Source organism: Mytilus edulis, chromosome 11 (genome assembly GCF_963676685.1).
Source record: "Mytilus edulis chromosome 11, xbMytEdul2.2, whole genome shotgun sequence".
NCBI lineage: Eukaryota > Metazoa > Mollusca > Bivalvia > Mytilida > Mytilidae > Mytilus > Mytilus edulis.
This window is the reverse complement of record NC_092354.1, coordinates 28,487,916-28,560,004: the sequence shown is the minus strand read 5'-3', so window position 1 is coordinate 28,560,004 and position 72,089 is coordinate 28,487,916. Positions and strand designations below refer to the sequence as shown.

General features: G+C 29.7%; 1 protein-coding gene across 1 annotated transcript; it reads right to left on the bottom strand.

Annotated features, from left to right (window-relative positions):
* Positions 1–28,757: 28,757 nt before the first annotated feature.
* Positions 28,758–32,965, bottom strand: LOC139494136 (endoglucanase A-like). Its single transcript, XM_071282314.1, has 5 exons — positions 32,342–32,965; positions 31,399–31,606; positions 30,929–31,099; positions 29,977–30,161; positions 28,758–28,979 (listed from the first exon to the last, which is right to left on the bottom strand). Exons 1-5 carry the CDS (start codon positions 32,525–32,527, stop codon positions 28,758–28,760), a joined length of 972 nt encoding a protein of 323 aa, XP_071138415.1. The 5' UTR covers positions 32,528–32,965.
* Between the last annotated feature and the right edge of the window lie 39,124 nt (positions 32,966–72,089).

Below are 72,089 nucleotides of genomic sequence, written 5' to 3'. Positions count from 1 at the left end.
CTTGGTCTTCTGCACCAATCAACCAATATTTTGTTGCCTTCTATTGATTCTATTATAAATGCGTGTTGGTCTTCTGTATTATTTGTATAGATCAGCCCTGAAGGAATGAAAAAAAGTGCACGGCAAAGTCCTGGGGAGTTTTTATTTTTCTAAAACATAAAACATACTAAAATTCATTTATCTAGGGCATGCTTTGCCTGAATAGTTTTACAGATGCGCAGGTTTGTCTGTACTCAAGAGTAAATTTTGAAATGAAAATACGGCCATTTTAGCCTGAGGTCCACATGAACCTTAATTATTTAATCATGGGAATTACAACCATCAACACTTTTCATCTTGTACAATTTTATGAGTTTTTGTATGGGCCCCTTGATGCTGACAGACAAAGGCCACTTTCTGCTGCGTGCAATTAATGAAAACCATATCAAATACCGTAATAGTTTTTTATATCAATATTAAAATTAGTTCATGTAACAATATCCATCTGATAACAAATCTGCTTCACGTGACAATTCTGGACATCAATCTTTTCACTAGAACGTTAAAGCCTTCGACACACATTACCGGATAGCTCGAACGGACGTCTAACGAATATTTTTTTTTCAATCCGTTCATGTCTGTTAGACGTCTGTTCTTATCCGATAGACGTCCGTCCATATCCGTTGCATGTCAGTTAAGGGTACGTGTTATCCGTCGACGTCCATTCTGTCCGGTGGAAATTTTTGAGCCTTTTCAAAACTTTGAACGGACGTCCAACGGATAAAATGTCCGTTGAACGTCCATTTTGTACGAACTCGTCCGTTTCGATTCCGTTTTATATCTGATACGTGTTCGTTATATATCCGTTGGATGTCTAGAAAATAAATTCAACAACGGACTTCTACTGTACGTTTAACGGATAAAATTGATTGTTGGTTGCTTAACGTCCAGTGGCAATAATTTCATGCATGATCAGGACGAGAACAAGTTCACAATTAGTACAATAGGTAGGTTGATACAATAGAGGCCACCTGGGATGATGGTCTGGGAAAATTGGACTGCCACTGGAAAATGAGGGTATATTGAATAGGGATACAAATTTTGCCTTGCAACATGCCACCTACGGACTCCTCAAAACAGTTGTTGCAAGGGTTCTTAACGTGCAAAGAGCTTGCCACTCTCTTTACACGAGGCATCGGATTTAACGTCATATTCCAAATTATTGTTTTGTCTTGTCCCGGTTGTTGGTCGTTATATCAAAAGTTAGGCCACAATCAAAAATATTTTGGCTTGCTCAAACCCTACCCAAGGTTGAGACATTGCGTAGGTAGGTAGACATTTAAAAAAAAAAAAACATGAAGCATCAGGTTTTTATTAGTCTTCATGCCTATCTGATTAAAAAAACCTTCCATCAAATCAAAACAATAAAAGACATTGAGTAGGCAACTTTTTTTCTTGGTAGGCAGGGGTTGGGCAAACAAACCTATTCTTTTTTATGACCTAAGTACAACTGATAGGGCTATCATGTCTATGAGGAATCACATTTTTATCAAATGACAATCTCAAATTTTGTGGACTACCCAAAGAGAGAGTTGAATCTTGAAGGATCTCTATTATGCTTGAAGCAACTTCACAATTTTTCATTAGAGCAATGTAGACTCAAACTCACGTCATCCAAAGAAAAACAGCTGAGAAACCAAAACCACAGTGACAAAAGTGGGGAAGGCTATCATGAAAAAGACACCATTGATGAAAAGCTGGATGCGTTATTGTCAAACAAGCCTGATGAAAATCCTGTACATGTTCTTCAAAGTCAAAACTTCTTTGTACTTACTGTGCAGGAATCAATGCATGAACTGAACTATGCTGCAAGGTAAAAAAAATCGATCATCATCGACCGGTTTAAACGGATGATTCCATTGTTTACTATGAAGATAACTTTGAAGATCGACGATTCCATATAACTTTAAATATTTACCGGAACTGAAAATGCTGCCAAAAACTACGAAATCCGTCAATCACTTTCCCGAGCTAAGCTCGTTAATTAAGGACAAATGCAATGGTATTAAATCTGATAACGCATCAATTGACGATACACTAACTGCTGTAAATGACAGATTTGTCAACTTTTCAATCAATGTATTAGATGTTATTTTAAAGCGGTCATTTGTTCCAGATATTTTTTTAAGATGTACTGACACAAGTCATTATTATTAACACCATCATTATGAACAATGCACAGGGCATCTCATACATGATTGTCATATCTAAAAAGAAACTTTCTAGTTTACAATGTATCTTATATTATTTCACCGTGTATTATCGGTGCAGCGGATATAGGTTCTAAACAAGTGGAGTGATCAATTTTAACCTGACACGTTGTTTAGTTTTATCTACATCTGTCCTTCTTTCTGTCACACTTTGATTTGTAGATGTGCAATATTATAATCATGAAAAAATTCAAAATTGCCATGGTAAGGATAGCAAAAAAATGAAACAAAAATTTTACAACTTTTTGGATATTCATTCAGATTTTCGCTATATTAGTAATTATCAACATTTTACTGTATATTTGTCAACTTTTTTGATAATTGTATATGATGTAACCTTAAATCGGTCATTTGGTCAAGACAATTTTCTTATTTGTATTGACAAATGTATTAGAAGTAGCTATTGTCTAGGTAGCAATCCTTGAAATTAGTCCGGTCAATTATCATTCTAAATCTCTTCTGCTCTTTTCTGACCAAAGACATAAGGTAGACAATTACCATCCGCTCCAATCCTAACATGAGTCAATTCAAGTTAATCTTTCTGAGAAATATTCCTTGGAAATATTTGAAGAGAATCCTTATCAACACTGATGCCTGCATTTGAAATAGATGGAAAATAGTTGTAATCTATGTTAGTAAATAATGTTTAAATAGTTAAGTGTACATTGAATTGTCAATAAATTATATAAATTTAAGTTATTCTGTTAATCAAATGTTGTTCAATTCAAACTGATGTTTGTGTAACCCAGTCATAATTTATTTTTTTAGGTGATCTTAATACCAGTGATGTAACTGTCTTACATGAACCATGTATACATCTGTATCCTGATATAAGTGTACAGGCGATTGTCTCCTCTAATAACATCTGGTAGCAGTCTGTGGCCACAAGTAGAACAGTTTGTTTCCTTTTGAACTGCTTTAAGTATGTTGTTTTCATCATTTAGTAAAGTATTTTCTATGTCTTTACAAATTTGTTCTTGCATGGCACCCTCTAGTTTGAATGACATTTTTACTCGTACTCATTTGTTAAGTTGTAGTCTTGTAATTTGTAGTGTATTTTGTGTAGAACTTCTGGTAAGTCAAAATGGTTTTTTTTTACAGAAGGTTATTTCAAACCTTTAGGTGGATGTAGTCATTTCTGAATGTTCATTCCATTTTTCCAGATTACTTTTACAACTGAATAAAATTTACCACAAAAAAAAACATGATATTACACATATGTCTAATATTTACATACTTCAAAACTAGAAAACTGATCAATAAAATTAACGGTACCAATTTTCTTGCACCAGATGCGCATTTCGACAACACATGTCTTCAGTGATGCTCGTGGCCAATCCAAAAGGTCCAAAAAGTATAGCCAAATCCGTGAAAGGAACCAGAGCTTTGCATGAGGGTGATACATTCCTTTATTTAAGGGTCCTAACTCTGAAACCGAAGCATTTAAAGCGAATTTGACAACCGGTTGTTGGGTTGCTGCCCCTGAATTGGTAATTTTTAAGGAAATTAAAGTTTTGGTTATTATCTTGAATACTATTATAGATAGAGATGAACTGTAAACAGCAATAATGTTCAGCAAAGTAGGAACTACAATTGAGTTAAAATGATCAAAATGGTCAGTTGACCCCTTAAAAGTGAAAAAGATTCAAGTGATGCATCCATTGAATCACTGCAACACTCAGAATTTTAGTTGTTCAACGAAATAAAATAAATGGCAAGAAGAATTACATTGCACTGGAGTTTATAGTGAACCCCACAACTTTTCTGGTCATTATTTCTTTAGACGATTTAGTAATCGAAAAAAACATGGTATGTTTACAATTACAACGTTTGAACTAATTAATTTTTTGGATTTCAGGATTTTCACAATTTTGTTTTGGACCCTTGGAATCTGGGTATTGCAATGAGATACTACAATAGATGCCCACAGACATACAGCATACCGCCAATATGGCCTGAAAGAAATGAATGCGAAAACATTATTAAGCAGATATCCACTGGGGTTTACACCTTATCATCAACAGACACTTTGTTAAAAGTGAAAACCATGCTGCAAAATGTGGATACATACATCGACAACTGTGTTCCAACTGTTTCTGGTCTGCCGATTCGCCAAAAATTATCCAGAAAACAGAAAATGGTCACACTTATCAACTCTGTACACACGCCTTAAGACAGTCAGAAAAAGAAGTAAAAACTTACCAGATCATTGTACAATGACAGAATTAACTTCCAGTGAAAATGCACTATTTGGTAGGATGGAGCATGATTTATATCCTGGAATAAACCTTGATCAACATGAAATTGGTAATATATAAAATATTTCTAGAGAAACACTGCATATTGTAAATTTTTTCATAAGTTGCAATGAATTTACATCTAGTTAGATCAACCTGACATTAGAAAAGGGTTTGTTTATTTCTTAGTATAAAGTATCCTGTAGAAGATGTATAAGCAGTGCATATTTGTATTTAAAGTCATCATTCAATAGCACTTATCAGTAATGTATATTATGTAACCCATAATATTTGCCACAAAGTCCTCTTTTTCTATCAAATGCAATGAAACAGTTAAAAATGATGCTTTGTATCAAGTTTCCCCTTGGTATATGCACAAAATGGACTATCTCTATAATTCATTATATATATAGTATGATACAATTGAGGTTTGAAAATTATTACAAAAATGGCTACAGAAGGGTACATAAACCTTAACCCTGAATGGCCTCCTTCCCATGGTATAAAGTGTAACAGAACATTCAAAAAATTTTGCGAGCGGACTATAAACATCTACCCTTGATCCTTATCTCTGGGCACTACAACTATTCTGGCCATATTCTTGTGCATCTTCGTTCACCTCATATTTTTCCATCTTATCCTTGAACTTTGTATTATTGTATTGTATCCAAAACAGGCATGAACAGTCTTTCTCTAAGTCTAACCAAAGAAATAAGCCATATCAAAGAGAAAATGGCCATACACAAAGTTCATATCAGAGTCAGAGAGTAAATGATCACTCATCTATCCCCCCTTTTTTCATGTATCCATGGGGACATGGTTTTAATGATTATAATGTTAACCAAATGATGTACCCCCCTCAAATGAATAGTTTCAAAAGCTCATATTAAATTTAATTCCTTTTTTTCGAACTATTGTTTTGACTAAAAAAATATCAATACATGTATCATGTATTATATGTAACATGATTTCATAGTATTGTGGTGTGTTGTGTATTATATATATTAAGAAAGAAAAAGAACTGATGATGTAATCAGTTGTAAGAACATTTTAGGTTAAAAAACTTGCAATTAGATGAAATCACTAAAGACTTACTTTTAATGAAACATGTACGTATATTATACTTTTAGATATAATAAAATATTCGAATTTGAATAATGTATCTATTATAAAGTAGCTTGCATTTTTATTTTTATTTTCAAGAATGTCAGTTCTAAATTAGTAACTATAAATAAAACATTTTTCTTATTGAATATAGAGAGAATAGTGAGATATTTTCTTTCTATCAGATTATCTCCCTTATACCATAAACTTTCCTTAGTTTAATACTAATAATATGATATTTTACTACATGTACATGTCAACTGCAAGTGATGAAATTATTGAATATTTGTCATGGGTTCTGTTCTATTTGGTTTATTTTATATATATTTTGCTAGAAATGTGTTTGGGAATAACAAAGAAATCCCAACTACATATTGGTTGTTGGAATATAAATGGACACAAAAACAAAGGTTTTGACAAATACAGTGATCCCAGATTTATAAATGAAATTTGTAATAAAGATATTGTTTGCCTCATAGAAACGCACTGTTCTTTAGAAGAATCACTATCACTTGATGGTTTTAAACCAGTTCATCTGATCAGACCTAAATCTAAAGGTACATATAAACGTTCAGGGGGAATTTCAGTTTTTGTAAAATCAGAATTGCGACCCGGTGTTAAATTTTTAGAACATGAAAATAATGATTATATATGGCTGCAATTGTGCAGAGATTTTTTTGGAATGAAAGATGATATATATCTATGTTATGTTTATAATCCTCCAGACAACTCTTCATATACAAAATCCTTAGATGAAGATATTTTTGAACTTATAGAAAAGGATATTTCAAAATTTTCAGATTCTGGTAAAATTCTCATAGCGGGGGATTTAAATGCAAGAACTGGTTCTCAGGTTTTAGACTTTATAAATGATGATCAATTATTAGATAAAATACCTGGTTTTGAAAAATTTTCTCCTGATCAAAATCTGCTAGTACGATATAGTATGGATGAAGTGTTGACCACACGAGGTAAAAATTTAAACGAGATATGTATTCAATCTGGTCTGCGAATATTAAATGGACGTGTCCAAGGTGACTTTATAGGCCAGTTAACTTGCTTCACACCAAATGGCAGTAGTGTTGTTGATTACTTTATATCTTCAGAGAGTTTGATGGAAAATATCTCATTTTTTAAAGTACATAATTTTTTTGGAGAATTATCTGATCACTGCCAGATTTCAGTCATGTTAAAGATTGATTGTAGAATTAATAATAACATAAATGATAAGTTACAGTTTGCCCCATCAACTTATATCTGGAATGAAACTTCATCTCAAGAATTTATAACTGCCTTATCATCAGACAACATACAAAGCAAAATAAATGATTTTAACAATAAAACTTATGATAATGTTGATATTTTGGTTGCTGATCTAAATTCCATTATAACAGAAGTGGCTGACAAGTCTCTTAAACAAAAACAACCTAAAAAGAAAAACTCAAAACATTTAAATAAAAGAAAACAACCTAAATGGTTTGATATGTCATTAACTTGCTTAAGGCGTCAATTAGACAGTAAAGAAAAGCTTCTTAAAAAATATAGCAAAGATCCAGTTGTTAGGACATCTTACTTCTCCTTATTAAAATTATATAGAAAATCAAGAAAACATAAATTAAAGGAATTCAGACAGAGTGTCATGAATGAACTTGATAACCTACATGATAATAACCCTAATAAATATTGGGATCTTCTAAAAGAATTATCTAAAGATAACAATAAATCCTCAAGCCCTGACATCCCAAGTAATACATGGTTTGAATATTTTAAAGATTTGAATAAAAGCAAAGTTAATACACCTAATGATAATTTTGTTAATAACTTTAAACAAATGGAAAAGGAAAAAATATTTTCAGAACTTGACTTTCAGATAAATGATCAAGAAATTATAACAGCAATATGTACATTAAAGAATAAAAAATCTAGTGGCTTTGACATGATCTTAAATGAAATGCTTAAATGTAGTCAGTCTTTTCTATTAAATAGTTTTAAAAAAGTATTTAATCATATATTAGTGACTGGTTCTTTCCCAAATTTATGGGCAAAAGGTTTCATAGTACCAATTTTTAAAAGTGGTCCTACCCATGACCCCTCAAATTACAGAGGTATAACTATTGGAAGTTCATTGGGCAAACTTTTTGCTAAAATATTCAACACAAGGTTAGAAACTTTTTTATCAAAAAGAAATATAATTTGCAAAGAACAGATTGGTTTTTGCAAAAAGAAGAGAACAAGCGATCATATGTTTGTTTTGAAAACACTGATTGAAAAATATACCCAGAAGGGCCATAAGCTTCTCTTCTCTTGCTTTGTTGACTTTAGAAGGGCATTTGACACAGTGTGGCATATGGGCCTATTCTACAAACTTAGAAAGTATGGTATAAGTGATTTATATTATAATGTTATTAAAAATATGTATAAAAAGACAGAGCTGAATGTGAGAATTGATAAATCTCACATGACAGACTCTTTTGCATCTAATATAGGTGTTCGCCAGGGTGATAATTTAAGCCCCAACCTTTTTAAATTGTTTATAAATGACCTTCCTGAGATATTTGATAATACTTGTGACCCAGTCCAACTTGACTCAATTAAATTAAACTGTTTATTATATGCTGATGATGTAGTTTTGCTCTCTGAAACAGCAGAAGGTTTACAAAAGTGTCTTGACAAGTTATCCCAGTATTCTAAAAAATGGGGGTTGGAAGTAAACCTTAAAAAGACTAAAAGTTTGGTTTTTAACGGTACAGGGAGATTAAATCACTCAAATTTTTATTTTAATAACTGTCCTATTGATAAAGTCAGACAGTATACCTATTTAGGGATAAATTTTAGTGCCTCTGGAAGTTTCACAGATGCAAAACATGATCTATATAAAAGGGGACTTAAAGCTCTTTTCAAAATTTATAAAATCTTTAAAAACCATAAACCAAAAATTAAAACTTTATTACATGTATTTGACCACACAGTGAAACCAATACTAACTTATGGAAGTGAAATTTGGGGTGCTTTTGATTCTAAAAAGTTAACAGATAAAGGAGATTGTTATTTTGAAAAAATATGCAAAGAACTACAAATTGAATTAATTCATACTAAAATATGTAAATTTTCCCTCGGTGTAGGAAAAAGAAGCTCAAATATGGCAGTGATCGGCGAGCTTGGGAGATACCCATTATTTATTGAAATTATAGTCAATATGTTTTTATACCTATCACGTTTAGAAAAAACAGAAGACAAACTGTTGTCTGAAGCTCTCTCTGTATCCAAGGCCTTATCTAACCAGAATAAGAAAAGTTGGTATAATTTTATGAGCTCACTATCAAAATATTTAGACACTGATCTATTTAAAATTTTTAATATGAAATTCAATTTAAAAAAGTTCATTTTGAACAGGTTAAAACTAAAGTATAATCAGTTGTGGTACTCATCTTTAAATGATGACAGGAAAAGCATGTCATTTGGTAATAAACTTAGAACATATAGACTTTTTAAAAATAATATAAGTTTTGAACCCTATTTGTCTATGGGAAATAGAAATCTGAGAATTCAGATGACAAAATTTAGAATTAGTAACCACAATCTTGAAATAGAAAGAGGTAGATACAGAGGTCTTCAGGCAACAGATAGAATTTGTAATCTTTGTAAAAATGGAGTGGAAGATGAACCACACTTTTTACTTAAATGTAAATCTTTAGAAAATGAGAGAGAGTCAATTTTATCAAATATAGTTAAAACTTTTAAAAATTTTAAGAATCTAGACATTCATTCACAATTTATATGGCTCATGTCTAATGAAGATAACTATATATTGAATCAAGTATGTAATTTGATTAATAATTTAAATACTGTAAGAAAACAAATTCTAGAAACTTAATTAGAATTGCTAATATTGTTAATATTTTATTTTACTTTTATATATCCATGTTTACTATGGGTACACTACTGCCAAAGGTTTGTCTGTTATTCGCAGCTAGATTGGATCTTATTTAATATGAACTTCAGGGCTAACTGTATTTGTCAATCTCATTGATAATAATAATAATTATAAATATATAAAAATAAAAAAAAAATAAAATGTATAGATATATATAACTATATATATATCACATATTGATGTTTTTGGGGTTTTTTTTTTTTTTTTTTTTTTTTTATGATTTTCTTTTGTTTAACATAATCATTGTAATCATTGTAATCAAATGTACATTTAAATTTATCTTGATTATTCTGCTTGTAATGGGCGTCTTTAATTGACAATAAAAAAATATTGAATTGAATTGTATCCGTGTCCAGACAAGACGCAATCAACCAATATATGTGATTCTTTTTCAAATTCGTGTCAACTATAAAATGTATGTTCTTCAAGATTCCAAATTCTAAAACCGGTATTTTGACTGAAGCTAAGGTATTGAGTTTTATTAGCGTGTACGTGAACATAAAACCAGACCAAGTAAATGCAAAGATTTGTCAACCACTTTTGATTTCATTAAATTTTGTTCACAAGGTCAGCCTTTTATAAGTGTATTAAATATTGCACAAGTACTGGTATGTTGATGTTCTCAATCTTAAATTCCGATGGTTGTCTGGGGAATCGGCAGTACTGTCACTCAAGTCTTCCAATTTCCAATTATTCGAAGAATGAGAAATTAAGTAGACCCCATTTAGAGACGCGATGACTATATCAAGAACTGATTCCTACACTGTCACTCATACTGCATCTAAATTATCTATTCAGTAAAACATGTATTTCTGAATCAACAAGAGCTTACCACCAAAAATGTTTTAGAAATTGAAGAGGTTAACATAGTAATACCAAAAGCATTCCATGGAAAATAAACGCCAAAAATTAAATTTGAAGTTTTCACGTTTTGCATTGACTTTGTAAGTTTCATAACTTCTATTTATATCGTTGATATTGCATCATTATTTGTACTTTGTCAAATGGGGTCATCTGATATATCAAATTGAAGGTCTTAATAAACTACTTATAAATGGAAATTTAAAATCCCATTTTCATCCCAGGGGGACGGACCATTAAGTCCAAACATTCAAATTTCTCAGATGGTAAGGTTGTTGCATATCAAATGAAAAAAAAACATAAAGTGTATATTTTAATTTTCAAATTGACGTCTCCCAAAAATGGGTTGGACGGGGTTATTGTGTGCAAAAATTTTTTTTTTCTTTTAAGATAGGGTTGTATATTAAATGAACAGTAATGATGTGTACATTTGAAATATCAAATTCCTGACCTTCAAAAAATAGTTGGATAGGGTTATTAAGTACAAAAATCAAACTTTCTAGAACATGACATTGTCGCATATCAAATGAAAGCTCATCTACTTTATGTTACAAATATCATACTTCCGATCTCAAAAATGTAGGCGGATGAGGTCATTAAGTGTTGAAACCGAAAAAATTGAGAAGGAGTGCTTGTCGTATATCAAACGAAAGGTCGTACAAAGTACATTACGGATTTTACAGAAAAGACCTTTCAATTGTTTTATCAACAATTGAGATACTAGTTCCTTTTTCTTTCTTTTCTTCCAACATTTTTTGACATCCCCCCCCCCCCCCCCCCCCTGGTTTCTGTTGAAGTTATTAAGACCAAATATGGACCATCGCTAGACCTCACCAAAATGTATTACTAAATGACCCTGTTAAGGATTTCGTCATCCCCTTTAGGAGTTATCTCCCTTTTATTGATTTTTTTCAACATGGTCCCCCTCGTTGGTTTTAAAGATATCATGACCTTAATTGGACAAACTAGATCTCATCATGATGTATTACCATGTGAGGCTGAATAGAATTTCATCTTCCCCTATGAGAGTTAAATCCCCTCGAAACAATTTCTTTCCTTTGCATTTTTGTCAAAAAGTATGAGATAGAATCGATTTGAAAACGGCAACATGTACAGGAACAGATGGCAATGCTAATGAACATATACTATCATTTTGTTATTAACCCTTATAAGGAGTAATTTCCCTTGAAAAACTACATTATTTTAGAAAAATTGTATTTCGAGAACCAGAAGTCGTAGAATCTTGGGATCTTCACCAATAATCTTTACTTCATGTGGCCTTTAATATGCAGTCGAGGTCAAAGGTCACTGAGTGCAAAAAAAAGCAAGTTTACATATGAGGAAAACGATAAGACTTTGCTGCATACATACAGCGTATAAAATGTTCCTCTCGACGAGATCTACATTTTATATGATAAGTCCAAAAATGTCCGACTGTCTGTTTAGAAGTTACAACAATGATTCTTATAAGTATAGTATTTTGTGTATATCTTTTTAAAGGTAACAGATAACAATCTACTATAAACTGCAAAGATGATCAGTAATTCAAGACCAAGATCAATTTGAGGTCAATGTTAGGTCATGGTGAAATTTCACCTTGACCGTCACAGTATACCTTGACCTTGTGATATTAGAAAGGTCAAGTGGTCCTGAGTTCAATTGTGATAGTCCCATGTCTCCACGACTACCGGTTCTCAAGTTTGGTATTGCATCATTTATTTGATGATTAATGGACTTAAATTGTATGCAATATTTAAAATATCCTACAATGTTTATAATGCGACACAGAACATATTTATTTCTTTGAATTGAGTATTGATTAATAAATTGATAGTCTGTGCAGTAATATTAAAAGTCCTTTTCCTAAAATTGGAATTAGATGGCCCTAAAACCAATGCACTGCCTGTACCAAATGAAACTAAGGCATAGTGACTATATAACATACACAGTACATTCAAAACACCCAATCAATGAGTTTATATATCTGTGTATCCTTTTTTGGAGTGTTTCCATAGTTTCTTTCCATGTTTTATCATCAACCTGATAATGAGTTGTCCCCTCAATCGCCTTTGGCTGACTTATCATTCCCAAATGTCTTCAAAATCTCTCCAGTTTTTGTCCAGAATTTTCCTTGGCCATGAAAAGCAATTTGCATCCTTAGATCCAACTCTATGCATACACGCATTATATAGCATCTGCGATTCTGAATCAATGTTTGAAAACATACCCTGGATACGCAAGTCCTTGGTATTGTATTAAAACATAAACTAATATAGTTCTCTACCGTATCATCAGTATCAAAATAGATAGAATTTGTAGCTTGAAGAATTCTTGGAATGATCAGTTCCCAAGGGTGACTGGGGTATAGAAATAAGGTCACTTGGTCTTCTCCCGACCGGCAGTAAAACGCTTGCTGAAGTTGGGCGTCCGTTTGGCGGTACGGGATGTATCAAGTTGGCAGTTTCGTCCGGTCAGAAGGGGGCGTTAAATCCGATGCCTCGTTTAAAGAGAGTGCCACGCTCTTTGCACGTTAAGAACCCTTGCAACAACGCTATGAGGGGTCCGTAGGTAGCCTGTTGCAAAGCAAAATTTCTGTTTCTATCCAATATACCCTCATTGTCCATTGGCAGTCCAAATTTCCCCGACGATCATTCCCGATGGCCTCTAATGTATCAACCTACCTTTTGTATTTATTGTGAACTTGTTCTCGTCCTGAATATGCATGAGATATTTGCCACTGGACGTTAAGCAACCAACAATCAATCAATATTCTTCCTGTTCCATGGGTTAGCTGTAGCTTTTTTGCGGTAGCCGCCTGTACTTTTGAGATCTGCAAGATAAAGAAAAACATATAAATTATTGCGATACAAAATAATATATATATAGTGACTGCATAAAGCAGCAACCAATTAATTTTCATACCAGCATATATCCCGAGAAGAGGTTATTCAAAAAATTACCAGACCTTTAGCTCAGTCAATGTTTGGGGGAATAGCGAGTATCAATGCAAATCTTGTGCTAGATGGTATATGTGGACAGGATCAACAATTTCAATTTCCAGCGAAGGTCATACAGTACACACAAAGGCAGACGTCTTGTAAAACCAATGATTGTTTGCACATGGTAAATCGTTCCATAAAACGGATGCTGCTTTGTCGTATATCCTCTCCCCATATGTTCTTGTTCTCACACGTGGTGTTGTTAATATCATGGCATTTTCTGATCCGAGTGTTCGCATTGGTTTATATATATTTACGAGTTCTTGTAGGTAGACCGGTAAAATAAATGTACCTCCTCGTGCAAAGCCTTGAACCCATAGACGAGGAGTCTATATTGGCATCTGTATGTTACGGGGAGCCAATGTAGACACTTTAGGATTGGCGTTATGTGGTCGTATTTCCTCCTCCGTGTAATGACCCTGGCTGCAATGTTTTGTACTCGCTGTAATCTTTGAATAGTAGTTGATGGAAGTCCATACAGCAATGCGTTCCCATAATCCAAACGAGAGGTAACAAGGGAACATACTAATATATTGATATGTTATTATTACATGAATTGACAACTGACTGTTGTTTGTGTGACTCCAAACAGATTGACTGATACAGCATCAGGGAAAACTTACACCATTGGACAAGATGGGTGAGTGACACCTACAGTCCTACAGCTGAATCAAGATTAAGAATTCAAGAGGAAGCAAACAAAATATCCTCTCTTATTCATTTGATTTTGTTTAAACAAATTATCTCTTGTAGAGGTCATTCATGCATGCCCAGAAATTAAATGTTGAAGGAAGTGATGAATTAGAGTTCTTTGGTGACTTTTGGGCTTAAGTGGTGGAGTATTATGATAAAGTAACTAAAAGAGATAATGTAAGAAAATGGGACAGATTAAAGATGTTAAATAGCAGAAAAATTACTCAAAAGCAACCAGGTATATCTTAATTATGTTTTTAATTCCTAACTAACTTTCGTTATAAAAATATAATGTTACTTGTGTAATTTTATATGGTTTATTAAATATAGCTATTAATCTTTGAATGTTTTGTTGATTTTTGTCTGTCAAACTAGATTATCATAACATACCTGTACAGGTAATGTGATTATTTGTATTCACATAAAAATAAGAAAGATGGGATAGGAGTGGGAGGATTGTTGATGCGACTGCTGTCCACAAGATCATAAAATAAGATAAAATTTCCAATTGCAACAAACAGTTCGTGTGCCAGCATGTACAACATAAGATCCACTATTGGCAGCTGGTGGTGATGGAATGATGCACTGGGGGCAGCTGGTGGCTCATGATGCGATACAGCTGGTGGCTCATGATGTGATAAACTGGAGGCAGTTTGTGGCTCATGAAATGATGAACTAAAGCCAGCTAGTCTCAGAAAACCAAAATTTGGGACTAATGAAGTAAAAATGTGTTGACTGACCGCGATTTTGCTGCTTCTCCGGTTCTAACAATGGTCTAGTGGTCAACTGCTCATTTTCTAGTTCTGTTTCCACCAATAATTGAGGAATCGGAAAAGAAATTGTATCATATCCCCTGTTGGCAAAGTCGTCCCTTTTCTACTCTGAACCTGTGTGTATTAGAATAGCTGAAATGTCTCCATCCAGTGCTGCCCCTCAACGTATCTGCTATTTGGTGCAGGAGCAGAACCTTGTAAGAAAGATATCGTTAAGTAACAAAAAACTCCCAAGAAATCTAAAACTGATCATCTATTTTGTGCATTTTGCAGACAAAATCTTACCATACCAAAAAGTACAGCCCCTAGTTTGACTATGATTTTGGAAAATGCAACTTATGACACAATAACTAAATGCCCCCATGAGCCTGAATCTCTCATCTGCAAAGCGTAGAATGAACAATTTACTTCTGCAGTATTCTAGCCTATTCAGATCCAATCATACCTGATCTTAAATTCTTTTGTAAGGGTTGCTATAGTAAATGTATATGAACTTTATCAATGACCTTTGACTTCTGCAATATTCTAGCCTCTCTAAATCCATTAAAGATCTTTTGTTGGTACATCTTTTACCAAATTAACAGTAAAATGTTGAAAAATTACCAATAAAGGTCAAATCTGAATGAATAAAATAATACTGAGAAAATGGTGAAATTTTTAAATAAAGCTGTGGTTGTTTCAATTTTACTTCTAATACATTTGTCAATACATATTAGAAAATTATCTTGATCAAATGACCGATTTAAAGTAACATCGAATACAATTATCCAAAAAAATGTCAAATTAACAGTAAAATGTTGAAAAATTACCAATAAAGGTCAAATCTGAATGAATATCTAAAAGTAGAAATGTTTACTAAAAAAAATGTTACTGAGAAAATGGTGTAATTTTAAATTTTAGAGGTGGTTGTTTCAATTTTACTTGTAATACATTTGTCAATACATAAAAGAAAATTGTCTTCAAATGACCGATTTAAGGTTACATCGTATACAATTATCCAAAAAAATGTCAAATTTACACTAAAATGTTAAAAAAATTATCATTCAAGATCACATCGGAATGAATATCTATAAAGTAGTAAAATTTACTAAAAAAATGTTACTGAGAAAACGTTGCAATTTTTAAAATAAACCTGTGGTTGTTTCAATTTTGTTTTTTAAACATTTGTCAATAGATATAGAAAATTGTCTTGATCATATGACCGATTTAAAGTAACACCGTATACAATTATCAAAAAAATGTCAAATAAACAGTAAAATGTTGAAAAATTACCTGTTAAAGCCGTCACTTTGACTTAGCATGTTTAACAAGCACTTTTTTTATTAGAAAAAAAAATAAATTTAACATTCCTTGAAACATTATAAAATTTTACCACACTTGTTTTAAAAAAAAATTGAAATGTAACATTCTTTGATACATAATTATAATTTTCCTAATTTTTTATGTTCTTTTCAGACAAAGGACTTGTTGAGAAAACTGTACAACTTTTTTCTGATGGAAAAGGGTATGAAGCGCCCATGGGTGCTTCAAAACCCAATGAGAAGAGTGGTGAAAGCAACAGGTAAAGTTAACCAATTTTTAATTTGATTCGAAAAAAAACCAATTGGACATTTCATAAGCACACTTAAAATCAATTGTGTATATAATACTAGCATCTACATGTGTATTCTATTTCTTTCAAAAGAAGAAATTGACGGATTTCAGTATTAATTACATGGGGTATAATTTCTAACAATAAAGTCATTCTAAAATAAAATCAACTAAAAACTTCAAAGATGTAATAGAAAACTAGTAATTTTTTTTGGCCTTAAGTCTAGACAAGATATTACTTTTTTATGTTACATCATCAAAATTCAGCAAAAACAAAAATTGATGAAATATATGTTGAAAGTCTTCAATATTGATGTTTTGTACAACATAATTTACATATATAATAACATTTCATGTATTGCATTGATAAAACAAAAATTGTTAAAATTTGTATAAATCATTCTAAATTAAAATTACAGGCATTAAACAGTCCACCCTGAGAGGGTACATCAATGAAAATGATCCGGTGCAGGATGTGGTCAAGGTCAATTCACAAGGATTATATCCAGAAAACTGTCACCAAGACTCAGAAGGTGGATGATTTCGACAAAGGTGTGGTGAGGAGGACCATCTATGATCTGCACAAGAAATCCCAGTCGGTGACCATGCCAAAGCTGCAGGAAGCTCTGAAAAAGAACTAAAAAAGTATTACAATTTTAAAATGACGGTTTGATTGGTTCAAATTGAATTCAAATACAACTGTCAATACATATTAAAAAGTATATCGGTCACATAACCAATTTAAGGTAACATCAAAAACAATTATCAATACATTTTAGAAAATTGTCATGACCAATTTAAGGTAATATCTAAATAACTTATCCAAAAAGCGGGTAAATTTTAAAAAAAAATATTACAATTTTATAATGTTGGTGTGATTGGTTCAAATTGAATTCAAATACTGTCAATACATATTAAAAAATATATCGGTCACATGACCAATTTAAGGTAACATCAAATACAATTATCAATACATTTTAGAAAATTGTCTTGGTAAAATGAATGATTTAAGGTAACAACAATTACAATTATTAAAAAAATGTCAAATTTACAGTAAAATGCCGAAAAATAATCAAAATAGCAATATCAGATTTGCTGTTGTATTATTTACAATTATCCTCAGAATATGGTCAATTTCAGGTAACATCTAAACAAATTATCCAAAAAGTGGTAAAATTTTCATAGAAAGTTTTACAATTTAATAATGAAGGTTTGATTGGTTCAAATTGAATTCAAATACAACTGTCAATACATATTAAAAAGTATATCGGTCACATGTCCATTTTAAGGTAACATCAAATACCATTATCAATACATTTCAGAAAATTGTCTTTTTCAAATGACCGATTAAAGGTAACATCAATTACAATTATAAAAAAATGTCAAGTTTACAGTAAAATGTCGAAAAAATCATCAAAATACCAATATCAGATTTGCTGTTGTATTATTTACAAATATCCCCAGAATATGGTCAATTTAAGGTAACATCTAAATGAATTGTCAAAAAAGTGGTAAAATTTTCATAGAAAATATTACAATTTTATTATGAAGGTTTGATTGGTTAAATTGAATTCAGATACAACTGTAAATACATTTAAAAAGTATATCTGTCCAATGTCCAAATTAAGGTAACATCAAATACCATTATAAAAACATTAGAAAATTGTCTTTGTCAAATGAACGCTTAAACGTAGCATCAATTACAATAATAAAAAAAATGGTAAAACTGACTAAATAAGTATTATTATTCTGTAATGAAGATTTGGTTGATTCAAATTGACCTCAAATACAATTGTCAATACATATTAGAAAGTATCTCGGACATATTACCGATTTAAGGTAACTACAAATACAATTATCAATACATATAAGAAACCTGTCTTGGTCAAATGACCAATTTAAGGTACTATCAATTACATTTATAAAAAATATTGTCAAATCGACAGTAAAAAGTCGAAAAATCATCAAAATACCAATATCAGATTTGCTGTTGTATTATTTACAATTATCCTCAGAATATGGTGAATTTAAGGTAACATCTGAATGAATTATCCAAAAAGCGGTGAAATTTTCTAAAAAAAGTATTACAATTTTAAAACGACGGTTTGATTGGTTCAAATTGAATTCAAATACAACTGTCAATACATATTAAAAAGTATATCGGTCACATGACCAATTTAGGGTAACATCAAATTCAATTATCAATACATTTTAGAAAATTATCTTGATCAAATGACCGATTTAAGGTAACTTCAATTACAATTATTAGAAAATGTCACATTTACAGTAAAATGTCGAAAAATGATCAAAATACCAATATCAGATTTGCCGTTGTATTATTTACAATTATGGTCAATTTCAGGTAACATCTAAATAAATTATCCAAAAAGTGGTAAAATTTGAATAGAAAGTATTTCAATTTTATAATGAAGGTTTGATTGGTTCAAAGGAGTAGGTTCAGTAAGACCCCTTTTTGGCCCCAAAATATAGCAGTTTTACAAAATTGTTAAAATGTAAACCTTTATTATTTATTGGACAGTAAAATGCTTCTGCTACATAAATATTGGCTGTTTTTGACAATACAATGCACATATATCCGGTACTAGCACCATTAAGTCATGCTAAATTACTGAAATCCTCATAATTCTAGCATTTTAGTTAAATTTTAGACGGTTTTCGTGTAAAACGAAAGTGGCCGCATTCGTTTTCATCCTTAATATTGAAATGTAAGTTGTATTTTATGATAGTACATAACATATATAAAGGTCGAGGATGAACACGGATGCGGCCACTTTCATTTTTACCAAAAACCATCTGAAAAGTGACATTTTTCGGCATATTAGGTAGATTTTTCATATTTGAACTTGAATCGGATCGTTTTTAATGACTAAATTTGTTAAAATCTTTCACATAAACTAATTAATTCAAATAAAAGAGACACTTAAGTGTTTAAAAAGTGGTCAAAATCTTTCGTCAGATGAACCTGAAATTTGAGGCCAAAATCGGTCCTTACCGGACCTACTCCTTTAATTAAAATACAACTGTCAATACAAATTTAAAAGTATGTCGGTCTTATGACCAACTTAAGGTAACATCAAATACAATTATCAATACATTTTAGAAAATTGTCTTGGTCAAATGACCAATTTAAGGTAACATCAATAACATTTTTCAAAAATATTGTCAAATTTTCAGTAAAAAGTCGAAAAATCATCAAAACACCAATATCAGATTTGCTGTTGTATTATTTACAATTATCCTCAGAATATGGTCAATTTAAGGTAACATCTAAATAAATTATCCAAAAAGCGGTAAATTTTCTAAAAAATTTGAACCAACCACAGCTTTATTAAAAAATATCAACATTTTTAATTCAATATAACCACACTTTGGATATTGATTCGGATGTTACCTTATTGATATTTTTTTCATATTTTACTGTAAATTTGTCAATTTTTTTCATAATTTTTTTGATGTTACCTTAAATCGGTCATTTGACGAAGAAAAAAACTTGAACCAACAATAGCTTTATCAAAACATTTCAAGATTTTTTATTCTATTGAACCACTTTATAAAAAAATATCAACATTTTTCATTCGCTGTAACCACTTTTTGGATGATGATTCGAATGTTACCTTATTGATATTTTTTCATATTTTACTGTAAATTTGTCAATTTTTTTGATATTTTTTTTTATGTCACCTTAAATCGGTCATTTGATCAAGAAGAAAACTAGAACCAACCACAGCTTTATCAAAACATTCCAAGATTTTTTATTCAATTGAACCACTTTTGGAATATTCATTCGGATGTTACCTTATTGATATTTTTTTCATATCAACATTTTTTCAATAATTTTTTTTTATGTTACTTTAAATCTGTCATTTGATCAAGAAGTCAATTATTTTGATAATTTTTTCTGATGTTACCTTAAATCGGTCATTTGATCAAGAAAAAAACTTGAACCAACTACAGCTTTATCAAAACATTTTAAGATTTTTATTCAATTTAACCATTTTTTGAATATTCATTCGGATGATACCTTATTGATATTTTTTTCATATCAACATTTTTCATTCAATTTAACCACTTTTTGGAAATTGATTCGGATGTTACCTTATTGATATTTTTTTCATATTTTACTGTAAATTTGTAAATTTTTTGATATTTTTTTTTTGATGTTACCTTAAATCTGTCATTTGATTAAGAAGAAAACTTGAACCAACCACAACTTTATTACAAAATATCAACATTTTTTATTCAATTGAACACTTTTTGGCTATTGATTCAGATGTTACCTTATTGATATTTTTTTCATATTTTACTGTAAATTTGTCAATTTTTTGATAATTTATTGATCCTACCTGAAATCTGTCATTTGATCAAGAAGTCAATTTTTTGATAATTTTTAGATGATACCTTAAATCGGTCATTTGATCAAAAAGAAAACTTGAACCAACCACAACTTTATTAAAAAATATCAACATTTTTCATTCAATTCAACCACTTTTTATATATTGATTCGTATGTTACCTTATTGATATTTTTTTCATATTTTACTGTAAATTTGTCAATTTTTTTGATAATTTTTTTCATGTTACCTTAAATCGGTCATTTGATTAAGAAGAAAACTTGAACCAACCACAGCTTTATCAAAACATTTCAAGATTTTTTATTCAATTTAACAACTTTTTGAATATTCATTCGGATGTTACCTTATTGATATTTTTTTCATATCAACATTTTTCATTCAATTTGACCACTTTTTGGATATTGATTCGGATGTTACCTTATTGATATTTTTTTCATATTTTACTGTAAATTTGTCAATTTTTTGTTAATTTTTTTTTATGTTACCTTAAATCTGTCATTTGATCAAGAAGTCAATTTTTTTGATAGTTTTTAGATGTCACCTTAAATCGGTCATTTGATCAAGAAGAAAATTTGAACCAACCACAGCTTTATTAAAAAATATCAACATTTTTTATTCAATATAACCACACTTTGGATATTGATTCGGATGTTACCTTATTGATATTTTTTTCATATTTTACTGGAAATTGGTCAATTTTTTTCATAATTTTTTTGATGTTACCTTAAATCTGTCATTTGACGAAGAAAAAAACTTGAACCAACAATAGCTTTATCCAAACATTTCAAGATTTTTTATTCTATTGAACCACTTTTTGAATATTCATTCGGATGATACCTTATTGATATTTTTTTCATATTTTACTGTAAATTCGTCAATATTTTGGATAATTTTTTTGATGTTACCTTAAATCGGTCATTTGATCAAAAAGAAAACATGCACCAACCACAGCTTTATAAAAAATATCCACGTTTTTCATTCACTGTAACCACTTTTTGAATGTTGACTCGGATGTTACCTTATTGATATTTTTTTCATATTTTACTGTAAATTTGTCAATTTTTTTGATAATTTTTTTGATGTTACCTTAAATCGGTCATTTGATCAAGAAGAAAACTTGAACCAACCACAGCTTTATCAAAACATTTCAAGATTTTTTATTCAATTTAACCACTTTTTGAATATTCATTCGGATGATACCTTATTGATATTATTTTCATATTTTCTTTAAATTTGTCAATATTTTGGATAATTTTTTTCATATTACCTTAAATCGGTCATTTGATCAAGAAGAAAACATGAACCAACGACAGCTTTATAAAAAAAATATCAACATTTTTCATTCGCTGTAACCACTTTTTGGATGATGATTCGAATGTTACCTTATTGCTATTTTTTCATATTTTACTGTAAATTTGTCAATTTTTTTGATATTTTTTTTTATGTTACCTTAAATCGGTCATTTGATCAAGAAGAAAACTAGAACCAACCACAGCTTTATCAAAACATTCCAAGATTTTTTATTCAATTTAACCACTTTTTGAATATTCATTCGGATGTTACCTTATTGATATTTTTTTCATATCAACATTTTTTTAATATTTTTTTTTTATGTTACTTTAAATCGGTCATTTGATCAAGAAGTCAATTATTTTGATAATTTTTTCTGATGTTACCTAAATCGGTCATTTGATCAAGAAAAAAACTTAACACAACTACAGCTTTATCAAAACATTTAAAGATTTTTATTCAATTTAACCATTTTTTGAATATTCATTCGGATGATACCTTATTGATATTTTTTTCATCTCAACATTTTTCATTCAATTTAACCACTTTTTGGAAATTGATTCGGATGTTACCTTATTGATATTTTTTTCATATTTTACTGTAAATTTGTAAATTTTTTGATAATTTTTTTTTGATGTTACCTTAAATCTGTCATTTGATCAAGAAGTCAATTTTTTGATAATTTTTAGATGTTACCTTAAATCGGTCATTTGATCAAGAAGAAAACTTGAACCAACCACAGCTTTATGAAAAATATCAACATTTTTCATTCAATTTAACCACTTTTTGGATATTGATTCGGATGTTACCTTATTGATATTTTTTTCATATTTTACTGTAAATTTGTCAATTTTTTTGATAATTTTTTGAAGTTACCTTAAATCGGTCATTTGATCAAGAAGAAAACTTGAACCAACCACAACTTTATTACAAAATATCAACATTTTTTATTCAATTTAACCACTTTTTGGCTATTGATTCAGATGTTACCTTATTGATAATTTTTTCATATTTTACTGTAAATTTTCAATTTTTTGATAATTTATTGATGCTACCTGAAATCTGTCATTTGATCAAGAAGTCAATTTTTTGATAATTTTTAGATGATACCTTAAATCGGTCATTTGATCAAGAAGAAAATGAGAACCAACCACAGCTTTATTAAAAATATCAACATTTTTCATTCAATTTAAGGTTTATGTACCCTTCTGTAGCCATTTTTGTACGAACTTTTCAAACCTCAATTGTATCAGAACTACAGATATAATGAATAATAGAGATAGGCCATTTTGTACATATTCCAATGGGAAACTTGATGCAAAGCATTATTTTTTACTGTTCCATTGCATTTAATAGAAAAAGAGGACTTTGTGGCAAATAAATCAAGATTTTTATAGAAAATCTACAGCCTTTATTCTTGTACTCTCATATATGGCAATTTGATGACTGATAGATATAGGATTATTGCATGCAGTGCTAGCATTGATTTCCTTAAAACAAGTTTATAAATGTAGTTATTGGTTAAAACAAATATAAATATGGCCAAAATCAAGTACACCTTTTAGGGTGCGCTCGACTTTAGTGACTCAGCACGAGGTGTTTAGGAATTTACTGGTTGCTTAGAACTTTTTGTAAAAAATAAACACTAGCACGTCATAGAAAATCAAGCGAGTAATTTATGTTTCAAATTTTATAACAAAAATCTCTGTATTAAAGGCTGTGGATTTTCTATAAAAATCTTGATTTATTTGCCACAAAGTCCTCTTTTTCTATCAAATGCAATGAAACAGTAAAAAATAATGCTTTGCATCAAGTTTCCCCTTAGAATATGAACTTAATGGCCCATCTCTATTATTTATTATATCTGTAGTTTTGATTTAATTGAAGTTTTAAAAATTCGTACAAAAATGGCTACAGAAGGGTACATAAACCTTAACCACTTTTTGGATATTGATTCGGATGTTACCTTATTGATATTTTTTTCATATTTTACTGTAAATTTGTCAATTTTTTTGATAATTTTTTGAAGTTACCTTAAATCGGTCATTTGATCAAGAAGAAAACTTGAACCAACCACAACTTTATTAAAAAATATCAACATTTTTCATTCAATTTAACCACTTTTTATATATTGATTCGTATGTTACCTTATTGATATTTTTTTCATATTTTACTGTAAATTTGTCAATTTTTTTGATAATTTTTTTCATGTTACCTTAAATCGGTCATTTGATTAAGAAGAAAACTTGAACCAACCACAGCTTTATCAAAACATTTCAAGATTTTTTATTCAATTTAACAACTTTTTGAATATTCATTCGGATGTTACCTTATTGATATTTTTTTCATATCAACATTTTTCATTCAATTTGACCACTTTTTGGATATTGATTCGGATGTTACCTTATTGATATTTTTTTCATATTTTACTGTAAATTTGTCAATTTTTTGTTAATTTTTTTTTATGTTACCTTAAATCTGTCATTTGATCAAGAAGTCAATTTTTTTGATAGTTTTTAGATGTCACCTTAAATCGGTCATTTGATCAAGAAGAAAATTTAAACCAACCACAGCTTTATTAAAAAATATCAACATTTTTTATTCAATATAACCACACTTTGGATATTGATTCGGATGTTACCTTATTGATATTTTTTTCATATTTTACTGTAAATTTGTCAATATTTTGGATAATTTTTTTTATGTTACCTTAAATCGGTCATTTGATCAAAAAGAAAACATGCACCAACCACAGCTTTATAAAAAATATCCACGTTTTTCATTCACTGTAACCACTTTTTGAATGTTGACTCGGATGTTACCTTATTGATATTTTTTTCATATTTTACTGTAAATTTGTCAATTTTTTTTTATAATTTTTTGATGTTACCTTAAATCGGTCATTTGATCAAGAAGTCAATTTTTTGATAATTTTTAGATGATACCTTAAATCGGTCATTTGATCAAAAAGAAAACTTGAACCAACCACAACTTTATTAAAAAAATATCAACATTTTTCATTCGCTGTAACCACTTTTTGGATGATGATTCGAATGTTACCTTATTGCTATTTTTTCATATTTTACTGTAAATTTGTCAATTTTTTTTATAATTTTTTGATGTTACCTTAAATCGGTCATTTGATCAAGAAGAAAACTTGAACCAACCACAGCTTTATCAAAACATTTCAAGAATTTTTATTCAATTTAACCACTTTTTGAATATTCATTCGGATGATACCTTATTGATATTATTTTCATATTTTCTTTAAATTTGTCAATATTTTGGATAATTTTTTTGATATTACCTTAAATCGGTCATTTGATCAAGAAGAAAACATGAACCAACGACAGCTTTATAAAAAAAATATCAACATTTTTCATTCGCTGTAACCACTTTTTGGATGATGATTCGAATGTTACCTTATTGCTATTTTTTCATATTTTACTGTAAATTTGTCAATTTTTTTGATATTTTTTTTTATGTTACCTTAAATCGGTCATTTGATCAGTAGAAAACTAGAACCAACCACAGCTTTATCAAAACATTCCAAGATTTTTTATTCAATTTAACCACTTTTTGAATATTCATTCGGATGTTACCTTATTGATATTTTTTTCATATTTTACTTTAAATTTGTCAATTTAAACCACGATATTCAAATGGTTTTTTGTATTGGTCATTGACGTAAAGAGAGCATAACATTTTTCATCACACAATGCATTGCATTACAAGTTCTCTTTTCTCATTAGACTTGCCTATACATGTATCTGATCTTGATTTGCAATAGTGTGTAGATATAATTTTACATTGCAAAATTCCCGCCCTTTGCCTGGAGAGATCAGCATTACATAATATGTGATATTTATATATCTTTGGAACATCTACTGATTAGTTTGGTTTTTTTTTTGGTGTTGTCCTGTGGGATATGTGAAATATTTTGACACTGGACAGGTGTTAAATAGAAAAATGTTTCATAATAATATACGGCACCTAAACCTTGAACAAAATACTACATGTCAAAAGATATTCCACAAACTGACTTCGGCTGTTGTCTTTTCTATGGTCGGGTTGTTGTCTCCTTGACGCATTCCCCATTTCCATTCTCAATAGTTTAAGATATCATAACATACCAATACTTTATCAATGATCCACATTTTGAACACAGGTCATTCCGTCCAATGCCAATCGTCTCAAAGGATATAACCGAGTACACGTGTCTTCAGTTATATATATATATATATATATATATATATGGATATTTTCACATAGGATTCAGCGCCCACTGTACTATTTTCCAAACTGTCCCTTGGGAATCTTGATCTAAAGGCACTTGATTTCTGTATGAATAATTTTAGTATATCATATTCATCGTAGGGAACTTTAGACGATGTATATTTGAACTTCTATAAACTATAAGACAACAACAAAACATAAATTTTTGCTAGCTTTACTTGAGTTAAAACATTCGCTAGATCTAAAGGCAACAGTAGTATACCGATGTACAAAACTCATAAATCGATAGACAATAACAAATCTGGGTCATAAATCAAAACCGAGGGAAACGCATTAAATACAAGAAAATGACGACACAACATTGTAATGTAGGACCCACAGAAACGAACTAAGCATTAGACAAAATCCGATGCCAATAACAAATATAACATTGAAACTAAATACATGAATTTTGGAAAAGTACCGTGACACGTCTTATAATAATGTGAATTCACACTCAAATATAAGAGAAAACAAACGACACAAAAGAAACACAACGTTAAAATGTAACACACACAGTAACGAACTATAATATAATAATGACCATATTCCCGACTTGGTACAGGACATTTTTGAAAGACAAAAATGGTGGGTTGAACCTGTGGTAATCATTTTAATAACTCTGTTAAAAAAAAAATAAAAAAAGGCTTATAATTATAAGGCATGTCAATTAACTGCTAGCAGTCTGTTGTTATTTATGTATTATTGTCATTTTGATTATTTTCTTTGGTTACATCTTCTGACATCAGACTCGGACTTCTCTTGAACTGAATTTTAAATGTGCTTATAGTTATGCGTTTACTTTTCTACATTGGCTAGAGGTATAGGGGGAGGGTTGAGATCTCATAAACATGTTTAACCCCGCCGCAGTTACGCGCCTGTCCCAAGTCAGGAGCCTCTGGCCTTTGTTAGTCTTGTATTATTTTAATTTTAGTTTCTTGTGTACAATTTGGAAATTAGTATGGCGTTCCTTATCACTGAACTAGTATATATTTGTTTAGACGCCAGCTGAAGGACGCCTTCGGGTGTTGGAATTTCTCGCTACTTTGAAGACCTGTTGGTGACCTTCAGCTGTTGTTTTTTCTATGGTCGGGTTGTTGACTCTTTGACACGTTCCCCATTTCCATACTCAATTTTATTATAATTTAGAACGTCAGACGCACGTTTCGTCTATTTAACATGTTTAAGACTCGTTTATCATCGTCGTTTGAATCCAAACAAATCAAAAACTTAAAATAAATTATGAAGTCGACGACAAATCTAGATGTAAAACCACTTGATTTCTGTTTGTATAACTTAATAAACGTTTTACATTTATAGTCAAGTGACGAGCTTTCACTTCAATGCCACATATTGAATCGAGTAATTTTCAGTTTTTTTCATAACAGGGCAAGCTTGATTCTTTGAACACATGATAGGTGAACGATACAAACAATCAATAGGACTAAACACAGTCAATTAAAATTGTAGCAATGTTTATTGACTAAAACAATATCGAAATAAGTATATCATTTATATTTGATTTGATGTTTATTTATACGAGTCTCAATCCTATGAGCTGTATTTACTTACGTAATAAAGTATATCATATGTCACAAAGTGTGCACTTATGATTTAAATTCTTGGCTGACCAAAATACTAAACTGCCAAAACTTGCTTGTTTTGATCTTTTTATCATTACAAAGTCCACAATCATATCTATATTTGCATTGAAACGTACCTTTTTTAGGGTAAACTGAATCTTGGATTCTATTAAATACTTTTAAAGAATGAAAATATAGCTTCATTCTGACATTATTTCATTAATATTTAGATATGAGCAAAGGCTTTGTTCTAACAATGTCTTGTCGACAGGTGTCATATATTTCCGGGGGGGGGGGGGGGTAAGTTCCTATTATTTGGTATACGGGGATGTGCCAAAAATATGGGTCATAATTTTTTATATAAAAATGACCCTCCTTTTTAATGACATCCTATATTAAAATGCATTTACGTTTGATACCTGTATATTGAGTTGGGATATGATCTACATATCATATATAAATATGCTATTGAGAATCCATGCGTATATATAACGATAAAATATATGTGCACCAAACGATGTCAATTCATATATAAAAACTTAAGGGTAGCTGGTATATTTATGAATTATGAGTGATGATGAGTTATGGCTCATATATTAGCATGGGTCATATTTTAAATATTGTATATAAGTATAGGTCATTCTTTCTTAAATATTTATATAACTATAGGTACTGAATTTCAGTGAATGTTATATTAAAATGGGTACGGTTATTTTTAAGACAAAAATGGCACACCCTACCAAAAAAATATTGAAGTTATCCCCGTGCATATATTACAAGTTAAATGTTAAAGTAAGTTAAATATATTCAAAAGTATCCAACTTTTGTTTAAATAATAAATAAATGTAGAATGTACAACCTTTGTCTTTAAAAACAATTGATGCAACAGCCATTGCGGCTGCGTATTCCCCAGCTACGTCACTTCCTGGTTTATCAGATGTCACTTTAAATGATGGTCTATCCATCGTCATGTCCTCTGGTCTTCCCCAGAAAGAGTGATCAAGGTTACCATCTCCTACCTTTTAATAAGAACATTTGTTAATTTACCAACATTGTAAATGAAATCTGTTAGTGTTTGATTTTGTCAAAACTGCCTCTCTCTCTCCAACTCGATCAACCGCCGGATTTGAAAAAAAAATGAATCAAACATCAATTGTGATTGCTAATGAGACAACTAAGCACAAGAGATCAAATGACACAGATAATAACTATAGACCACAGTACGGCCTTCAAAAATAAGCAAAGCTCATACTGTATAGTCAGCTATAGAGTCCCGAAATGACAAATATTAAACAATTAAAACGAGAAAACTAACGGTCTTATATATACATGTATATGAAAAAGGTTTATTCATCAGCAGATTTCAAAATATTTTTTCTCAATTCGCTTCAGTCTCAAAACAAATAGTAATCACTGTTCATTCTTATTAAAGGATGGTGTGGACATTATTATTTTTTTTTTTGGCAATGTTGTAGTATTTTTCTCCTGCAGCTGTGATTGTGACAAATATATTTTGTTTGATTTACCGGAAGTGGCATATCGATATAAAAGATATGCAATTAGTGAAATATTTCTTAAGTGAATATATAGTGAGCAATACATCTTATTGGTGTTAAAAGTGTATACAAGTCAATATTAAATAGTGAAAGTTTAGAATAATTCAATTTAAAGTATTTGATGTTCCAAGCAACGTCCTAGATTTTGAACGCAAACAGAGTGTACGGTAGCAGATGTGATAAGACATTTTTCTGATTAGTTTCAATTTATACTAACTAACATTTCAGTTGTTTATTTTGTTTATTTGTATTCATTTGCATGTTATAATTGTGTTTGATTTTGTTTAGTTTTGTTTTAGTAAAATATTATTTTTTACTTGTGTTTCTCTGAATGTTGGCAAACTGACAATCCGATTATCCTACGTCTTTACAGACGTACCAGGAACAATGGGTATTACAAGGATTTTCAAAGATTCAGTATACATAACTTTGCATAACCTGTTTATGTTGTTAAACATACTTGAATATAAAGTTCATTTTTTCCAGTATGACATTTGAGTAACCATTCTAGCGACCAACGAATGCAGTCGTACATTTCATTCAATTGTCCGCTGGCATTGTATGCATCTTTGTATTGAAGGAGACCCCAGGTTAACAAAGTCACAGCACTGGCTTGTGGAAGTCCAAATTTGACATGATCACCAGCTGCAATAAGATCCATTATGAAAAGAAATTTATATGTATTTTTTTTTTAAACTAGTACTATATTCCAGGAATTCATATTACAACGTGGTATGTTGATATTATTTGTCTCTTTTCGAGGCATCAAATGTAACCTCCAAGTTCTATCCGAAAGGGGCTGTGAATGTGTACATGTACACCCCACATCAAAACTAACGCCCCACTTTGAACAAAAATGATTGAAGGCCATTCTGTGGATAGCTTATACACATGTACACACAACCAGAACTAAGACGTTGAACTTATGGAAGTAATGATTAGCTGGGTAAAACTATTTGTCGTGGCTCGGTACTAGTACATCCTGTCATTGTGTTATTGTGCTATGTTAAATTTTGTATCATTGTCTTTCGTTTTTGCTTATTTGCTTTGTTTATATACATTTATGCTTTTCTTTGTTGATTTTTTTTTATAGTAAAAGAGATTATTACACAATGTTGACTGATGTTCCCCTATTTATTACATGTTTACCTATTATATCGGTTTGTTTAGTTTACACGTCGTTGTCAATATAATGGAATTTTATGCGAATGTGATAAGTGAAATGTTTAGCTTGCTTTGAAACCACAAATTTTCTACAAAATAGAATACATGTACTAAGTCAGGACTATGACAGTTGTCTTCCATTCGTTTGATGTAATTTGATATTTTAGTTTGCTATTTGTTTAGGGAGCGGTCGTTTTGTGTGGGTGATCTTTTATGTGATTTTGTTTAAGTGCAGAAATTGAACATACCATCATACCATCCTCCAGTTAAATCCTCTCCGTTTTGTCCTCTGTCATTTAGTGCTGAGTCTTCTCTCCATGGTATTGGATTATCAGCAGGAAGTTTGCCAGACCGTTGAGCGAGATAGAACATGATTGATTTCATTAGAACTTCGTCGTAATTGTATTTTGTACCATCGGCTACAAATATAATTTTCAAAGTTAATTAAAACGAAGGTTTTTTTCATAATCAATGCAACATATGCTTTATCAATTGATCAGACAACCCCTATATCGTTCTTGAACAACTATCGTAATGTCACATTGGCTGATACTAACAGCCCCTTTTCTTACATAATGACGACGGAAATTGCCAAACAACATCGTATATCGATCGAAAGATCTTTTTAACTATGCCTGAAAGATAATATAAACCAGATCTATGGAATCATAAAGGACAGTAATATCCCGGTATTATTAATTCTGAAGCAGTTACTTACTATTCGAGGGTATTGGAGGTTTGAAATTGTCATGTCCCATGTTTTGCAAATACGCTTGTGCAGAGGGAACATTCCCGTCCTTCATTGTTCCTTGTACCATAACATCGAACTGGGGATTAGTCGTCTGAATGCCCGTGTGGTCTTTGTTAACGAGATAATGGACTGTTTCATTGCTGGAATCTTTTACATATTCTAAACCCACTGGCGACTGAAATGTAGAAAAGTAAACGACTAGAAGAGGATTGCCATGAAATCAATGTTAGTAAATCATATAAGGATTGATTTGTATATGTATTTAATGGTAAAATAGTAAATCTTGATACGGACTGATTAACAGTCCATCAACTAACAAACATAATATTAATGTTGAAATAAGGAATTTCAGGGTATGCAAAATTAATTAGTAGGTTCATTTAGGGTTTAAAATTCACAATAATTTTACTTGTACGACGGTTTTGTGGTTCTAACAAATAAATACTTAGTTTGGAAGATAACATATGAATACAAAGCCAACGCCAGCGAACGCACACTCAAAAGCAAGATTTGTTGTCGGGACTCTAATACGTACGCAACACAGAAATGTTTACTGCAATTGTTTTTTGGTCATATTTGTCAGATACAATGTAGTTAATATTAATATTGTGTTTATTGCCTAAGGATCAAAATTTTTATAAAGGTTATCGCTTTTGTGTGTCAGATAGATCTTTAAACACCAACAAATTGCTAAGCACACTCTCAATTACCGATATGTATGTTGCCTCCACAGACAAAATGGCAAATAACATTATTGTGATGTATCAATTATATGAGACCACATACTTGATAAATTACTGAGGTATAAACAATTTACACGAAACACTCAAAATGTGTATTATAAAATGTTTATGTGAGTCAAGCGGAAAAAATGCAACTTAACATAAAAAAAAAACAAATATCGTCATACCGTTAATCCCGTGACTGCCTTGGAAAAATCAATTTGAATTTTCCATCCAACTAAATCTTCTGTCAGGTTGAATATGAAGTGTCCATTGAATCCTCCATTACCAGCATTCGTCACCCGAACCATGGGTATGAAATCGAGTGCACCCACAATTGCAGGCAGAAAACATAGCAAGTGAATCACCATCATCTATCTCTTTGGTATGCAATCTCAAATTGGAACATTCATAAAATTTTAGTAGAATTAAGTACCTTTCAAAGATCGAAGACCCTCACCCGGTGCAACAAATTATTAGCCCGGTATTTTAAATGAGTTTTTATTCAGTCATACACAGTATCTTTGTTTTATTGACATTCAGTGATGGGAACAATATTCTATGTATCTGTTTGCACACTTTGTTTTATTGTTGGCCAGGTGATTTATTTTTTTTTTGTTATGCAAATTTATCACTGGGCTCAATTAAGTGTGGATACTGATGGTCATATATGACTTTGGTACCAATTTTCATGGATTGAGATAGACTTGAAGTTTCGTGAATATTTAATTTCGTGGTTCTTGCAAAGTCTTCATGTATTTGTTTAGGAAATTTTTAATTCGTTAAAAATTTTAAATCGCGGTTCTCCTAAACCCACGAAATCCAGGGAAATTCTTTGTGTGATTAAACGAAACACTTCAACCTTATTTTGAATAAACTATCATAACAATGCAGAAACAGTAAAATATAGAAAAAAGAAACCACTTTAATGTTTTGATAGATAAAGTCAATTACGGAATGTACATTTGAATCTATTAAGAGTGGGTCGGGTGGTTATAAAACGTCAAAATATTCGGTGTTCACGTCATTTATTTCTATATATACATTGTATTGCCTGATTGTATTCTTTGTTTTTTTAATCTGTTGACCGATGATAAATTCAATGTTTTCAAAACTTGATTAACTTTGTTGATAGGTAGCTATGTTTGTACAGTTTATGATTACTGGAATTGTATTCTTGTTTAATTAACTTTATATTCTGAATACGGACTGCCTAGAGCTACACCAATCTTAATGATGCGTTGTAATCGCATCAGATTTGCATTAGTACAAGAAAAGTCTGGTAAAGATGTTCGAGTATAAATCAATTCAAGACCCAAGTTATGATAATGAAAGTGATTGTGATACATTCTTTAAAGATTTTAGTATCATGTTTTTATACAATTTGGCTGTAGAGGAATGTTTTATAATAAATTATTTCGCCCCTCTATACGTGTTCATTTATTCCGTAAATGTTTTGATTAGTTGAACATTTTATTGATGCCTTAATTTGAACACTGTACTTACCTGTCACTGGATATTCTACACACTAAGATAGAACAACAAACTTATACCTTATCAGTGATCTACATGTTGAACTCTGGTCAAGACCGTCATTTCGCCAAACTAATTATTACGAAAGAGTATTACCGATGAAACGTGTCTCTATTTATTGATATGTATGGATAATTTACATTAAGATTTAAGCTTAATATTTTAAACAAATAAAGGAATTTTGGAGTGCACCAAAAATTACTCCACAAATGTTAATATGTCTCATTTCAAAATGAGCAATAAATGTTGAAATTTTTAAATAAAGCTCTGGTTGTTTTAATTTTACTTCTAATACCTTTGTCAATGCAAATTAAAAAAAATGTCTTAATCAAATGACCGATTTCAGGTCATATCATATACAATTATCAAAAAAAGTTGTCAAATGTACAGTAAAATGTTGAAAAATATCAATATAGCTCAAATCTCAATGAATCTCGAAAAAGTAGTAAAAAACACTAAGAAAATATGGGAATTTTCAAATAAAGCTGTGGTTGGTTCAAGTTTACTTTAAATACAATTGTCAATACTTATTAGAAATTTATCTTGAGCAAATATACGATTTAAGGTAACATAAAATTAATTATAAAAAAAAATAAATAATTTACAGTTAAATGTTGAATAAATATCAATATAGCTAAAATCTGAATGAAGACCCAAAAAGACGTAAAATTTACTGAAAAAATGTTACTGAGAAAATGTTGAAATTTTTAAATAAAGCTATGGTTGTTTCAATTTTACCTCTAATACATTTGTAAATGCAGATTAGGAAATTGTCTTGATCAAATGACCAATTTAAGGTAACATCATAAACAATCATCAAAAAAGTTGTCAAATGTACAGTAAAATGTTGAAAAATATCAATATAGCTCAAATCTCAATGAATCTCGAAAAAGTAGTAAAAAACACTAAGAAAATATGGGAATTTTCAAATAAAGCTGTGGTTGGTTCAAGTTTACTTTAAATACAATTGTCAATACTTATTTGAAATTTATCTTGAGCAAATATACGATTTAAGGTAACATCAAATTAATTATCAAAAAAAAATAATAATTTACAGTTAAATGTTGAATAAATATCAATATAGCTAAAATCTGAATGAAGACCCAAAAGACGTAAAATTTACTGAAAAATGTTACTGAGAAAATGTTGAAATTTTTAAATAAAGCTATGGTTGTTTCAATTTTACCTCTAATACATTTGTAAATACAAATTAGGAAATTGTCTTGATCAAATGACCGATTTAAGGTAACATCATAAACAATCATCAAAAAAATTGTCAAATGTACAGTAAAATGTTGAAAATTATCAATATAGGTATCATCTGAATGAATATCAAAAAAGTAGTAAACATACTGAAAAAAAATGTTACTGAGAAAATGTTTAAATTTTTAAATAAAATATGGTTGTTTCAATTTTACTTCTGATACATTTGTAAATACAAATTAGAAAATTGTCTTGATCAAATGACCGATTTGAGGTAACATCATAAACAATTTTCAAAAAAGGTGTCAAATGTACAGTAAAATGTTGAAAAATTTTCAATATAGGTAAAATCTCAATGAATATCTAAAAAGTAGTAAAACTTTCTGAAAAAAATGTTAATGGAAAATGTTTTAACTTTTACATAAAGCTATGGTTGTTTCAATTTTGCTACTAATACATTTGTCAATGCAAATTAAAAAAATTGTCTTGATCAAATGACCGATTGAAGGTAACATCATAAACAATTATTAAAAAAAGTTGTCAAATGTACAGTAACATGTTGAAAAATTATCAATATAGGTAAAATCTCAATGAATATCGAAAAAGTAGTAAAACTTTCTCATGTTTCTGAAAAAAAATGTTACTTAGAAAATGTTGAAATTTTTAAATAAAGCTCTGGTTGTTTTAATTTTACTTCTAATACCTTTGTCAATGCAAATTAAAAAAAATATCTTAATCAAATGATCGATTTCAGGTCATATCATATACAATCATCAAAAAAAGTTGTCAAATATACAGTAAAATGTTGAAAAAGATCAATATAGCTCAAATCTCAATGAATCTCGAAAAAGTAGTAAAAAACACTAAGAAAATATGGGAATTTTCAAATAAAGCTGTGGTTGGTTCAAGTTTACTTTAAATACAATTGTCAATACTTATTAGAAAATTATCTTGAGCAAATATACGATTTAAGGTAACATCAAATTAATTATCAAAAAAAAAAATGACAAATTTACAGTAAAATGTTCAAAGATTATTGTTATAGGTAAAATCTGAATGAATATCCAAAAAATAGTAAAACTTACTGAAAAAAATGTTACTGAGAAAATGTTTCAATTTTTAAATAAAGCTCTAGTTCTTTCAATTTTACTTCTAATACATTTGTAAACACAAATTAAAAAATTGTCTATATCAAATGACCGATTGAAGGTAACATCATAAACAATTATCAAAAAAAGTTGTCAAATGTACAGTAAAATGTTGAAAAATTATCAATATAGGTTAAATCTGAATGAATATCCAAAAAGTAGTAAACATACTGAAAAAAATGTTACTTAGAAAATGTTTCAACTTTTAAATAAAGCTATGGTTGTTTCAATTTTGCTACTAATACATTTGTCAATGCAAATTAAAAAAATTGTCTTGATCAAATGACCGATTGAAGGTAATATCATAAACAATTATTAAAAAAAAGTTGTCAAATGTACAGTAACATGTTGAAAAATTATCAATATAGGTAAAATCTCAATGAATATCGAAAAAGTAGTAAAACTTTCTCATGTTTCTGAAAAAAAATGTTACTTAGAAAATGTTGAAATTTTTAAATAAAGCTCTGGTTGTTTTAATTTTACTTCTAATACCTTTGTCAATGCAAATTAAAAAAAATATCTTAATCAAATGATCGATTTCAGGTCATATCATATACAATCATCAAAAAAAGTTGTCAAATATACAGTAAAATGTTGAAAAAGATCAATATAGCTCAAATCTCAATGAATCTCGAAAAAGTAGTAAAAAACACTAAGAAAATATGGGAATTTTCAAATAAAGCTGTGGTTGGTTCAAGTTTACTTTAAATACAATTGTCAATACTTATTAGAAAATTATCTTGAGCAAATATACGATTTAAGGTAACATCAAATTAATTATCAAAAAAAAAAATGACAAATTTACAGTAAAATGTTCAAAGATTATTGTTATAGGTAAAATCTGAATGAATATCCAAAAAATAGTAAAACTTACTGAAAAAAATGTTACTGAGAAAATGTTTCAATTTTTAAATAAAGCTCTAGTTCTTTCAATTTTACTTCTAATACATTTGTAAACACAAATTAAAAAATTGTCTATATCAAATGACCGATTGAAGGTAACATCATAAACAATTATCAAAAAAAGTTGTCAAATGTACAGTAAAATGTTGAAAAATTATCAATATAGGTTAAATCTGAATGAATATCCAAAAAGTAGTAAACATACTGAAAAAAATGTTACTTAGAAAATGTTTCAACTTTTAAATAAAGCTATGGTTGTTTCAATTTTGCTACTAATACATTTGTCAATGCAAATTAAAAAAATTGTCTTGATCAAATGACCGATTGAAGGTAATATCATAAACAATTATTAAAAAAAGTTGTCAAATGTACAGTAACATGTTGAAAAATTATCAATATAGGTAAAATCTCAATGAATATCGAAAAAGTAGTAAAACTTTCTCATGTTTCTGAAAAAAAATGTTACTTAGAAAATGTTGAAATTTTTAAATAAAGCTCTGGTTGTTTTAATTTTACTTCTAATACCTTTGTCAATGCAAATTAAAAAAAAATATCTTAATCAAATGATCGATTTCAGGTCATATCATATACAATTATCAAAAAAGGTTGTCAAATGTACAGTAAAATGTTGAAAAATATCAATATAGCTCAAATCTCAATGAATCTAAAAAAAAGTAGTAAAAAACACTAAGAAAATATGGGAATTTTCAAATAAAAATGTGGTTGGTTCAAGTTTACTTTAAATACAATTGTCAATACTTATTAGAAAATTATCTTGAGCAAATATACGATTTAAGGTAACATCAAATTAATTATAAAAAAAAAATGACAAATTTACAGTAAAATGTTCAAAAATTATTATTATAGGTAAAATCTGAATGAATATCCAAAAAATAGTAAAACTTACTGAAAAATATGTTACTGAGAAAATGTTTCAATTTTTAAATAAAGCTCTAGTTCTTTCAATTTTACTTCTAATACATTTGTAAACACAAATTAAAAAATTGTCTTTATCAAATGACCGATTGAAGGTAACATCATAAACAATTATCAAAAAAAGTTGTCAAATGTACAGTAAATTTTTGAAAAATTATCAATATAGGTAAAATCTGAATGAATATCCAAAAACTAGAAAACATACTGAAAAAAAAATGTTACTGAGAAAATGTTTAAATTTCTATAAAAAGCTATGGTTGTTTCAATTTTACTTCTGATACATTTGTAAATACAAATTAGAAAATTGTCATGATCAAATGACTGATTTAAGGTAACATCATAAACAATTACCAAAATGTGTCAAATGAACAGTAAAATGTTGAAAAATTATCAATATAGGTAAAATCTCAATGAATATCCAAAAAGTAGTAAAACTTTCTGAAAAAAATGTTAATGAGAAAATGTTTCAACTTTTAAATAAAGCTATGGTTGTGTCAATTTTACTACTAATACATTTGTCAATGCAAATTCAAAAAATTGTCTTGATCAAATGATCGATTTCAGGCCATATCATATACAATTATCAAAAAAATGGTCAAATGTACAGTAAAATGTTGAAAAATTATCAATATAGGTAAAATCTGAATGAATATCCAAAAAGTAGTAAACATACTGAAAAAAATGTTACTGAGAAAATATTTAATTTTTTAAATAAAGCTATGGTTGTTTCAATTTTACTTCGAATACATTTGTAAATACTAATTAGAAAATTGTCTTGATCAAATAAATGATCGATTTAAGGTAACATCATGAACAATTATCAAAAAAGGTGTAAAATGAACAGTAAAATGTTGAAAAATTATCAGTATAGGTAAAGTTTAAATGAATATCCAAAAAGTAGTAAAATTTACTGAAAAAAATGTTACTGAGAAAACGTTGCAATTTTTAAATGAACCTGTGGTTGTTTCTATTTTGTTTCTAAAACATTTGTCAATACATATTAGAAAATTGTCTTGATTAAATAACCGATTTAAAGTAACATCGTATACAATTATCCAAACAAATGTCAAATAAACAGTAAAATGTTGAAAAATTATCATAAAAGGTCAAATCTGAATGAATACCCAAATGAGTAAAGTTTACTGAAAATTGTACTGAGAAAATGTTGAAATTTGTCAATAAAACTGTATTTAGTCTAAATTTACTTTTAATACAATTGTCAAAACATATTAGAAAATGTCTTGATCAAATGACCGATTTAAGGAAACATCATATACAATTATCCAAAATTAATGTCAAACTAACAGTTAAATGTTGCAAAATTACCAATAAAGGTCAAATCTGAATGAATATCAAAAAGTTGAAAAATTTACTGAAAAAATAATACTGAGAAAATGGGGTAATTTTTAAATAAAGCCGTGGTTGTTTCAATTTTAGTTCTAATACATTTGTCAATACATATTAGAAAATTGTCTTGATCAAATGACCGATTTAAAGTAATATCGTATTCAATTATCCAAAAAAATGTCAAATTAACAGTAAAATGTTGAAAAATTACCAATAAAGGTCAAATTTAAATGAATATCAAAAAGTAGTAAAGTTTACTGAAAAAATGTTACTGAGAAAATGGCGTAATTTTTAGATAAAGCTGTGGATGTTTCAATTTTACTTCTAAAACATTTGTCAATACATATTAGAAAATTGTCTTGATTAAATTACCGATTTACGGTAGCATCAAATAAGTTATAAAAAAATGACAAAATTACAGTAAAATGTTCAAAAATTATCAATATACATGTAGCTAAAATCTGAATGAATATCCAAAAAGTAGTAAAGTTTTCTGAAAATCGTACTGAGAAAATTTTGAAATTTCTGAATAAAACTGTAATTAGTTTAAGTTTACTTCTAATGCAATTGTCAATTCATATTATAAATGTCCTAATCAAATCACCGATTTAAGGTAACATCATATACAATTATCAAAAAAAAAGTCAAATTAACAGTAAAATGTTGAAAAATTACGAATAAAGGTCAAATCTGAATGAATATCAAAAAGTAGAAAAATTAACTGAAAAAATAATACTGAGAAAATGGGTAATTTTTAAATAAAGCTGTGGTTGTTTCAATTATAGTTCTAATACATTTGTCAATACATATTAGACATTGTCTTGATCAAATGACCGATTTAAGGTAACATCATAATCAATTATCAAAAAAGTTGTCAAATATACAGTAAATTTTTGAAAAATTATCAATATAGGTAAAATCTGAATGAATATCCAAAAACTAGAAAACTTACTGAAAAAAAATGTTACTGAGAAAATATTTAAATTTCTAAATAAAGCTATGGTTGTTTCAATTTTACTTCTAATACATTTGAAAATACAAATTAGAAAATTGTCTTCATCAAATGACCAATTTAAGGTAACATCATAAACAATTATCAAAAAAGGTGTCAAATATACAGTAAAATGTTGAAAAATTATCAATATAGGTAAAATCTCAAAGAATATCCAAAAAGTAGTAAATCTTTCTGAAAAAAAATGTTAATGAGAAAATGTTTCAACTTTCAAATAAAGCTATGGTTGTTTCAATTTTGCTACTAATACATTTGTCAACGCAAATTAAAAAAATCGTCTTGAACAAATAACCGATTGAAGATAACATCATAAACAATTATAAAAAAAAGTTGTCAAATGAACAGTAACATGTTGAAAAATTATCAATATAGGTAAAATCTCAATGAATATCGAAAAAGTAGTAAAACTTTCTCATGTTTCTGAAAAAAATGTTACTGAGAAAATGTTGAAATTTTTAAATAAAGCTCTGGTTGTTTTAATTTTACTTCTAATACCTTTGTCAATGCAAATTAAAAAAAAATGTCTTAATCAAATGACCGATTTCAGGTCATATCATATACAATTATCAAAAAAAGTTGTCAAATGTACAGTAAAATGTTGAAAAATATCAATATAGCTCAAATCTCAATGAATCTCGAAAAAGTAGTAAAAAACACTATGAAAATATGGGAATTTTCAAATAAAGCTGTGGTTGGTTCAAGTTTACTTTAAATACAATTGTCAATACTTATTAGAAATTTATCTTCAGCAAATATACGATTTAAGGTAACATCAAATTAATTATCAAAAAAAAATAATAATTTACAGTTAAATGTTGAATAAATATCAATATAGCTAAAATCTGAATGAAGACCCAAAAAGACGTAAAACTTACTGAAAAATGTTACTGAGAAAATGTTGAAATTTTTAAATAAAGCTATGGTTGTTTCAATTTTACCTCTAATACATTTGTAAATACAAATTAGGAAATTGTCTTGATCAAACGACCGATTTAAGGTAACATCATAAACAATCATCAAAAAAGTTGTCAAATGTACAGTAAAATGTTGAAAATTATCAATATAGGTATCATCTGAATGAATATCCAAAAAGTAGTAAACATACTGAAAAAAAATGTTACTGAGAAAATGTTTAAATTTTTAAATAAAATATGGTTGTTTCAATTTTACTTCTGATACATTTGTAAATACAAATTAGAAAATTGTCTTGATCAAATAACCGATTTGAGGTAACATCATAAAAAATTTTCAAAAAAGGTGTCAAATGTACAGTAAGATGTTGAAAAATTTTCAATATAGGTAAAATCTCAATGAATATCGAAAAGTAGTAAAACTTTCTGAAAAAAATGTTAATGGAAAATGTTTCAACTTTTAAATAAAGCTATGGTTGTGTCAATTTTACTACTAATACATTTGTCAATGCAAATTAAAAAAAATGTCTTGATCAAATGACCGATTTCAGGTCATATCATATACAATTATCAAAAAAAGTTGTCAAATGTACAGTAAAATGTTGAAAAATATCAATATAGCTCAAATCTCAATGAATCTCGAAAAAGTAGTAAAAAACACTACGAAAAGATAGCAATTTTTAAAGAAAGCTGTGGTTGGTTCAAGTTTACTTTAAATACAATTGACAATGCTTATTAAAAATTTATCTTGAGCAAATATACGATTCAAGGTAACATCAAATTAATATTAAAAAAAAATAAAAAAGATTACAGTTAAATGTTGAATAAATATCAATATAGCTAAAATCTGAATGAAGATCCAAAAAGACATAAAAATTACTGAAAAAAATGTTACTGAGAAAATGTTGAAATTTTTAAATAAAGCTATGGTTGTTTCAATTTTACCTCTAATACATTTGTAAATACAAATTAGGAAATTGTCTTGATCAAATGACCGATTTAAGGTAACATCATAAACAATCATCAAAAAAGTTGTCAAATGTACAGTAAATTATTGAAAAATTATCAATATAGGTTAAATCTGAATGAATATCCAAAAAGTAGTAAACATACTGAAAAAAAAATGTTACTGAGAAAACGTTTCAATTTTTAAATAAAGCTCTAGTTGTTTCAATTTTATTTCTAATACCTTTTTAAATACAAATTGGAAAACTGTCTTGAACAAATGACCGATTGAAGGTAACATCATAAACAATTGTCAAAAAAAGTTGTCAAATGTACAGTAAAATGTTGAAAAGTTATCAAGATAGGTTAAATCTGAATTAATATCCAAAAAGTAGTAAACATACTGAAAAAAAAAGTTACTGAGAAAATGTTGCAATTTTTAAATAAAGCTCTGGTTGTTTCAATTTTACTTCTAATAATTTGTAAACACAAATTAAAAAATTGTCTTGATCAAATGACCGATTTAAGGCAACATCTTAATTAATTACCAAAAAAGTTGTCAAATATACAGTAAATTGTTGAAAAATTATCAATTAGGTTAAATCTGAATGAATATCCAAAAAGTAGTAAACAGACTGAAAAAAAAAATGTTACTGAAAAAATGTTTCAATTTTTAAATAAAGCTCTAGTTGTTTCAATTTTACTTCCAATACATTTGTAAACACAAATTAAAAAATTGTCTTTATCAAATGACCGATTTAAGGTAACATTATAAACAATTATCAAAAAAGATGTCAAGTATACAGTAAAATGTTGAAAAATTATCATTATAGGTCAAATCTCAATGAATATCCAAAAAGTAGTAAAACTTTCTGAAAAAAATGTTAATGGAAAATGTTTCAACTTTTAAATAAAGCTATGGTTGTGTCAATTTTACTACTAATACATTTGTCAATGCAAATTAAAAAAAATGTCTTGATCAAATGACCGATTTCAGGTCATATCATATACAATTATCAAAAAAAGTTGTCAAATGTACAGTAAAATGTTGAAAAATATCAATATAGCTCAAATCTCAATGAATCTCGAAAAAGTAGTAAAAAACACTACGAAAAGATAGCAATTTTTAAATAAAGCTGTGGTTGGTTCAAGTTTACTTTAAATACAATTGACAATGCTTATTAAAAATTTATCTTGAGCTAATATACGATTCAAGGTAACATCAAATTAATATTAAAAAAAAATAAAAAAGATTACAGTTAAATGTTGAATAAATATCAATATAGCTAAAATCTGAATGAAGATCCAAAAAGACATAAAAATTACTGAAAAAAATGTTACTGAGAAAATGTTGAAATTTTTAAATAAAGCTATGGTTGTTTCAATTTTACCTCTAATACATTTGTAAATACAAATTAGGAAATTGTCTTGATCAAATGACCGATTTAAGGTAACATCATAAACAATCATCAAAAAAGTTGTCAAATGTACAGTAAATTATTGAAAAATTATCAATATAGGTTAAATCTGAATGAATATCCAAAAAGTAGTAAACATACTGAAAAAAAAATGTTACTGAGAAAACGTTTCAATTTTTAAATAAAGCTCTAGTTGTTTCAATTTTATTTCTAATACCTTTTTAAATACAAATTGGAAAACTGTCTTGAACAAATGACCGATTGAAGGTAACATCATAAACAATTGTCAAAAAAAGTTGTCAAATGTACAGTAAAATGTTGAAAAGTTATCAAGATAGGTTAAATCTGAATTAATATCCAAAAAGTAGTAAACATACTGAAAAAAAATGTTACTGAGAAAATGTTGCAATTTTTAAATAAAGCTCTGGTTGTTTCAATTTTACTTCTAATAATTTGTAAACACAAATTAAAAAATTGTCTTGATCAAATGACCGATTTAAGGCAACATCTTAATTAATTACCAAAAAAGTTGTCAAATATACAGTAAATTGTTGAAAAATTATCGATTAGGTTAAATCTGAATGAATATCCAAAAAGTAGTAAACAGACTGAAAAAAAAAATGTTACTGAAAAAATGTTTCAATTTTTAAATAAAGCTCTAGTTGTTTCAATTTTACTTCCAATACATTTGTAAATACAAATTAAAAAATTGTCTTTATCAAATGACCGATTTAAGGCAACATTATAAACAATTATCAAAAAAGATGTCAAGTATACAGTAAAATGTTGAAAAATTATCATTATAGGTCAAATCTCAATGAATATCCAAAAAGTAGTAAAACTTTCTGAAAAAAATGTTAATGAGAAAATGTTTCAACTTTTAAATAAAGCTATGGTTGTTTCAATTTTGCTACTAATACATTTGTCAATGCAAATTAAAAAAATTGTCTTGATCAAATGACCGATTGAAGGTAACATCATAAACAATTATTAAAAAAAGTTGTCAAATGTACAGTAACATGTTGAAAAATTATGAATATAGGTAAAATCTCAATGAATATCGAAAAAGTAGTAAAACTTTCTCATGTTTCTGAAAAAAAATGTTACTTAGAAAATATACGATTTAAGGTAACATCAAATTAATTATCAAAAAATTACAGTAAAATGTTCAAAAATTATTATTATAGGTAAAATCTGAATGAATATCCAAAAAATAGTAAAACTTACTGAAAAAAATGTTACTAGGAAAATGTTTCAATTTTTAAATAAAGCTCTAGTTCTTTCAATTTTACTTCTAGTACATTTGTAAACACAAATTAAAAAATTGTTGTTTTAATTTTACTTCTAATACCTTTGTCAATGCAAATTAAAAAAAATATATATCTTAATCAAATGATCGATTTCAGGTCATATCATATACAATTATCAAAAAAAAGTTGTCAAATGTACAGTAAAATGTTTAAAAATATGAATATAGCTCAAATCTCAATGAATCTCGAAAAAGTAGTAAAAAACACTAAGAAAATATGGGAATTTTCAAATAAAGCTGTGGTTGGTTCAGGTTTACTTTAAATACAATTGTCAATACTTATTTGAAAATTATCTTGAGCAAATATACGATTTAAGGTAACATCAAATTAATTATCAAAAAATTACAGTAAAATGTTCAAAAATTATTATTATAGGTAAAATCTGAATGAATATCCAAAAAATAGTAAAACTTACTGAAAAAAATGTTACTGAGAAAATGTTGAAATTTTTAAATAAAGCTGTGGTTGTTTCAATTTAACTTCTAATACCTTTTTAAATACAAATTAGAAAACTGTCTTGAACAAATGACCGATGGAAGGTAACATCATAAACAATTATCAAAAAAAGTTGTCAAATGTACAGTAAAATGTTGAAAAATTATCAATATAGGTTAAATCTGAATGAATATCCAAAAAGTAGTAAACATACTGAAAAAAAATGTAACTGAGAAAATGTTGCAATTTTTAAATAAAGCTCTGGTTGTTTCAATTTTACTTCTAATACATTTGTAAACACAAATTGAAAAAATTGTCTTGATCAAATGATCCATTTAAGGTAACATCATAATCAATTAATGAATATCCAAAAAGTAGTAAACAGACTGAAAAAAAAATGTTAATGAGAAAATGTTCTAATTTTTAAATACAGCTGTGGTTGTTTCAATTTTAGTTCTAATACATTTGTCAATACATATTAGAAAATGACTTGATCAAATGACCGATTTAAGGTAACATAGTTTACAATTATCCAAAAAAATGTCAAATGAACAGTAAAATGTTGAAAAATTACCAATAAAGGTCAAATCTGAATTTACAGTAGAATATTGAAAAAATAATACTGAGAAAATGGTTTAAGTTTTAAATAAAGCTGTGGTTGTTTCAATTTTACTTCTAATACATTTGTCAATACATATAAGAAATTCATCTTGATCAAATGACCGATTTAAGGTTACATCGTTTACAATTATCCCCAAAAATGTCAAATTTACAGTAAAATGTTGGAAAATTACCAATAAAGGTCAATCTGAATGAATTTCAAAAAGTAGAAAAAATTACTGAAAAAATGTAACTGAGAAAATGTAACTGAGAAAATGGTGTAATTTTAAAATAAAGAGGTGGTTGTTTCAATTTTACTTGTAGTACATTTGTCAATACATAAAAGAAAATTGTCTTCAAATGACCGATTCAAGGTAACATCGTATACAATTATCCAAAAAAATGTCAAATTTACAGTAGAATATTGAAAAATTACCATTTAAGGTAAAATCTGAATAAATATCAACAAGCAGGAAAAATTACTGAAAAAATAGTACTGATAAAATAATGTAATTTTTAAATAAAGCTGTGGTTGTTTCAATTTTACTTCTAATACATTTGTCAATACATAGTAGAAAATTGTCTTCATCAAATGACCGATTTAAAGTCACATCGTATACAATTATCCCGAAAAATGTCATATTTACAGTAGAATCTTTTGAAACTTACCAATAAAGGTCACATCTGAATGAATATCAAAAAGTAGAAAAATTTACTGAAAAAATAAAACTGAGAAAATGGTGTAATTTAAAATAAAGAGGTGGTTGTTTCAATTTTACTTCTAATACATTTGTCAATACATATAAAAAAAATTGTCTTCAAACGACCGATTTAAGGTAACATCGTATACAATTATCAAAAAAAATGTCAAATTTACAGTAGAATATTGAAAAATTACCATTCAAGGTCAAATTAGAATGAAGATCTATAAAGTAGAAAAATTTACTGAAAAAATGTTACTGAGAAAACTTTGCAATTTTTAAATAAACCTGTGGTTGTTTCAGTTTTACTTCTAATATATTTGTCAATACATAGTAGAAAATTGTCTTCATCAAATGACCGATTTAAGGTAATATCGTATACAATTATCAAAAAAATGTCAAATTTACAGTAGAATGTTTTAAAAATTATCAATAAAGGTCAATTCTGAATGAATATCAACAAGCAGGAAAAATTACTGAAAAAATAGTACTGATAAATAATGTAATTTTTAAATAAAGCTGTGGTTGTTTTAATTTTACTTCTAATACATTTGTCAATACATAGTAGAAAATTGTCTTCATCAAATGACCGATTTAAAGTCACATCGTATACAATTGTCCCCAAAAATGTCATATTTACAGTAGAATCTTTTGAAAATTACCAATAAAGGTCACATCTGAATGAATATCAAAAAGTAGAAAAATTTACTGAAAAAATAAAACTGAGAAAATGGTGTAATTTAAAATAAAGAGGTGGTTGTTTCAATTTTACTTCTAATACATTTGTCAATACATATAAAAAAATTGTCTTCAAATGCCCGATTTAAGGTAACATCGTATACAATTATCAAAAAAAATGTCAAATTTACAGTAGAATATTGAAAAATTTCCATTAAAGGTCAAATTAGAATGAAGATCTATAAAGTAGAAAAATTTACTGAAAAAATGTTACTGAGAAAACTTTGCAATTTTTAAATAAACCTGTGGTTGTTTCAGTTTTACTTCTAATATATTTGTCAATACATAGTAGAAAATTGTCTTCATCAAATGACCGATTTAAGGTAATATCGTATACAATTATCAAAAAAATGTCAAATTTACAGTAGAATGTTTTAAAAATTATCAATAAAGGTCAATTCTGAATGAATATCAACAAGCACGAAAAATTACTGAAAAAATAGTACTGATAAATAATGTAATTTTTAAATAAAGCTGTGGTTGTTTCAATTTTACTTCTAATACATTTGTCAATACATAGTAGAAAATTGTCTTCATCAAATGACCGATTTAAAGTCACATCGTATACAATTATCCCAAAAAATGTCATATTTACAGTAGAATCTTTTGAAAATTACCAATAAAGGTCACATCTGAATGAATATCAAAAAGTAGAAAAATTTACTGAAAAAATAAAACTGAGAAAATGGTGTAATATAAAATAAAGAGGTGGTTGTTTCAATTTTACTTCTAATACATTTGTCAATACATATAAAAAAATTATCTTCAAATGACCGATTTAAGGTAACATCGTATACAATTATCCAAAAAAATGTCAAATTTACAGTAGAATATTGAAAAATTACCATTAAAGGTCAAATTAGAATGAAGATCTATAAAGTAGAAAAATTTACTGAAAAAATGTTACTGAGAAAACTTTGCAATTTTTAAATAAACCTGTGGTTGTTTCAGTTTTACTTCTAATATATTTGTCAATACATAGTAGAAAATTGTCTTCATCAAATGACCGATTTTAGGTAATATCGTATACAATTATCAAAAAAATGTCAAATTTACAGTAGAATGTTTTAAAAATTATCAATAAAGGTCAATTCTGAATGAATATCAAAAAGTAGAAAAAATTACTGAAAAAATAATACTGAGAAAATGGTGTAATTGTTAAATAAGCTGTGGTTGTTTCAATTTTACTTCTAATACATTTGTCAATACATATTAGAAACTTGTCTCGATCAAATGACCAATTAAAAGTAACATCGTTTACAATTATCCAAAAAAAATGTCAAATTTACAATAGAATTTTTTAAAATATACCAATAAAGGTCAAATCTGAATGAATATCAAAAAGTAGAAAAAATTACTGAAAAAATAATACTGAGAAAATGGTTTAATTTTTAAATAAAGCTGTGGTTGTTAAAATTTTACTTCTAATACATTTGTAAATACATATTAGAAAATTGTCTTGATTAAATCACCGATTTAAAGTAACATCCTATACAATTATCCGAAAAAATGTCAAATTTACAGTAAAATATTGAAAAATTACCAATAAAGGTCAAATCTGAAAGAATATAAAAAAAGTAGTAAAATTTAAAAAAAAAATGTTACTGAGAAAACGTTGCAATTTTTTAAATAAACCTGTGGTTGTTTCAATTTTGTTTCTAAAACATTTGTCAATAGATATTAGAATATTGTCTTGATCAAATGACCGATTAAAAGTAACACCGTATACAATTATCAAAAAAAATGTCAAATTAACAGTAGAATGTTTTAAAAATTACCAATAAAGGTCAAATCTGAATGAATATCAAAAAGTAGAAAAATTTACTGAAAAAATAATACTGAGAAAATGGTGTCATTTTTAATTAAGCTGTGGTTGTTTCAATTTTACTTCCAATACATTTGTCAATACATATTAGAAACTTGTCTTAATCAAATGCCCGATTTAAAGTAACATCGTATACTATTACCAAAAAAAATGTAAATTTTACAGTAAATTGTTGTAAAATTACCATTAAAGGTCAAATTCGCATAAAAATCCAAAAAGTAGTAAAATTTACTAAAAAAACGTTACTGAGAAAACGTTGCAATTTTTAATTAAACCTGTGGTTGTTTCAATTTCATTTCGAAAACATTTGTCAATAGATATTAGAAAATTGTCTTGATCAAATGACCAATTTAAAGTAACACCGTATAGAATTATCCAAGAAAAATGTCAAATTAACAGTAAAATGTTCAAAAATTACCAATAAAGGTCAAATCTCAATGAATATCAAAAAGTAGAAAAAGTTACTGAAAAAAAAATACTGAGAAAATGGTGTAATTTTTAAATAAAGCTGTGGTTGTTTCAATTTTACTTCTAATACATTTGTCAATACATATAAGAAATTCATCTTGATCAAATGACCGATTTAAGTTACATCGTTTACAATTATCCAAAAAAATGTCAAATTTACAATAGAATGTTTTAAAAATGACAAAGAAAGGTAAAATCTGAATGAATATCAAAAAGTAGAAATATTTACTGAAACAATAATACTGAGAAAATAGTGTAATTTTTAAATAAAGCTGTGGTTGTTTCAATTTTACTTCTAACACATATGTCAATACATATAAGAAATAAATTTTGATCAAATGACCGAATTAAGGTAACATCTTTTACAATTATCCAAACAGATGTCAAATTTACAGTAGAATGTTTTAAAATTACCAATAAAGGGCAAATCTGAATGAATATCAAAAAGTAGAAAAATTTACTGAAAAAATAATACTGAGAAAATGGTGTAATTTTGAAATAAAGCTGTGGTTGTTTCAAATTTACTTCTGATACATTTGTCAATACATATAAAAAAATTGTCTTCAAATGACCGATTTAAGGTAACATCGTATACAATTATCAAAAAAATGTCAAATTTACAGTAGAATATTGAAAAATTACCATTAAAGGTCAAATTAGAATGCAGATCTATAAAGTAGAAAAATTTACTGAAAAAATGTTACTGAGAAAACTTTGCAATTTTTAAATAAACCTGTGGTTGTTTCAGTTTTACTTCTAATATATTTGTCAATACATAGTAGAAAATTGTCTTCATCAAATGACCGATTTTAGGTAATATCGTATACAATTATCAAAAAAATGTCAAATTTACAGTAGAATGTTTTAAAAATTATCAATAAAGGTCAATTCTGAATGAATATCAAAAAGTAGAAAAAATTACTGAAAAAATAATACTGAGAAAATGGTGTAATTGTTAAATAAGCTGTGGTTGTTTCAATTTTACTTCTAATACATTTGTCAATACATATTAGAAACTTGTCTCGATCAAATGACCAATTAAAAGTAACATCGTTTACAATTATCCAAAAAAAATGTCAAATTTACAATAGAATTTTTTAAAATATACCAATAAAGGTCAAATCTGAATGAATATCAAAAAGTAGAAAAAATTACTGAAAAAATAATACTGAGAAAATGGTTTAATTTTTAAATAAAGCTGTGGTTGTTAAAATTTTACTTCTAATACATTTGTAAATACATATTAGAAAATTGTCTTGATTAAATCACCGATTTAAAGTAACATCCTATACAATTATCCGAAAAAATGTCAAATTTACAGTAAAATATTGAAAAATTACCAATAAAGGTCAAATCTGAAAGAATATAAAAAAAGTAGTAAAATTTAAAAAAAAAATGTTACTGAGAAAACGTTGCAATTTTTTAAATAAACCTGTGGTTGTTTCAATTTTGTTTCTAAAACATTTGTCAATAGATATTAGAATATTGTCTTGATCAAATGACCGATTAAAAGTAACACCGTATACAATTATCAAAAAAAATGTCAAATTAACAGTAGAATGTTTTAAAAATTACCAATAAAGGTCAAATCTGAATGAATATCAAAAAGTAGAAAAATTTACTGAAAAAATAATACTGAGAAAATGGTGTCATTTTTAATTAAGCTGTGGTTGTTTCAATTTTACTTCCAATACATTTGTCAATACATATTAGAAACTTGTCTTAATCAAATGCCCGATTTAAAGTAACATCGTATACTATTACCAAAAAAAATGTAAATTTTACAGTAAATTGTTGTAAAATTACCATTAAAGGTCAAATTCGCATAAAAATCCAAAAAGTAGTAAAATTTACTAAAAAAACGTTACTGAGAAAACGTTGCAATTTTTAATTAAACCTGTGGTTGTTTCAATTTCATTTCGAAAACATTTGTCAATAGATATTAGAAAATTGTCTTGATCAAATGACCAATTTAAAGTAACACCGTATAGAATTATCCAAGAAAAATGTCAAATTAACAGTAAAATGTTCAAAAATTACCAATAAAGGTCAAATCTCAATGAATATCAAAAAGTAGAAAAAGTTACTGAAAAAAAAATACTGAGAAAATGGTGTAATTTTTAAATAAAGCTGTGGTTGTTTCAATTTTACTTCTAATACATTTGTCAATACATATAAGAAATTCATCTTGATCAAATGACCGATTTAAGTTACATCGTTTACAATTATCCAAAAAAATGTCAAATTTACAATAGAATGTTTTAAAAATGACAAAGAAAGGTAAAATCTGAATGAATATCAAAAAGTAGAAATATTTACTGAAACAATAATACTGAGAAAATAGTGTAATTTTTAAATAAAGCTGTGGTTGTTTCAATTTTACTTCTAACACATATGTCAATACATATAAGAAATAAATTTTGATCAAATGACCGAATTAAGGTAACATCTTTTACAATTATCCAAACAGATGTCAAATTTACAGTAGAATGTTTTAAAATTACCAATAAAGGGCAAATCTGAATGAATATCAAAAAGTAGAAAAATTTACTGAAAAAATAATACTGAGAAAATGGTGTAATTTTGAAATAAAGCTGTGGTTGTTTCAAATTTACTTCTGATACATTTGTCAATACATATAAAAAAATTGTCTTCAAATGACCGATTTAAGGTAACATCGTATACAATTATCAAAAAAATGTCAAATTTACAGTAGAATATTGAAAAATTACCATTAAAGGTCAAATTAGAATGCAGATCTATAAAGTAGAAAAATTTACTGAAAAAATGTTACTGAGAAAACTTTGCAATTTTACTTCTAATATATTTGTCAATACAAAGTAGAAAATTGTCTTCACCAAATGACTGATTTTAGGTAATATCGTATACAATTATAAAAAAAAAATGTCAAATTTACAGTAGAATGTTTTAAAAATTATCAATAAAGGTCAATTCTGAATGAATATCAAAAAGTAGAAAACACTACTGAAAAAATAATACTGTGAAAATGGTGTAATTTTTAAATAAGCTGTGGTTGTTTCAATTTTACTTCTAATACATTTGTCAATACATATTAGAAACTTGTCTCGATCAAATGACCAATTAAAAGTAACATCGTTTACAATTAACCAAAAAAAATGTCAAATTTACAATAGATTTTTTTAAAATATACCAATAAAGGTCAAATCTGAATGAATATCAAAAAGTAGAAAAAATTACTGAAAAAATGTTACTGAGAAAACGTTGCAATTTTTAAATAAACCTGTGATTGTTTCAATTTTATTTCTAAAATATTTGTCAATAGATATTAGAAAATTGTATTGATCAAATGACCGATTAAATGTAACACCGTATACAATTATCAAAAAAAAAAGTCAAATTAACAGTAAAATGTTGAATTTTTTTTCATTAAAGATCAAATCGGAATGAATATCTATAGAGTAGAAACAATTACTGAAAAAATGTTACTGAGAGAAAACTTTGCAATTTTTAAATAAACCTGTGGTTTAGATTTGTCTACCTTATACCATCTAACTTTGTGTTTTTGTTTTCCAGATTTCCTTGATTGGTGTTCTCGAGTTGCATTTGATTCAGAGTTGGGATAATTGTAATCGTTAATCAGCTGTAATTGATTACAATTTTTCAAGTATCATTGTAATCAATAGTCAGCAAAAAATCTGTTTACATGTAATTTAATTTAATCAATTACTTTTCAAAATACCCTGTAATCCTGATTACTTTATTTTAACATTCTGATTACAATGAAAAAAAATCTTAAACTGTGTTTATGGTCAATAAAGGATTTTTTTTGTTATTATTATTAAATTTATATTGAACATGTTTAATACGATAGTTTGGTTTACTTTTTATATATATATAAAACATGACAATTGGCTTGTATGCTTCAGTAAAAATAAACTGTTACAGTATTGAAAAAGTCATTAATAGCATCGGAAGAGACATATAATACAATTATATGTTTCTGGCCTGAGTAAAAGATATTGTACATATATTTGATAACTGTTATATTCAAGTAATACTTTTCTTGAACCCTTAATTATATTCTTTTGTTAATCTTGTAATTTTTGTCATCTTTGAATTGACAGGTAGGAAACCAATTAAGAAATCTTGAATTGCGCAGTATTGGGCAATAAATTTGTGAGATCTTTGACCACATTATTTTGTGACGAAAACCTATATTATGTCAAAAATTTGATCACAATCCAAATTCAGACAGAATCAAGCTTGAATATTGTGACCAAATTTGCCCCAACTCTTCAGGGTTAAACGACTGGGTATAAAGCTGCCATTTGGTAATAAGCATGCGGGCAAAGTTTCTTACAACTCTCAATTCAGAGTTTACAATTTTACTAAGAATCTCTTTAACAAAGTAAATGGAGTTAAGCAACCATTCTAAGTTTAGAGTTTAAAGTTAAACTGTAGGAGAAGTTATTTACTAGTATAAGCTTTGAATGGGCCATACTGATTTTCAGTATAAAAATTAAAACTAAAATAAGACTATGGCAGGATAATATTGTTCTAAAAGAGAATAAAAATACATAACTACCACAGACAACAATACCCAGATGGTCTGTGTGAAAACTGGCACCAAAGGGGCTCATACAAATCAAATTAACTATCTCCTCACTAACTTATGCAATAACTACGAGAGGAAAACATCAAAGGAACATCCACCATAGCATGGTATTGAACCGAGTAGGTTATCATTTTTTTTTCTTTGTTCATTAAAATAAGTCTTGATTTTGCTAGCTAGAAAAAATAAATATTTAACAAAAAATACCTCCGAATCATCTAGCTATTGTATCTGCACCAGTGTATCTCTACTAATTCCCAAATCTGCAAGTGTCCCATGACAGTAACTTTATTTAATTGGTGGTCTGTTGAGAATTGTAATTAAATAGTTTGCTGATGAATCATCTAAACTGCAAATGAAGTCTTGCAACACCTGAAAGACTACAAATAAATGTCTAACGTATCAAAATTTTAAAACGAATTATGTGGGCATGCCAGACATGACCGATTTGGAAACTGAAAAGTCCTAAATGATTTATTGGGATCTAGGCCAAGAACTATTTCAAATTTGCACCTTTTGTTTGGAAATACATAATCTAGAATTAAGAAATATAAATGAAAAATATATGATTTTTAATCCAATAGGACATGATAGTGCGGATGGGGCATCCGTGTAATGGGGACACATTCTATTTTTAATTGTATGTCAAATAAGCTGAGGGTTTTTACTCTCATTTCATGTTTGGGGTATCAGTAAACTGTGGACACATTTTTTTGTTTTCAGATTGCTGATCATTTTCTTTTTTTATAAATGGACTCGGACTCAGACTATGCAGACAGTAACTATCAGCTAACATCCCACAGTGAGCTATTGTTGGAGTTTGATTTTGATGATGTAAGTCCAAATGAAGCCTCATGTATCGTCATTGACGATATATGTACTGAGAGTCAAATAGTGAGTTAATAATATTAATTAAAAAAAATTTATTTATATCAGGAAGCAACGTTTTGTTTTTGTATATTAACAGTATAAATTTGTTTTCTCACAAATAATGTTTGTGTCAAAGAATAAAACTATAGGCTTTTACGTATGATAATTACCAAATGCTTTTCTGTTTGCATGCTATCACTCATAAATGTGTGAAAGCCATCACTGCGCAAATATTCCCTTTAATCTGCATGTTACACAGCGAAAATGCATTAAGGAAGCGTACAGACTATTTTCTGATTGTAGAGTCTCCATACTTTCCGCAGGCTGGAATGGATTTCAGACCTGCCAAGTAAAAGGCTAGGTTTGGGCACCACGGTAGATCCTGATAAAGTAAGTTCAGGCAGCAGCACTGGTAGAGTATGGCCTCCAACCTTAACCTTAAATTCCAGAACGGGCTACTATGTACATTCCTACTTCTATGGTAGATTCTGTTAAAGAAATCTTACTTCTATGACGCCAACAGAACCAATCAAGTTTTACAACTATACTCCATCATCTTCTTTACCGCCTTTTGATTTCACACCGGGACATTGGTCCACACCATCCGTACAAGAATTACCACATTAGCCAGTAATAGAAAAAAATATCGTGGATAAAATTACCCAGGAAAATCAGGCTGAACTTGGAGTTGACCTCCAGTTCACTAAAATAATTCATGTGTTTGACCTTCCAGAATTAGCATATCCAGTAAGAAACATAATTATGAGAGACCCGGAAATTAAGGAAGAAGAAAATTTGCTGTCCAAGCTGTTACAGATTTGTGGAACTCTGTTCACAAGCTAGGGATCCTTTGCTGCATCATTGTAAACAACAAAAAAGGGAGTTGCGGGAAATGAAACAAAAGATTGAAGAGAATGTATCTCGCTGAGGTTGAGCTTAGGGCTAAATTTCATGACTTGGGTACAGGCACACCTAGTTTTCCTGTTCACAAGATGGGACAATGCAGGTGCAATACCCCGGAGAAGGCTTATTTCTGATATGGATGAGTACAAGAGAGTTACCTTATCGGGTTGAGAAATATAACTCTACTTCGAAGCGTTTTCCATCACCACATAGTCAAATTAAGAAGGCCCCTAGTCCTAGGTACGAGAGTACCTATCTGGAAGATCAGTATGACACACCAGAGGTAACAAGAGCTTGAGATGCTTTTGTGACAGTCCGGGATACAAATAAAGGAAGTTCACAAACACGCTTTTCGTCACCACCGAGACAACTTCCGCGCGTAAAAAACCGCTGACAAGGTCACACACTCCGGCAAGTAACCAAATAAGCCGATTTTAACTCCTGTTTGCTTTGATGGTCAACAAATGGAGATAAAAGATTGGTTAAGTCAATTTAAAAATTGTCGTACCATTAATTTGTGGAGTGATGATCAGTGTGTAAAAATATTGCAGACATTTTAGAGAGCTCAAGCTTTGCAGTTATATAATGATATAAATATGATTGAAAGGGGAAACTATTTAAATTTCTTATTCTATAATTAGATCTTATTCAGGATCCCGGAGTTTATTAAGTCGATTATATAGTATGACTCAGAGTTCATATAAGATCTTATTGCAGCTTTCATCTGCTGTATTTAGGTTAGTAAGCATATCTCAGTATAGACTCGGGCTCAAAATTCATTATCTCATTGATGCTTTGTCAGACAGTGAGGTACAGAAACAAGTACGTCGTTTAAGTCTCAATAGGCAGAGGCTGATGACTTAGCTTTACGTAGAGTCATATGTAACGTTGAAAAGAAACGTCCAAAAACTCAATCATTTAGCGAATTCGAACCCTCTGACCAATTTTCCGTGTTAACTTAGTAAGTTTATTGATTGTTGATTGCTTAACGTCCAGTGACAAATATGTCATGCATATTCAGGACGAGAACAAGTTCACAATAAATACAAAAGGTAGGTTGATACAATAGAGGCCATCTGCGATGACTCCCACTGGAAAGTGGGGCTATATTGGATAGGGACAGAAATGTTGCCTTGCAACAGGCCACGCACGGACCCCTCAAAGAGTTGTTGCAAGGGTTCTTGATGTGCAAAGAGCGTGGCACTCTCTTTACACGAGGCATCGGATTTAACGTCCCCCTTCTGACCGGACGTGACTGCGAACTTGATACATCCCGCACAGCCAAACGGACGCCCCACTTCGGCAAGCGTTTCACTGCCGGTCGGGAGAAGACCAAATGACCATATGTATATACCCTATGTATCAGGTTGACAACTTTATTACGTTCTAAATCGCGTGGTAATTGCTAAATTTTGGGGTTGTAAAATCGTCAAATTCTTGGGACGAGACATATTGTCTTGGAGAAAAACTTATTTGCTGATGTTGTACAGCATTCGATTAGCATCAAAGGGAAATATATCCATTGTCAAACCGTAAACTTGTGTCATTGGATTGAAAATAGACTTAAAAATCTTGGAAGTGCTTCAGATCTTTATCATTATTCAACGCTTATACTGATTTCGTGTTTGGTGGAGATGAACTTTTTTCGCTAGGAATCAGGTGTTGAACAAGGACATTTCGAGTTACCCGAATTGATAAGTTTAAGGTAAGGGGATGCAAAGAATTCCCTTAAATCCGTAAAAAATTGAAATGTCTTAAGGGCTGGCAATTATGCTACGATTGCAATAAGATTGCATCTTTTTACACTCTTAGTCACTAAGCTAGTCTTAAGTGTTTTGTCTGATGCTTGGTCCGTTTCTATGTGTTGCGTTTCGGTGTTGTCACGTTGTTCTCCTCTTATATTTAATGCGTTTCCCTCGGTTTTAGTTTGTTACCCCGATTTTGTTTTTTGTCCATGGATTTATTTGTTTTGAACAGGGTATACTACGGTTGCCTTTATTTAAGTGATTCGAGAGCTTCTTGTTACCGGACCCTGAATTGTAATGCTGTTGTATAGTATTTTAATAAAGTGGAAAAATACGGCACCTTTGTTTTATGCAACAATGTTTTAAAATTTCTAAACTTAAACTTCTTCACATTTATGTAAAGTACCAAATTATCAGACTAGTTCAAAATTATTTAAATAATCAAAGACATATAGTCATTTTTTAATGCTATCAGCATAAATAAATGTAACTATAGACTATTACAATACTCAATTTTTGCAAAACTGTTCATCCTTACTGACAAAGAGAACAGAATTTTAATGTTCTTCAATGGGCCTTTTACAATGTTGTCAAATATGGGTGTATTTGTACTGTCAATGGTGTCTCGGAAATAGAAATAAGGTCTTCTTCAGCTCGACATAAAAATGCTGGTTATAGTGGGCCGTCCGTCTGCCTGTTATGGATGTAAATGTCACGGAGCTCTTCTAAGGCTTTAAAAACTAATTTTCTTGTATATAAAAAAAGAAGATGAGGTATGATTGCCAATGAGACAATTGTTGTTAGTGTTCTATTTACCAAAGAAAGGAAAAAGAAATCCCAAACCACAACTCATTGTCAGAGGTAAAGTCATGAAAACTAAATTACAAATGTAGTTTCCGAAATTTATGAGGAGTCACGGACATCAGTTGATTGGGTTATAAGAGATAAATAAAATGCATTTGTTAATGTGGAGTACAAAATCAAAGACCTGTCATATTAAGACAAGCACAGATCATTGAACTGCTCTTTAGTTTTAATACCTGAGTTGTTTGTGTTGTTTCCCATCTTTGATTCTTGTCCTTATTTTAAGGAGAGGCAGTAATAACTTTTTTTTCAATTTGTTCAAACAATCGAGCAAAATTTTATATGTCGGGATTCAATGTACAATACAATGGACAACAATATACAATATAATATTTACAACAAATTTTCGTTCGCATAGATTTAGGGTGCCAGCATGTCCTGTTTCTACTCAAAATACTGATACGTAACAAAATTTCAGTAGTTTTGAAACCTCATGCTGACTTGTACAACAAAATTATTTGACCGCATTGACCAAAACTGACCATATGTGCACTTTAATTTGTAAATCTCTATACCCTCGTAGTAAATCAGCAATATTTTTTTATGTCAGGATTTATTGTATAATACAATGGACAGCATTATTGCAATATAATATTTACAACCATATGTGCACTTCAATTTGTAAATCTATGTATGTTTTGATTGATTGATTGTTGATTGCTTAACGTCCAGTGGCAAATATTTCATGCATATTCAGGACGAGAACAAGTTCGCAATAAATACAATAGGTAGGTTGATACGATAGAGGCCATCTGGGATGATGGTCGGGGAAAATTAGGGTATCTTGGATAGGAACAGAACTGTTGCCGTGCAACAGGCCACCTACGGACCCCTCAAAAGAGTTGATGCAAGGGTTCTTAACGTGCAAAGAGCGTGGCACTCTCTTTACACGAGGCATCGGATTTAACGGCCCCTTCTGACCGGACGTGACTGCGAACTTGATACATCCCGCACAGCCACACGGACGCCCCACTTCGGCAAGCGTTTTACTGTCGGTCGGGAGAAGACCTAGTGACCATATTTCTATTCCCAAGTCACCCTTGGGGGCTGTATGTTTTGTAATAGTTGCTTAAACATGTTCATGTGTTTTATTTTTTTTTGTATTTTTTTTGGTCTAGATCTGTTTATCCTTTTTATTTCTTAAGTTTTGTTTTTTAAAAATAGAATGCTGTCTCGGATCATTGCCAAATGTTTGCACTAGGTTGAAACACAGTTGTGAACAGTGTATTGACTTAGCAGACTTTATAGCTGAAATGAGTACTCTAACACAGAATGGTACATGGGACAATAAAGATTCCATTGTATTCCAGGAAACCTTATCTCCATTTCCTTAACTAAATGGAGAAAAATCCAGAGGAAATTTAAATAGTATTAGCTAATTACTCAATACTGTTGTCCAAACCATTACATTAAAGTACAAAACAATATTTAAAAACGCATTTTCCCCAAATTGCCATCATAAAAATGCAGTAACCTCCCTTGATAGACAGGAAATGACTTCAGTGAATTGCTTTAAGATTGATAGTATACATGGATTTAAGGGCTTAGGTTGTTGAATTGTATTTGAAAATATTGATCGATTGTTGCTTGCTTAACGTCCAGTGGCAAATATTTCATGCATATTCAGGACGAGAACAAGTTAACAATTAATGCAATAAGTAGGTTGATACAATAGAGGCCATCTGAGATGATGGTCTGGAGAAATTTGGACTGCCACTAGAAAATGAAGGTATATTATAGGGACAAACATTTTGCCTTGCAACAGGTCACCTATGGACCCCTCTAAGAGTTGTTGCAAGGGTTTTTAACGTGCAAAGAGCGTGGCACTCTTTTTACACGATGCATCGGATTTAACGTCCCGCTTCTGCCAACTTCGGCAAGCGTTTTACTGCCGGTCGGGAGAAGACCAAGTGACCATATTTCTATACTCAAGTCACCCTTGGGTGCACTTAAAATTACCCACTTTTCTTACCATAATTTACTTTTTCATGTTGAAAATGCTGTAGAAGCTATAAAAGATTGGAAAAGTCATGCTATGAGAGCTAGGAATCTAGAAGGTGCAAAATAAGATCGGCTAAAGAATTTAAATGAAAATCAAGCACTTATCACATTGACTGGGCAATGAAATTTCTACCAAGCAAATTTAGAGAGGTCAGATTGACTGGTTCGCCAAACGTGAAATCAACTGGCAGACTTCAGAAACTTTATACAAACAAGGGATAGAACTAAAGACAATTACACATGTACACATTTGTCATCCCAGGTAGTAAAAAGATATTGCTAGTTTTTCCTAAAGAATACAACTACACCCGAGATGTAAAATAACCAAGCAAGACTTGTACAAGCTGACCCTTCCTTAGCCAGTGTTTATGGAATTAAGCGTTCAAACCCAAACATCATCAAACAATTTGGACCACTTCTTCATCTTCAAACCTTGCGTTTTGAGGCAAAGCATAACTACTTCAAGGAATTGGTTTATAGGTCAAACAATAGGAAAAATATGTGCAAGTCATTAGCTGAGAGACATCAATACTATACGAGTCCATACAATACGGGTGGAAAATTTCTGTCATCAGGTGATTGTGACTACTGTACCTTAAATAGCATTGTTGGATAATGAATTTCAACGTCTTTTGGCAGGTGTTGTACAAGAAGATGAAATATTTCTATGTTACTCAGTTAAAAGTCTTGGAATAACTTATTGGAAGAATACTTGTATAGTGATAGGGTTGCAAGGTTTTTTGTGTCAATTTAGCAAGAATTTGCACTGAGCAATAATTTATGACAGTTGGATTTGAAAGGCATTATCATGCATTTGCTGTTGCAAATACAGGTCATTGTGAGGTGTACAAGGTTTCAGATGTGCCAGAAACAAATCCTTTATGTATCTATGACCACCCAAAGTATAAAGTGATTGTATAGGTTCTTCTATTAGTATTATTCAAATAATGCTGCACAATAACCCAAAAGCTAGAGTATCTGAGAGTTAATTCCTGCTGGTCTGAATGGTTTATTGTATATTCTATATACATGTACATTTGTATGTGTATTATACTGTAACATAAGCTAGTAGTTTTTACTACTCTGCACCTTAAACTGCAGGTAGATGGTACAGTTGTTGATGTGCACATTGTATGATCAGGTTGTAATAAGATTAACGGTACCAATTTTCTTGCACCAGATGCGCATTTCGACAATACATGTATCTTCAGTGATGCTCGGTGCCAAAATATTTGAAATCCAAAGCTTATATAAAAGATGAAGAGCTATAATCCAAAAGGTCCAAAAAGTATAGCCAAATCCGTGAAAGGAATCAGAGCTTTGCACGAGGGAGATACATTCCTTAATTTATAATAATTTCTATCATTTTGTAACAGCAAATTTTAATAACACAAAAAATCCGTATTTTCATGCCAGTACCGAAGTACTGGCTACTGGGCTGGTAAAATAGTCAGATTAGTCATGTTAGTGTTATATGTATATTATGGTCATTTTGTTGTTTCTTTCAAATACAATTGATTTCGAATTTCTTGCAAATGTCAGTCCTGATCACTTATAGTAGACAGTATTCTATTTATAGGCTAGTGTGAGATATTTGCATTTTTTTGGTCTGTCTGTTTTATTTTCTGCTTGATTTCGAGTTTTTCACATTCAGAAAAGTCATCAAAATGAATAAAACATGTACTTTAAATTTGCTCCTATTCAATAATTAATATTTTGTACATGAATATACCGGTAGTAAATGTAGGTGTTATATCAATCTGTATATAAGGAAGAAAATGTACACAGTATATTATCATTATTCATAGAAAAAAACTATTGTGCAGTTGATAATTTATACAGTTTATTTATTTTTATTATTACTTAGGGTCTTTTTTTCTTCTTTTTAATGTTTAGATTCGATTTATTGTGGTGAACTATGGGACCCAAAAAAAAATAAAAAAAATCGCAGTACATATCTCCAGATATAAAGTATTATGATCAAAATGTTGATGACTAGGTTGATTTCGACAGGGATGCAGATGAATGCATTGCAACGTTAAAGGTCTTAAAATTAAGAGTTAAGGAGACTCAGCTTCTGAACGAGGATGAAACTCAAGATTCTGACATGCCACCTTCACCTACTCAACCAAGTACACCATGTAGACCAGGGACACCGTCTATAAATAGTAGATCTCAGACTCCAGTCAGTAGACCTCAGACTCCGGTCAGTAGGTCGCAGACTCCAATAAGTCGTCCACATACTCATGTTGATAGACCGCAAACTCCATCTAGTAGAGCAGAGATCTCCAGTAGGCCTGATACATGTCAATCCCTTTGTGGAGGAGATCTGACATTACCTTCATTGAGCAGACAAGATACCCTCAGTACTAGCTCAGCATCCAAGTACTCTAGGTAGGTATATTGCCCTGTAAGTTGTATGTCTTTTCATATATAAAGCTGAGAATGATGAAATAAAGCATGTGTTTATGTACCCTCAAAACTTATAATTCAAAAAACCTACTTTTATGAAAATATAATGATATTATCAACAAAATATTTCATGCAATCATTTACTTCTTATTTAAAATTGTGTTTTAAGATATGTGTCAAAATTAATTGCAGTCAGTATATGAAAAGATTTCTTTATATGATTTATGTTTTTCAGCAAAACTTGGTGCAGACAGTACAAAATCTCAAAATCACAACTGTCTAGGTCTGTTCTGTCAAAACTTGAAGCAAAGGAGGAGCTAACAACATCTGAAAGACGCCATTTCCTGGATGCAATATACAATGATGTGACAAAGTATGCTCGAGGAATGTAAGCTATTAAACTTTATCTGAACAGTGTAACTGTACAAGTTTTAATTCAACAAAAAAGAAATCTTTGATGGGACTAAAACTTCAAAGCAAATAACATTAAATATAATATCTTATGACACACAAATTTACAAAAAAACGATGGGCTTTTAGTGCAAAACACATATTCAAAAGAACTATATTGATCCATGTATGGTAAAGATCGAAGATACATGCGTTTATACAAAAGCTTAACAAGAATAATTAAAATTTATATATTTTTTTTAGGTATCCAACATCTGAAATGTACGAAGATGTAGTTGATGGGTTGATAAGGGAATTTCCATATCTTTTGACATATGCACTGGGGTAAGGCTGATGACCGTAACTGCATTCACGGTCATCCCAAGATGTCGGATGAAAAATTAGGTCAGTATTTGTATTGTCTGTTTACGTGTTTCTACAGCATTTTCTTTACAAAGCATACATTGGTACGATGTAAATGTATAAAAGAATCACACGGAAATCACATATTACTACCGAGAAATGTGTATGAAACAGTAAATTGGATTTGAAAAAATCGCTAGGATGACCGTAAATCGTAAGTAAAATATTTTGAAGATCACCGTAACATAAAACAAGGATGACCGTGATTGGTAAAAAGATGACCGTAATTTGTAAAGGATGACCGTAATTTATAAAGGATGACCGTAATTTATAAAGGATGACCATCGATTCTAACAGATATCCGTATTTGTATTACCTTTTTGGTATCAAATAATTAATTGTGTTGGTATAAAACGTATTTATAAGACTGCTTTATCCTATAGGTAGAAGAAAATAAGACTTGCTTCAAATACATAGTTCACCAACTGTATTAAATCGTATCCGAATGAAAGAGGGGGTTGGATTGTTCAACACTTTTTACATTTCCAAATCTATCCGATGTACAATGTATATAGTACTGTAAAAAATCTAAATTATACAAGTGAAAACCAAATTATAAATTTAGAAGAACTAACTATAGCATTCAAAATATGTTCCTCCAATTTTAAAGTCAGTGGCGATTATTTCCAAAAAGGGTGTCCAACGGAATTAAAAATGAACTTTATTAGGTCGTTAGATTTCTCGTTTGAATTTATTTTACATAGTTATTTAGGGGGCCTTTTATACTGACTATGCGGTATGTACTTTGCTCATTGTTGAAGACCGTCCGGTGACCTATAGTTGTTGATTTCTGTGTCATTTTGGTCACCAGTGGAGAATTGTCTTTTGCAGAGTTGTCTAATTGGCAATTATACCACATCTTTTTTATATTTATGAACTATTGCCAAATATTGAAGCAAAACTAAAAGAGATAGGGCGATACGAAGACTTCATTTCCGTATTGAAATCCTTATCTAAGGGAATATTTACTGAACATATTGATTTTCATTTGTTACGGAATGTTTAATCTCAGTCAAACCAACTGAATACAGTTTTTAAAGAGGCACTAGCTACGAGATATATAAAAAATCTAAAGTTTGATTTTTTTTGTTCAATCAATAATGGTTAGCTGTATTTTGCTTTCATTAACAGTTACCGTGCATTATGCTTTTAATTTTATGTTATATTGGGCAATATCATTAATTCGTATATTTTAACCAATTTGGTTCGTTCAGTAATAGTTCGACGGTAAAAAATGTTCAAATACATTAATAAAATAACAATTTTAGAGTTCGTCTTCAGTTAATTTACTTCTTTCAGATAAATATATCATTGTGTCGACCTCATACAAACGCTATATTAGTATAATATATCATAAAATTTATGTCACGGTCTGATGAACACTCCCGGACAGACATGAAACCAACACATATACAAACGATTAGGTTTAATTGCCAATTAATGAGACAACTCTCCACAAAGAGACCAAACGGCAGAGGCAGATTTAGGGAGGGGGGGCCCATTTTTGGGAAAAAAAATTGGTTGCTTATATAGAGAATCACTGAAGCGTGACTGGAGCGGGCCTCCTATTAGGTCAGTCAGGCTTAAGCTCCCTTTTCTACAACTAAACCCATATTTCGTACTCTTTAGATCAGATCCTCCGAATATTTGACTGAAACCCGTAAATTGGGAATCTTGATATTTCCTAAAAATAAAAACATAGACACTACCACCCCTCCCCCCTCATTTTGTAGCTTAATAAATTATGTTTAAGGGAAACTACCAACAGGTAGATAGTATTTATAGATTTACAAAATTTTACATTTTTAGGGGTCAAAGTGCAGGAAGAATAAAAGAAGCCTTTCGTAAGTGGTTTGGTAATATTGGGGAATTGAGATCTCTATTCCCAGAGGCTACAGTACTAGCTTTGAGTGCAACTTGTCAACATCAGCCAAAAAAGTTATGAAAATTTTGCAATTAACTGGTGATACCAAAGAAAAAAAATTGTCGCCCAACAAATCTAACATCAAACTGGTGTCCTCAAAAATAAAATCGAGACGGGTATGACATGGTTGGTAGATGCCTTAGATGTAAATAAGAGATTTTCCAAGAACCATTATTCACTGTTCTGCAATTAATGACACCTCCAACTTGTATAAATACATTAATATTGAACTTCCCAGTTGCACAGTGCCTTGGGAATGCGGTTTGATGTCAAGATATGCAACTCTGTGGTTTTATTTGGATCTCTACTAAAAAATATTTTTTTTAATTCTGCTCTGTTATTGCAGAAGAAAACAAAATCAGTTTATGACTGGCTATATCTTGCTTGGCTCATGCTAACAGCAAGACATCAGAAAAAAAACCTTATGATGCAGTTCCCTGGTCATACAAAATGTTTGGTCAAGCTAAAAAGTAATTCCGAAGATCAAATTGTGATTCTCTATCTTATTTAGCAGATGTCTTCCGAAAATCATCATCAACGAATGATGTAGGTCTGTATAACCAAGAGAATAATGAAACAACCTGGCTTAAGAGAGATTGGAAAGCTTCTTTTCTGCTTTGTTTGGAACTGTTTCACGTATCAGAAAGTACCATAACTATGTCTTCCGTCATGAAAAACCGCGTATTGTTACTGTTTAAGAAAACTGCAATGGGACTGAAAAAGAAATAAAACATTCTTCGCCGTTCGATCAGTTGGCTCGTCCTGCGGACTTTCACGTATAAGACATGAATAACTTAAGTCAAAATTCCGTCCATATGCTAGGAAGGAATATCGGGTTGCATTTTGTCAATCACCAGGGAAAGGATGAACTTGTTAAGGGCAACAAATTTAAATCGACGTCCGAGTATGATTCTCACATTAAAATGATTGTTGGTTGCTTAACGTCAAGTGGCAAATGTTTCATGCATATTCAGGAAAAGAACAAGTTCACAAAAAATACAATAGGTAGATTGATAAACAAAAATGTGTCCCCAGTACACGAATGCCCCACTCGCACTATCATTTTCTATGTTCAGTGGACCGTGAAATGGGGGTAAACCCTCTAATTTGGCATTAAAATTAGAAAGATCATATCATAGGGAACATGTATACTAAGTTTGAAGTCGATTGGACTTCAACTTCATCAAAAACTACCTTGACCAAAAACTTTAACCTGAAGCGGGACAGAAAATCCACAGCCTATAATACAGGGATTTTTGTTATAAAATTTGAAACATAGATCACTCACTTGCTTTTCTATTATGATGTGCTAGTGGTTTTTTTTTTGCAAAACGTTCTAAACAACCTGTAAAGTCCAAAATACCTCGTGCTGAGTCACTAAAATTTAGCGCACCATAAAAGGTGTACTTGATTTGGTCCATATTTTTATTTGTTCTAACCAATAAGTTACATTAATAAACTTGTTTTAAGGAAATCAATGCTAGCACTGCATGCAACAATCCTATATCTATCGGTCATAAAATTTCCAAATATGATAGAACAAGGATAAAGGCTATGGATTTTCTATAAAATTTCCATATGTTTAGCATTGAAGCAACACAAGGGTACATAATCCTCAAATATTGAAACTATGTGTGTCCTCTTCAATTTCCTAACTGACTCCCAATGACGGTCTATACTAATTTTAAAGGCTTCCACAGTTTTAGATGAAATAACTTCAACTGGTAGGTTATTCCAATCATTAATAATACGTTGTGAGAAATGTGTTAATCGAAAAGAAGTGTTATATCTAGGTTTTGCTCATTTCCAATTATGCCCACGAGTATTTGTACGGATGACAGTTAAAAATCTTTCATAAGTTATATCTTCGATTCCTTTTAATATTTTGAACGCTTGTATCATATCACCTCTTCGCCTTCTGTGAGTTAGAGAAGGTAATTTAAGTACTTTAATCTGTCTTCATAGCTTAAATGTCGTATATCAGGAATTAATTTAGTTGCTCTCGTCTGCACTTTTTCTACAGCATTAATATCTTTCTTTAAATGCGGATACCATATTGTATTTCCATATTCCACATGTGGTCGTACCAACGCAACGTATAGTCTTAAAATTGTATATTGATCTTTAAAGTTAAAAGTTCTGTTAATCAGCCCAAGTATACTATTGGCTTTATTTATTTTACTTGATATATGTTGTCAAAATTTAAGATCATTTTGAAAAATAATTCCAAGATCCTTTTCTTGTTCATCTTTAGTGATATCAATATTGTTCATAGTATAAACATTTCCAGGATTATTTCTTCCATAGTGGATTTGTTTACATTTGTTCACCTTAAATTTCATGTCCCATAACTTGGACCAATTGTAGAGCGCGTGTAGATCATTCTGTAAGACATCAGATTTAGAAGTAGGTGCATAAATTTTTGTATCGTCTGCGAAAATTTTTACTATAGTATAGACTTCACAACATCTGGTAAATCTGGTAAAAGAACAGGTCCTAGTACACTGCCTTGGGGCACTCCACTAATTACATTTGCCATTCAGATTTTTCTCCTTTCACCGCAACTTGTCGACGTTCAGTTAAAAAGTCAGTTATCCATTCTTATATAGATCCACGAATACTGTATGAATACAGTTTCTTTAATAATCTTTTATGTGGCACTATACCGAAAGCTTTGGCAAAATCGAGAAATAATGTGTCCCAGGATATATTATTATCCATATATAATGACCAGTCGTCCATGACATCAAGAAATTGTAATATACATAAATTGAAAGCCAAACTGTGAGTCTGAAAACAAATTATTGGTTATTAAATGATTAATTATTTCCTTCCGTATAACCTTTTCCAAAGTTTTGCAAACAATTGAAGTTAGACTGACGGGTCTGTAATTTCCTGCATCCAGTTTACTACCTTTACTCTTAAAAAGTGGGGTAACTCTAGCATTTTTCCATTCTTTTGAAATGTTTCCAGTGTCAATGGACTTTTGAAATATCAGAGTCAAAGGTTTTGAAAATGTATTTGCCATACTCTTTCCATTGGAGAGTGTGGACTTCACACTTCAGACAGAAACGTTTATCTATCTCAACAGATTGAGTACATTGAGAAGCAACTACAACTCGCCGTAAAAAATAGTCTACCAGTCGTCATACATTGCCGTGGAAATGATGCCCTTCATCTTACCTTACTAACATCTCTTGTAAACTGCTGCCCCAAAGAACAGAAAATCCACTGGCATTGCTTCACTTCATCTCAATAAATCTATTTAACAGCTTCAGGACATTTCATCAATTTAGTTTTTGGCATCACCCCCTTTATTTTTAGCAACCGTTATCCAAATATTTATGAAATTATAAAAGAAAATGGAATTGGTCGTCTAGTTTTGGAATCCGATGCTCCGTATATTAAATATAAAGAAAACCAAATCCCAAACCCATATATAGTGCTCCGTATATTAAATATAAAGAAAATCAAATCCCAAACCCATATATAGTCAACTTTGTAGCGGAGGAAATCTCAAAACTATTACACATCCCAGTGGAACAAGTTTTCGAAACTACATTTTCAAACACACAAAGAATATATGGAAAGAGGGAGTAGAGAAGAGGACGTGACTATATTTGTTGTATATATGTTTATTTCGTTACATGAAGAAAAAGTTTATATTTACCCCGGCGAGAAGAAATTCATGACTTCATGAACTATCATGAATGGTTCGTGAATGTTCATGAATGGTACATGAAAATTCATAAATAATTCATAAATGAAGGTTCATGAATTTAATTCATGAACTGTTCATTAAAAGTATTTTATGAATGTTCATGAAGTTTTGATGAATCACTAGCTGCTCATAAAAATTCATGAAATGTTCATTAAAAGTATTTATGAATGTTCATGAAGTTTTGATTAATCACTAGATGTTCATAAAAATTCATGAAATGTTCATTAAAAGTATTTTATGAATGTTCATGAAGTTTTGATGAATCACTAGCTGCTCATAAAATTCATGAAATGTTCATTAAAAGTATTTTATGAATGTTCATGAAGTTTTGATGAATCAGTAGCTGCTCATAAAAATTCCTGAAATGTTCATTAAAAGTATTTTATGAATGTTCATGAAGTTTTGATGAATCACGAGCTGATCATTGAAATTCTTGAAATGTTCATCTGTCATATGCATGTGTTATGAATAATAGATGATTTTCTGGATAATGAATAACATTTTATCAAATTTTATGAATTAACTATTACTCAACTGTCATTTGTATATAAATTGAGGCTGCAGGAAAAAAAAAGTTCGACCAAAAATTTAGCGGTTTAATATTTAGGCCAATTGCAAAATCCATAAAACAAAATTGTATATGATTCAAGTTTGTTCAGCAATGTAATGTTAACTGTAATTTTCCATAAAACATCATTCACAGTTCTGTAATTCTCGTCATAAAATTTCTACAGACCCAATCACATTGTTGTGTAGTCACTACTTTTGTCCGTGAGACAGCATTCACAGTTCTGTTAAGCCAGGTTGTAAAATTTCCTCAGACATTGTTGAGTAGTAATTTTTTAAGGCATATACTTCTATGGATTGCAACTCTATGATGACAGTTCTGTTATGGCAAGTTTTAAAATTTCTACAGATCAAATCACATTGTTGAGAAGTAATTTATTTAGGCGCTAATTATAAAAAAAAAAACAGCATTCACAGTTCGGTTAAGCCAAGTTGTAAAATTTCGGCAGATATTTATTTAGTCACTACTTTTGCCATCCTCAAGCCAAAGTTCTCCAGTGGTAAATAATCTATTTTGTCACTTCTTTTTTGGATTATGATTTTGAAGATTGTTATGATTACTGTTCGGTAATTTTGTTGTTACCCTTATTTAAAGTATTTATCGAGATACAGCTACATACTGTAAACAAATACATGTACAAGTCTACTTGAAAACAGAATGTCCATATGAATTTGGCATCTTAGCAATGAAAATTTTCCCGTTGACTTTTGGATCTATATACCACAAGTTTTCTTCAAGTTCATTTACCAACAAAAGTTTGCATTTATCACAAGCGGTAGAAGTAAATAGGTATTTTCCAGCCCTCAACTCCCCAATACGGTACTCTGTTAAATATAATGGAATTACAAGTGCAAATATAAGTTGAGTTTGTTCATGAAAAATAAAATATTTTACTGAACAAGCAATTCCACGTTTAGTTAAAAAGGTGTTGCAAATTCGTCTTTTCATGCGGGTATAAGAGCCAGAATACATTTTTTTACCATTTAACATTACCCTATCCACCTTTTTAATACAAGATGTATCACTGAATCCCAATTCTTCCAGAATAAAGTTTGTATTTTCATCCTTAGGCACTTCTGTTATTGCACCGGCTATTTCACAGTTTGCAACGGGTTTAAGATTCTTCCAGTTTTTTCCTTTAAAGATTAATGGAAGATTGTTTCGCAGCAGTGCCTGAGCCTCCTTAATTTTCATCACTTGTTTGGTGACATCTCCAGTTCCATGTACAGTTTTGGTAATCATGGAGTTGCAATCCTCAAACGGAAAACAGCTCCAACTCCAGAGTGGACCCAACACTCTAACATATTCAACCATATGCATTCCAATATTGTGGACATTTAGTCCATTTAGTCCACAAGATCCAGCGGGATATAAATTGCTAAAGTTCCTGAAGAATGCATCTAGCAGAATGTGTGCTCTCTGCAGGTCATTTTTTGATATTTTGTCACCCAGCAGAAAATAAACACCTTCAGCGAGACAAGCAAAATGTTCAAGGTATTTATTACGCAAAATTCCCTCTACACATGGAATTCCATAATAAATTAACCACGCTTGCAATTCAGTTGCTTTAAAATGTGTATAGTTTTTCTCCAGGTCCCTAGGAAGTCTCTCCATACTTTCAGGGGGTTTTATCGAGTTCAAACGTTTTGAAATCAACTTCACCTTGTCACCAATAAAATACTCTTTTTTTACTTTCAGTAGAAGAAAACCATTTGTATAGAAGGGTTTTGGTAACTCCTAACAAAACTCCATGCATATAATCTGGCGGGGTGCCACTGACAATATCAAAGTTTTTCAAATCCAACAATGGAGATGTACCCTTAAATCCCTTAATTCTATTTCTTTCTGTACCCCTTTCCATGGCAAGCTTTACTCCAGCTTGATTCCGATTTGGATACTTCTCTGCTGTTTCCCTGTAAGGAAAGCACCTACTTGTACCTTTTCCCTGTTTCACTGTCTTCCCAGGTTCTTCACAGGTAATACAAGAATCACTACCATTATATTGAGTCATATTCAAAATGGCTGCCTTAGCAGGCAAATCATAAATTCCACATATCACTTTCAATTTTACAGTGGTCTCTTCACCGT

Excerpts from the sequence above, each read along its gene's own strand:
- LOC139494136 (XM_071282314.1), bottom strand. The coding sequence starts at position 32,527 with ATGATGGTGATTCACTTGCTATGTTTTCTGCCTGCAATTGTGGGTGCA. Across the intron at positions 30,162-30,928 it reads AACTGGAGGATGGTATGATG|CTGGTGATCATGTCAAATTT; the intron begins GTATGTTCAATT and ends ATCTTATTGCAG. Across the intron at positions 28,980-29,976 it reads AAAATGAACTTTATATTCAA|GTAGGAGATGGTAACCTTGA; the intron begins GTATGTTTAACA and ends TCTTATTAAAAG.